The 60,948-nt window shown below is 40.0% G+C and overlaps 2 protein-coding genes across 3 annotated transcripts in view; one reads left to right on the top strand and one right to left on the bottom strand.

The window, feature by feature from the left end:
* Positions 1-653: 653 nt before the first annotated feature.
* On the top strand, positions 654-52,180 carry LOC138740503 (exocyst complex component 1-like). 2 transcript variants are annotated; one of them, XM_069893243.1, is made up of 19 exons: positions 654-736; positions 1,939-2,149; positions 7,626-7,756; positions 9,875-10,034; positions 14,533-14,732; positions 17,131-17,358; positions 21,259-21,391; positions 26,050-26,159; positions 29,143-29,292; positions 32,347-32,449; positions 34,089-34,216; positions 36,004-36,054; positions 36,919-37,026; positions 37,492-37,574; positions 38,477-38,720; positions 45,027-45,210; positions 46,508-46,707; positions 47,889-48,083; positions 50,356-52,180. In XM_069893243.1, the coding sequence occupies exons 2-19, from the start codon at positions 2,026-2,028 to the stop codon at positions 50,506-50,508; spliced, it is 2,685 nt and encodes an 894-aa protein (XP_069749344.1). In that variant the 5' UTR covers positions 654-736; positions 1,939-2,025; the 3' UTR covers positions 50,509-52,180. The 2 variants fall into 2 exon arrangements, with proteins under 2 accessions (XP_069749344.1, XP_069749345.1); XM_069893244.1 differs by lacking the exon at positions 654-736 and having other exon boundaries at positions 1,889-2,149.
* A 3,642-nt stretch (positions 52,181-55,822) lies between these two features.
* irg1l (immunoresponsive gene 1, like) overlaps positions 55,823-60,948 on the bottom strand; it is a 5,657-nt gene continuing 531 nt past the window's right edge. The window contains exons 3-6 of the mRNA XM_069896172.1: positions 60,274-60,461; positions 59,528-59,620; positions 58,978-59,183; positions 55,823-57,451 (exon numbers count right to left, since the gene is read on the bottom strand). Of these exons, the coding sequence (XP_069752273.1) occupies positions 56,533-57,451; positions 58,978-59,183; positions 59,528-59,620; positions 60,274-60,461 (1,406 nt within the window). The 3' untranslated portion in view covers positions 55,823-56,532. The remainder of the gene's footprint in view (positions 57,452-58,977; positions 59,184-59,527; positions 59,621-60,273; positions 60,462-60,948) is intronic.

Raw genomic sequence — 60,948 nt, 5'->3', positions numbered from 1 at the left:
GATCAGAGAATGCTGTTTCATCGGATTATAGTTCAGGCTAAATTAAACAAAACCACATTGTTCACAGACTCAACACCAGACTCCCTAAACTCGATTCTGAACTTTCCTAGAGATTACCAGGCAATTAATAGAAAAGATTTATAGATCTGCTCAAAGTCTCCATGGAAGAATGCAACATTGGGACTCCACAGAATCACCAGCTCTTAATGTTCAAAGTGGTGAAAAATGATTTGGGATGGTACCCAAGCTTCAAAGTCCATGCACTGGGAGTATTCAGATATCCTCTCTCAGGAGCAGAAAACCCAGACCATCTCACCCAAACTCCCCATCAGGAGCCGCTTCAGTCGCCCCGTGTTGAGGTGTCGACCGTGGCGTCCTGAGCCACCCAGTCCCCAAGCATTGGGAGTTTCCGTCCAGGAAACCATCCTGCGAGGGTGACAAGGGGGTTTGTTTCTCAACGAACAAGCTCTGGTTGGTGACAGCTTCAACCCCCCCACCAAGTGAGCGGCTTTGGACATGTCCCCAAGAGTCACGGGAGGACCCGGCAGGCAAACTCCGCCGATGGCGAATCCATCCCCGGCCGCGGGCTGTCAATCAGGGGCGGGGCCGCGGTCCGGGGGCGGGGCCGAGGCTGCACGCGCAGGATTTCCCTCGCAGGAAGCGCGTGTCAGTTGGTGAAGGTCGAGGCCGGATGTGTAGCAGGAAACTCCTCTAGTTTTTAAACAAAGTAGTCTGGGTGGGTCTCTCCCCCCCCCCCCCACCTCTCGCCCCCAGCACACCCTCTCCCCCCCCCCACCTCTCGCCCCCAGCCCACCCTCTCCCCCCCCCCACCTCTCGCCCCCAGCCCACCCTCTCCCCCCCCACCACCTCTTGCCCCCAGCCCACCCTCTCCCCCCCACCACCTCTCGCCCCCAGCCCACCCTCTCCCCAGCCCACCCTCTCCCCCCCCCACCACCTCTCGCCCCCAGCCCACCCTCTCCCCCCCACCACCTCTCCCCCCCCCACCACCTCCCCCCCCCAGCCCACCCTCTCCCCCCCCCAGCCCACCCTCTCCCCCCCCCAGCCCACCCTCTCCCCCCCCAGCCCACCCTCTCCCCCCCCCAGCCCACCCTCTCCCCCCCCACCACCTCTCGCCCCCAGCCCACCCTCTCCCCCCCACCACCTCTCGCCCCCAGCCCACCCTCTCCCCAGCCCACCCTCTCCCCCCCACACCACCTCTCGCCCCCAGCCCACCCTCTCCCCCCCACCACCTCTCCCCCCCCCCACCACCTCCCCCCCCAGCCCACCCTCTCCCCCCCACACCACCTCTCGCCCCCAGCCCACCCTCTCCCCCCCACCACCTCTCGCCCCCAGCCCACCCTCTCCCCCCCACCACCTCTCGCCCCCAGCCCACCCTCTCCCCAGCCCACCCTCTCCCCCCCACACCACCTCTCGCCCCCAGCCCACCCTCTCCCCCCCACCACCTCTCCCCCCAGCCCACCCTCTCCCCCCCCAGCCCACCCTCTCCCCCCCCAGCCCACCCTCTCCCCCCCCAGCCCACCCTCTCCCCCCCCAGCCCACCCTCTCCCCCCCAGCCCACCCTCTCCCCCCCCAGCCCACCCTCTCCCCCCCCAGCCCACCCTCTCCCCCCCCCAGCCCACCCTCTCCCCCCCCCCAGCCCACCCTCTCCCCCCCCCCAGCCCACCCTCTCCCCCCCCAGCCCACCCTCTCCCCCCCCAGCACCTCTCGCCCCCAGCCCACCCTCTCCCCCCCACACCACCTCTCGCCCCCAGCCCACCCTCTCCCCCCCACCACCTCCCCCCCCAGCCCACCCTCTCCCCCCCCCCCAGCCCACCCTCTCCCCCCCCCCCAGCCCACCCTCTCCCCCCCTCCCCCCCTCTCCCCCCCTCCCACCTCTCATTATCCGATTGACAGCGGCAGTCAATACTCCCCTGGCAGGTCTCGACGGTCACACCTCGTGAGCTGGGCCCAGCCGTCGCCTCTCCACCCCCCCCCCCCCGCCCGCCCCTTCCTCCTCCACCTGCCATGATCGCCATTCGGAACCAGTTGCAGAAGGACTTCTTTACGCCGCAGGAGGAACGGCTCCTGGGCTTGTTGCCCGCCTGGAAAGCCGGGAAGAAGCGGAAAAACGGCGTGTTGTGCGCCGCAGGTGCGTGGGCTGGGGGGATGGATGGCGAGAGCCCCGGCTCCGGGGGCGAGGAGCAGGTGCCAGCGGTCGCTGAACCACCCGCATGCACTTCCCACGGCCTCACCCGCTCTCCCCGGCTCCTTCTGACTTGGAGCTTGAGCTGCATCGGTGATGCATCAAACTTCATGGGTTAGACTTGGCTTCCTGCTTTAATGAGTTGCCATAGGCCCAAGATGAGCACAAACCACCAAGGGATACGCAAACCATGCTCCTCTAGAATCTAGTCCCCACTGAGGACAAGAATTGCCATCTAGATCTTGTCAAAACCCATTTAAGGGATTCCTCCTGCTGTCTGGGCTGCAGTATTTTCATGATGCAGACGAGATGATTAGAAATGACTCGTCCTTTATAAAGGGGGTATGATATTTTTGTTTCTTCTCACCTCGCTTCACCCACACCAAACACGCTATGCGAGGTCAGGTTTGCGACCTGGAGGGTACTTCCTGGCCATTCGATTGTTCCCAATTCTACATACGGCCTGAGGATACTCTCGGAGGCAAACACTTGTCTGCAAATCAATTGGAGTGCTGACGCAGAGAGCAGGACAAACCAGTCCCATTGCGTTGGGTTTTCGGGAATGGGAAGACATTTTCGGCTACTGCCCAATGGTACCGAAATGAGGTTGCATGGAGATGAGACCGTTATCATTTTGTCTGAAAAATATTTTCAAAAGGTGTGCCAAACGGCAAAGTTCGTATTTTGGGTCATTGATTTCAAATTGTTTATTATCAATACCAATTTCTGGGGTATATTTTTGCAAGATGTACATCTTAAGTACCAGAAATTCCCCATCTCAGTGAATTTCTCCGTGTAACTACAGAATCTCTGTGATCTCCGCATATTAGACACTTCATGATGCACTTTTTTTTAGAAAAAAAACACTGATCCACATTTAATAAGATACAATTGGTTGCAACACCTCATTTTGGAAATTACAAGTGAAGGCATTGAGCAACAGCCTTTCCAGATATTACATCTTGCAAAGCAACATCCTTTTTTTTGTAGCAAGACAAATCATTTGTCTATTTGGTGCAAGTAAGGAAATTAACCAAGTTTGTACTTCAGTTTCAATTTTGATTGGAAAATACTTTCAGCATCACACCTGTTAGTTAAGTTCTAATGGAATGGAAAAATACCTAGACTGGAATGGATGAGACAAATGTTGTTTTTGTTCGCTATCAATACTGGACCTTCATGGTGTTTTAATTTTCTTGCTATAAAAGTGGGAGTGGAAATGATCAAAATGTGAATGTTATTCAGTATGTTCAGAAGCAGTTTGTAAAAATAATGTAGTGCAACTATTTGTACAAGATTTCATACTAATTCTGTTTATAAATTGAGAGTCAGACAGGAAAGCCACTGTAGACCAGAAATTACTGGAAAATAGCATTGAGTGATTCTGGAATTGATTATTTGCATGTAAATAGCATGATGATGTAAAAGCTGGAATTTAAATAAACTGTAAACTAATAATCAACATTTTAATCATTTAATTTTAGTCGGTATATGGTAGGACACTGAGGAATGCGAAATAAGAGGGAACTGGAAATTGGAATTCAGATACATAATTATCTGAAAGCATCACCACAGATAGAAATGCTCGTAGAGAGCATTTGGCACATTGGCCTTCTTAAATCAAAGTGCATGTATTGAGTATTGGAGTTAGGATGAAAGAATTGAAAGAGTGCAAAAGAAGATGTGCTGTACTGGGATGTTACCAGGACTGAGTTGTAGGGAAAGGTTGAACAGGTTAGGATTTTATTTCCCAGAGTGTAGAAAAATGAGGAGATATTTGATAGAGGTATTCAAAGTTATGGTTCATTTAGATAGAGTAAATACAAATAGGCTTCTTCCATTGATTACGCCACATACAAACCAGAAGATTACGTGTTGGAAGGGAAAAGTTCAATAGGTTCAAAGAGCAACAAGTACGGACGCAGGAAGGACTTTTATTAAAACACAGGCAAGGGGATTGCAACAGGAATAACGCTTACTGGTACTATCAGTCACATCAGACTTAACACTATTGATACTAGCAACTGTATACAGACTTATAACAAACAAGGATTATAATTCACTACCTTCTGTTCCTTGTCTAACCGGGGCATGGCTCCAATATTATCTCACAGCCACAATTCCTGCGAGTGCACACCTTAGTAACAACTTCTCCAGCGTTGTCCACAGTTCACGACCTGGAATGGAGAAGTGCTAAAGAGCAAGAGCTACTGCAGGTGGTGGACTTTAAAGTAAGCTGGAGGGTCCAGCCCAGGTAATCACTAGGTTATTAAACAGACCAGTGGTCAGGTGTGCACTAATAGGTAGGTGGAATCCAACTTTGATTAGCAGGTGATGTGACTTCCAACTAGATTTCAGATGGAGAGGTCACGTGACCCTCCACAATCCACACTATACATTGTGTTGAAGGTGAAAGGGGAGACATTGAGGGGGAATATCTTCACACCGACGGTAGTGGGAGCTGTAAGCTGAAGTGGTGAATGTGGGTTCAATTTTATCATTTAAGAACAATTTAGATAGGTATATGGTGTGGTATGGAGGAATATGGACTTGGTGCATAGAAGGGTCTGTTTTCAGTGCTGTAATGTTCTATGGTTTAATTTGTTTATAGAATAGGCCATTCAGCCCAATGAGTCTGCCCCAGCTCTGGAGATTTTCTGTTCTTCAATTTTTTTTCAATAACAGCTTTACATGTGCCCACTAACAACACTGATTCTCTACCACCCTATTCTAATGGGGCTAATTCACCTACCTTCCAGCATATTTTGGGGATATTGGCAGTAACTAGATCACCTAATTACAGAGAAATGTTTAAGCTCCTCACAGAACACTGGGGTTCTGCGTTACTGAAGCTGTGAGACTGCTGTATGACCAGCAGTGCCAGAGTGCGGTTTCTGTTGGAGGGAACAGGATAGCAAGTAGGTTGCCAAGTTATAACAGTAGTTGAAAAAAAACTTTAACCTCCTGTAGAATTTTCAAGTGTTTTTGAATGTAACTAGTTCATTAAAAACCTGAAAATTGTATGAATGTTCTTGATAGAATAGGTAGTGGAAGCATGAGAGGATCCTTGATATATCATGTTAATTTACAAATGCACAGCAATCCCAAAGTTGCTTTAAGTTCTCAAAATATTGATGACAACCATCGACAATTTTCTCATGATTACCACTGGGGTTGTGGAAACTTGCCTCACGAGGGATATTGAAGTTCGTGGCGATGATTCTGCAGCAAGCACAAATTGGAAGTACTTCCATAAACTATCATGACACGATAGTAGCCCATATGTTTTTTGACCCTTTGTTACCATGAGATTTTTTTTTTTTGCAGAAGCATAATTAATTTTGCCATTGCATTTTTAAAATTATATACAGCTGTACTGAATTTGAAACCACGTTCACTCACTGCACTGGCACCTGTACTATTTACAGTATCTAATTCATTCTGATTAATTGTTTTCATACATATTCTTTTTCTGATTTACTATGGCAGTTGTCAAAATTCCTTCACCTAATTTTCTAAACAAAGAGCTCATGGACTTATCACATTGCAAAATACTTTCTTGTTGCATTTACTGGCCTTCTGGGACTATCATGCATTAAAATTTTATCACTGAAATATCAGTTCAGGTTTATTTAATAGCATTGCTATTACAAGATGCCAGAAATGTATTAATGAGGATAAGTGAGCAGTGAATTTTCTTTGTACATTTTTGAAGAAAAATGTCATTTTAAAGTGAGTGTGAATACACATACATATCTTTTTATCCAAGTATTTTCAAATCTTGCATGTCTGCAACATTTTGCTTCCATTTTTTGATACAAATTTGTGTTCATCAGTATAAATGAAAAACATTTATTTAACTCATTCTGACCCCAGATGGGCCTGCAGATTTTTATCCAGTTATTTCCTTCAATCATTTCCTACTCAGGAAATAAAACTTTAATATTTTTTAAATTGGAAAATCAGAAGACCTCGGGATTGAGGGTGACTTGATTTCATTTAGGATTTGGTGGGGTTTGAAGTGACCTATGTGGGAAATGCAGACTCTTTCCAGGGGGTGCTTGGTTGGTCAATCAGGTGGGTGAATTATGTTGTCACCCGTGATTTGAATGGCAGAGCAGAATTGATAAGTTGAATGGCCTAATTCTATTTCAAAGTCTTATGGTTTTGTATCCTTTCAAAATATCTGGCCCTTGCAAAATGCTTCGTAGACAATGAAATAGCTTTGGATGAGAATGTTCTAATATTTTTGGTCAAAACCGTCTGCAAAATAGATAGATAATATATTTATTATATTAATTAAAGGCTTCATATTTGTTGAGAATAATTTTCCTAAATTCCTTTGAAATATTGTAGTATTATTGGATCCACTATGTGCACCTGAAAGGGCAGGTAAGGTCTGAAAGATAGCATTTCTGATAGTTGAACTCTCCTCAAGTTATGCACAGAAATATTAGCTGAGGCTGGAATTAATTAGTACCACTCTCTACTTTCTTCAGGTTCTGGTAGTTTCTGCTCAACATATTTACATAAGTAACTAAACAAATGTTATAACAAATTATTTTCTTTTAATTTGCCTCTCCAGTGCAGAACATTCTGACTGAAACCTGACTTGTGGATTTCCTTAGTTCCCTTCACATTTCCACAAATCCATGTCAGGATTAGATTCCACATTTTTTTCCATTTTAGCACACCTATCCACATCTGGAATTTGTGATGCTACAGGGGTCCCCAAACCTTTTAGACCATAGACCCCCCCCCCCCATGGAATAGTTGATCCCTCATTGACCCCCAAGCATGGAATCCCGGTGCTGGATGGGTGGGGAGGTGGGGTTGGTGGCGTTGGTGGATCTGGATGGGGGCACTATCAAAGATACAAAGAACACATACATCTTTCTTCTACACTCAGTCCATCTTCCCATTAACTCTCAACTTGTTCAAAGGCTGAAGCCAAATACAATATGGCAGCCACCAAGGCCCATTCTCGTGAAAGGTTGACCACCACTGCCATAGGCACTATTTTCCATTGATCTGCTCCTGCTTTCCACTGCAAAAGTTCAATCAAACCCCCCACCTCCCAGCCGGCATGATCGACCCCTTGGATAGTCCCATCGATATCGACCACTTTGGAGACCCCTGTGCTAAAAGGAAGACAATGGTGCAAAATGAGATACATTTTCAACTATTGGCAATGAATATGTAAAAAAAAGTGACCAAGTATTTGCATAACCATATGCTTGGTATTTGTCCTAATTTAGGATCTTATGGTATATAATGGAGAAAAATTACAAGCTATCTCAAATTTTATCTATTCAAATAAGGTTTAATTCAGTGGTTTATAATAAATCAGCTTGAACAGATTTTTTTCCTCAAAGCAGTTTGTCATTAGGTGTATTGATTCCATATTTCTTTCCTTGTGTAGTGTCAACTGATCGTCCATATCAAGCTTCCCTTGTGAAATTTAAAAAAGCTGAGAAAAGTGATGCATACAAACAGGTGGCATGGTGGTCATTTGAGGATCTGCTTGTAGTTGACGGGAAGGATGCAGATAAGGTAGAAGAAAGTTTATTTTATTGCTTTTGTGACTGTCAATCAAGAATAATCTGAGAATTTAAAGGAATGTTAACTTCTCCTTTCTAATTTTGTAGTTAGTATTTTTATTTCCCTGATCATCACGTCCTCTCACATTTTGTTCCATTGGATATTATTCATGTATGAGCCTTGATTAAATTATTGGTAGATTGGCAGGTAGATTTAAGATAAGGATACTTTCTCCAGGGGAGAGTAGGATGGTGATCAAATGCTGGCAACTGGACTACTTTTTGTTTTCTTTTTAACCCACAGAGCTACTCTGTATATTGTTTATATTTCTGATGTAATAGGAATAGTTGTGCATGAAACCATCTATTCTCACTCAGTACCACTGCCCAAGATGGCAGAGAACCTGCTTGGCATTGCTAAGAGAAGTAGTAGAAACAAAAATCGGCTTGCTCCGATCCTTACCAATGGTCTTGCTTCAGATAGATTGGTCAATTAAGTTTTTAGTAAGACGTCATACAGACTACTTGGAGATCAAGTCCCACCTTCACACTGCACTTTAAATCCAATACCTCACATTTGGCAATCGATAAGAGACTGCAGAATCAGCAGCGAAAAGTGTGTGTTCAAGGCCAATGTGTAATCTTGTTGACATCAAAACAGGCAACTGCTTCTGCTTCATTCTGTCTGAAAATGTATGCCAGACGAAACATGCTAAACTTTAATTGTCCTTCAGTTAAATTGATTAACCGAATGCAGGAGATGGCTGAGCTTGTTGGTTACAGAAAGGTTGTGGCCCCAAAAACATCTCTACTGTAAGACTAAAGACACAATTCAGGATGAGCTGAGCCTTTAGCCATTAAAGGTGGTGAAGGATTATCCTTTTTAAAGAAAGGAATAGAAGATTATGGGATTGACCGTGATTCTGAGCTAGGGAAGAGATGGAGATGTTGGAGAGTGGTAAACAGTGGATAGCAGTGTTGTTGAAGAGTCTTGTAGAAGTAGGGATGTTCCATAGCCAAAACTAATTGCGATATGTTGTTTAATATTTTTCAATGGGTCCCTCAGCCACTTAGCCCCTCACCAGCAGCTGCTGTGGTCACCATCCTGTAGGGTCATCTCCTTGTTCTCAATAGAGGGTGCTCTTCCCTTTTTTGGGGCCCCACTGCTCCCCAGAGTCAGTCTGCTGCTCCCCAGTGTTGGCAAATCCTTGTGGCTGCTTTCGAGCACAGGCACCTCCATCTTGGGCACAGACCCATGGTTGCAGGATTTTAGTTTAAAAACGCCTGTGTTTCCCCTAGCAGGCTGAGGATCAGGCGGTTGAATCCTTCAAAGCAGCGCTGTGTCTCCGCTCTCACTGGTCCACATCTGCAGCAGCACCTCCTGTTACAGGAGCTCTGGCAGCATCATCATTTTTCCTCACAGATGCTGTAATGGTGAGCAAAAAAAAATACAGCTGAAGGAACTTAGGAGATCAGGCAGCATTTGTGGAAGCAAAGGGACAATCATTGTTTTAGTTTAAGACCTTGCAACAGGATACAAAATGAATGTGCGGTTAAAGACTGATGTGGTAACAGTGAGCTCTAGTTTGTGGGCTTTGACACCAATACTGCAGAGAGTGCAGACAGGAAAAGATCTTTAGGAGGAAAATGTGACAAATAATGTGTCATAAGGATTAGATGTATGGTGAGCAGTTTTTTACAATTCGTATGAGTGATTCAGATGAAATAGCTGAAATTTTGGTTGCTAAATTTGCTGATGACACTTAGTTCAGAAAGTAGGGTAGGAAAGTAAATTATGAAGAGGACATAAGAAGGCCACAGAAGGATGTAAATAGGTTAGTTGAGTGGTCAGAGATCAGGCTAATGGAATATATTGTTCATTTTTAGCAGGGAGAAGAACTGGAGCTGTGAGACAGCAGATCGATTGCTTGCACCATTATGCTGTCTAAAGTTGACATTTGATAAGTAATAGTGGAAAGGTTTACTGGCTGGAATATGAAGTCAAGATTACAATTGAATTAGATATGATCTTATTAAATATCAGAGCATTCTAGAGCAGTGAGGTGGTTACTGTTTCAAGTTTTTATGTTCATTATTTTACTTGAGTTAATGTCCTCTTTTATTTTCACAGGATAACCCTGAATTCGATTTGCATTTTGATAAAGTGTACAAGTGGATTGCCAGCAATTCTGGAGAGAAAAATAATTTTATGTCCTGTCTATTCAAGCTTAATCAACGCTATATGCACAGTAGAATTAAGTTCATAAACATCAGTTCTCAGATCTTAGAAGGTAAAAAGCCACAAATCTATTTTTTTTTAACTTCAATAAAGATCATGTTATAAAGATGTAAAATTGAGAGTCTAAAATAAGCATTTTTAGTTGTATGATTAGAATGAGTAATAACATTGATTGACATGACTGCATCAATATTTTTGGGTTTGACACCAATTATAATTATAGGAGCCCACAACTCCATTATCTCAATGGTTAATTTAAAGATTCAATTCAAAGGAATCATAGAAAATGATATTTCAGATGGAGTTCGGGTATTCAAAGTCTGGATTGGTATTATATGCCATTTATTGTGGTGTTGCTAATATTCATTGTTCAGATTTCTGTTCCACGTTGCCACCCAAGTTGAGCTGGCTATCACATGACTCACAATAATAACATCTGAAATTAATTTCCAAGCCAAGTACATCGTGAAGGTGAGAGTGTCTCAAGACGACTCGGTGGAAACTATGACCTAGTGATTTTTGCAGAAATAACATTGTATGCAAGCACAGGTTATGGAATGGAAGCTCTTGCAATTGGCAAATAGTTCGTGGTAATCTTGGAGGGTCCACATTATCACCTGTTTCCAGTTGACATTGTCCTGTATACTGCAGGATGCCAGTCAGGGCTGCAAACCAAAGACCTTGCTCATTGACAGTGAAGTTGACATAATTACCTAGTTCTGGCAAACATACCTTTGGTCCCTATCATTTGCCATTGAGCATTTTAGATGATAGAGGGAAATGTCTCCTTTGATAGTCGCTGGGAATATAGGGCCACTGTTGCAGAAAGACAGCTGGTTTTCTCAGTGAATGGCATTCTTAGTCTTTGATTTCGAGACCTCATTTACATTCACTGGATATACAGCTGAGGATCAAAAAGGTAGCTTGACATTGCTCAAAGTTTGTTGTGTTGGGTGAGTGGATGAGTGTGGGAAAGGTTATTGCAGAAAAAGGGATTTTAAAACCCAGTGGGCAATTGACCCAGATTGACCACTGTAAACCCCAGACCTTTCTAGATAACATCAAAATATTTGTGTCATCTGGATTCTTTTGGTCTTCACCCTGTGTTCGACATTTTCTAATTCTCTCTATCATTTCCCCTTTCTCTGCAACCTGCTTTCCCACTTTTCTAAAACCATCAACCTGAAATGTTAACTCTGTTACCTCTGTCACAAACCTGCTTGGTTTAGTGAATATCTCCAGTATTTTCTGTACCCCTGACAGCAACAAAAATAGTTTGATTTATCTCTGCAAGACCTCTTCTACTAAATATAGGACTGGCCAAAGCTAGTACTGAGTACTGAATGGGCTTCCATCAGTTTGTACAATCAAGATCATTTCTGTGTTTATTTTTATACAGAAGTGTTTCCTTCTCATAAAAGTAGGATTGCTTGAAAGTGATTAATAGTTTTACCCCATCCATGTGCCAATCCCTTTTAAATGGTTATTGGTCACCACATTGATATACTTATCTGCTCTGTGTTGAATGAATATGCAACAGGTGTCACTGACTTCATCAAGACCTGCATGGATGAGTGTATGCCCTTGCGCATATACCAGGTGTTCCCCAACCAGAAGCCCTGGATGAATAAGAAAATTCACAAACTGCTGAGGGTGATAACAAAGGAGTTTTAGGCCAGGAATCGGGATCTTTACAGGAAGTCCAGGTATGACCTGCAGAATGCCATCTGAAGCAAAATGGCAATTCCGGAGGAAGATAGAGACAGATACATGCCAGCTATGGCAGAGAGTGCAGGCCATTACAGCCTACAAAGCAAGGGCAAAATCTATAGATGACTGTGATGCTTCACTACCCGATGAGCTGAACATCTTCTATTCCCGCTTTGAGAAGAAGAACCCAACAGTACCTACTAGAATCTCTGAAAAGGCTGAAGATCCTGAGATATGTGTCTCTGAGGGTGACATCAGAACATCATTCAAGAGGATGAACCCTTGCAAGGCATCCTGGCAGGATACTGAGAAACTGCGCCAACCAACTAGCCAGAGTGTTCACAGACATTTTCAGCCTCCCATTGCTGTAGTCAGAGGTTCCCATCTGCTTCAAAAGGGTATCAATCATCCTGGTAGCCAAGAAGAGTGGTGTGAGCTGCCTTAACAACTACTTACTGTGATTAAATGCTTTGAGACGCTGGTCAGGGCCAGAATTAACATGTACCTAAGCAAAGATCTGGACCTGATCGTCAAAATTGCTCCAAAGTAGATGCAAAAACACTGGCTCTCCTCTCAGTTCTGGATCACCTTGAAAACAGCAATTCATACATATAACTGCTCTTCATCGATTACAGCTCGGCCTTCAATACATTATTCCCTCAGTGCTACAAACTCCAGGCCTCTGAACTCTAGAACCATTCCTGACTCCAGTGATTTTTGAAAGATTGCTACTAATACCATCAGATCCTCGCACAGAACACTGAGTGTAGTCCATCTCGTCCATGACACATCCAGCTTCGCACCCTTCAACTTCCCAAGCACCTTCTCCTAAGTAATATCAACTACATTCACTTCTGCCCCCGACCCTTAAAATTCTGACATGTTATTGGTTTCTTCAAAGACTGATGTAAAATACTGTTTCAGTTCATCCATGTTCTTTGTTTTCCACTACTTCTCCAATGTCATTTTCCAGCAATCTATTCTCCATTCTTGCCTCTCTTTTGCTCTTTATGTATTTGAAAAAACATTTTTTTTCTCTTTTACATTTTTTCTCTTTTACACAATGTGTACAGGCAGACATCCAAAGTTTGTCTTTAACCTGAGTTTGTATTTAAGTCGGAACCAGAATATACGGTCCTTATTTAGCATCAGTTAGTCAAATGTTTATTTTAGTGTGTGTGAATATATACGAACTGACAAGCTGACCGGAATGGTGTCAACTTCCAGTTTGAGTGTGGTTGTCATAATTCTAATAGTAATGACCAAACATTTTACATTTTATTAGTATTGTGTCACCAACACTGCCCCGCCCTCCCCTGACAGTTCGCCATCAGCTCCCACACAAATCATATAAAAAACCTTTATATGCATATGACAGTTCCCAATACACTAAAGCATCTGAAACATAATAATACAGGTAATAGTATTTTGCGGAGCATCATGATGGCACATGTCACTGCTTCTCCCCCCCGCCCCCTGTGATCAGTGTAGGGGCTGGTGGCAGACTGTTGGGGAGTGCGGGGCAGCAGGACAAATGTGGGGACTGTTGGTGACACAGTACTAATAAAATGTAACATTTTTGGTCATTACTATTAAAATTGGGACAACCACACTCAAACCAGAAGTTGACACCATTCTATTTCCGGTCAGCTTGTTGGGACGTGACTGCAGGCTTTTTTTGTAAATCAAACATTTTTAACCTGGGGACTGTCTATAACGTGTGCATTGCTCAAGAAGGACTTTGTGATATCCTGAGGAGATGAAGACATTATGCCAATATTAGCTCTTTTGCTGTAATCTGTAGTTACGGTAAAATTCTGAATAACAAATTTAAAGCACTGTGGGAGATGATCATGAATTATTATCTTGTAGCCAACTTTGCAACGCTTAACACATGTACATGCTGGCGTATAGGATTACTCTGTATAGGACGTCATTGGAATTTCCACCTAAAGTGTAGCTTTTGAGTTCTACATGCTGTATAACACGAATCCCCCCCCCCCCTCAAGTCTGATACTTACCAGTGACCAGTGAGTGATGCAGCCACAATATTTTAATACCAAATTACCCTGTAAAATGTTTTAATTTTATTAAAATATTTTAAAATAAACCACTCAGCTCATTTAACAGGCCGTTTAAAGCCTGTACAAACCCAACAGCAGTTGGACGAATGCATGGACTCCACAAGGACATGTGTAAGATTGGGCTTATTCATGGATGTCATTGGCTGATGCAGTGAACTTTAATGTTTTTCCCAATGCTATGAAATTAAAGAAGTACCAAGACCATGGTTTGCCCTGCTGAACAGCCAATGCCCCTTAATGTGTACACAATCTGAGAGGCTCCCAGAATGGAGATGAGCTGGAAATGGGGCACTTGGTTATTGTAAATGTCACGTCTGCAACTAAGCTTCCTCTTTTTTCGCTTTCACCATTGAGTGGAGGTGAGCCACATTATCAGAACAAGCAAGGTGGTAGAGAGCGCCTTGGGCCTGACCAGGACCCCTGAGCCAGAGCTGGCGGGATGTGGATAAGATATGAAGGGGGAGAGAGAGATGGCAGTGGTGTTGAGACTTTGCTGTCAAGGTTCAGATTTTGTACTCTGCATACAAGATGGCCCCTGAATTTTGAGGTGACATTTTTAAGTTGCGGACCATACAATACGTCGACATATTTGGTATCTATTCATTGTTGAACTTTCCCCGTAATTTTGCTTCTCTCTCTCTGAAATATGTTTAAAGATTTACCATGTGAAAATTGCAGTCATCAATTTGAATGAAAGATGTTTTGGATGGCTTTTTTTTCAAATAAACAAAATATAATAAAGTCATTGGATTTCAGAGTGTCTACATCCTCTAGAAAAAGAGCGAAGAAGTGAACCTGTGGATGTGGAGGATGAAGAAGAAACTAGTGTTTATCAAGTACTCTCACCAAAAGAGGCATTTGATGTTGAAAACATAATGGAACAGTTTGACCAGTCTATTTCTAATTCTGAAGCTTTTGCAGAGAAGATGAGCAAAGATCTCCATGTATTAGATGAGGTATTCTTTGAAAAGAAATCTATTTGAAATTCCTAATGTACTTGTTGAATGTTCCATCCAGGTTTAGTGTTTATTTAGCTTTCTGTAACTTGGTTCATCCTAGAGAGATGTGCACTATTTCATTTATTAGTCTTCTTTGTGCATCTTGGTGGCTGAATTACTACTTGGATGTTTGATTGAATAACTCTTACCTTCAGAATTGTGAAAGCTGATACGGTGTTATATTCTGTAAAATGCAGCAAAATCCAAATTCCATTATGGATCCCATGTGTATTTCCTGATGAGTAAAACGTGTTCACTCAGTTCTGTTATTCAGAAAGTTGTTATTTTCTATAATTGTACAGGTACACGATCCTTTATCCAGAACCCTTGGGGGACAGTGTGTTCTGAATTTTGGATTTTTCCGGATTTCGGAAAGCCCACCCGAATTGTGCTGCCTATCCACCCCCACCCCCTTCTAGTTGCCCAGCGGTCTCCCCCAACGGCTGTCTCCCTCGGACATCTCCCCCAACCGTGGTCCCTCGGCCGCCCAGACGCCTCCCCCGACCACCCCTCCCTCAGCCGTCTCCCCCAACCACAGTCTCCCGGACGACTCCCCCGACCGCCGGTCACTCGGCCGCCTCCCCCGACCGCCCGTCCCTCGCCCACCTCCCCCGACCGCCCGTCCCTCGACGCCCAGCCGCCTCCCCTAACCGTGGTACCTCGGCCACCTCCCCTAACTGCCGGTCCCCACCTGCTGGATTTTGGAGCTTTCCGGATTTTAGGTGTCCAGATAAAGGATCGTGTACCTGTACCATATTGGAAAACTAGTTACTGTTAGTAAAAATAAAATATGTAATGGCTTTGAAAAGTAGAATACTGATGACATACACTGTCTTATTCAATAATATATTTTCAGTGTGTAAGTATGATCCTGGGCTTCTGAACTATATATTGTATGTATGTACTGGGTGAAGAAACATTTTTCAGAAACAGTTGTCCCATCTTTCAGCCTTCATCTTTCCATGTTTTTATTTTATTTTTAGCTTTCAATTACTGGGCTTCTAAAAGTTTGACTCTTTCATCTTGGCTTCACTTCATTCTGACTGTTGGCTCTTTCTACACTGTTAATGTTACAATCATTATCAAATCAAGTCAGTTTATTATCATCTGATTGCACTAGTACAGTGGAACAGTGCTCTCTAGTCTTCAGTTTAAAACATGCAAACACACAACCAGACATCACACATACAAACAATACCTATGCATGACAAATATTCATATACATAAATAAATACTGTTTCATGGATAAGAGACTCTTAGATGGACAGTGTGAGCTGTTCCTTTGGCTGTTTAGCATTCTCGCTGCCCGTGGGTAGAAGCTGTTTCTCAGCCTTGGTGGTGCTGGCTCTGATCCTCCTGGATCTCTTTCCCAATGGGAGTAGCCGGAAGATGCTGTGTATGGGGTGGTAGGAGTCCTCAATAATTGTGCATACCCTCCAGACAATGATCCAAGTAGATCACGTCAATGGGTTGGAGGGGGAGGGGAAGAGGGAGATAGATCCCAATGATCCTTTCTGCCACTCTTATGGTCCTGTGAATTGACCTCTGATCCATTTCTCTGCAGCTGGCCAGGACACTCTTTTGATTTATCTCCTGTAGAAGATTGACATGATTAGCCTTGCTGCTTCAGTTTTCACAGGAAGTGCAGTCACTGTTGCACATTCAAGATAAATGAGGAGATGTGTGTCCAGGATCGATTACTAATTAGGTGGACTCCATTTCATAATAGTAGAGGTCATTGCCGCAGGATGATAGTTTTTGAGGCCTCTTTGGTACCAGGATGATGGTGGCTGCCTTGAACCCTGCAGGGTGATGGTCTGCCGCAATGAAGTACTGAAGATGTCCATAAAGACTTCCGTTAATTGGTCTGCGCTCTCCTTCAGTACTCCAGCAGGTACGTGGTCTGGACCTGCTGCTTTGTATGGGTTCACCTTGGATAGGGTTCTACTCAGTTTGGCCACGGCTATTCGGTCACAGTGCACGGACATTGCTGATGTTGTCTCATCTTTTTCCTGAAACTAGCCATTTATTTATTCTCTCCTGCAATCTGCCCTAACACAGATTTCCTTTTTATGCTTGTGTTTTTACTTTTTATTTACTTGTAAAATGTTATTTCTCTAATTGAAAAAATAATGCATGACTTGCCAATTGGGTTTTAATTTCAGATTTTTAACCCTCTGCACAATATTTCTTACGTGCAGCAAATCTTATCCATTAATCATCATTCACTTTATCACTAAATTGTGTAGTAAAAGGAATGGATAATTGCACGTTTTTAATCCGCAGAAGCTTGTAAGAGATGTTGCTTGGTTACAGTGTATACCATGGATTATTTAGGTTCTCGTTTATCCTTCAGGCAAACATCCGATCAATCATTGCATCTGAGAAGCAAGTCACTGAACTGATGGAGTTGATCGATGTGAGTCTTGTTGAAGTAACGAACATTGAGCAGACCCTTCAGACCTATGAGGAACTGCTGCAGAGCGTTAAAGAACAGATGGATCACATTCACCAGAGCAATTATCAATTACAAGTCATTGATTGCAACCAACAAAAACTTTTAGAAGAAGTTCTTTTTCTTGTGGTAAGCAAACTATATTAAGTTGTAGGTGGGTCAATAAAGACTACACAATATGGTCATTTACATATTTCTTTTGAAGTATTTCAAAGTCATTAACAAACCCAAAAGAATGAAATATGTCAGAATATCTACACTGCTCCATTCTGCATGAGTGATACCTCAAATACTTTCACAGAAAGGATAACTGATTCGAAAGAAAAGAAATCATACATTTGAAATCATTTTTCCACATAAATTGGAGGAAATAAATACGCGATGTCATAGTTTTAAACTGAAGGGGGAAACGTTTAGGGGGAAAATTAGTGGAAAGTTTTTCACTCAGAGAGTGGTGGGAGTGTGGAATGATCTGCCATCTGATGTGAATGCTGACTCGATCTTAAGTCTTAAGAATAAATTGGATAGATACATGGATGGGAGAGGTCTGGAGGGTTATGGAATGGGAGCAGATCAATGGGACTCGCAGAATAATGGTCGCACAGACTAGAAGGGCCCAATGGCCTGTTTTCTGTGCTGTACTGTTCTATAGAAAACATTTGAAACTAATTAGTCTCAATTTGCACAAACTCCATTTAGCCTGAGAGAGAGGAACCTATTTCTCCAATTTGCACGTAATTGTAGTACAGGTCGAGTACCCCGTATCCAAAATGCTTGGGACTAGACATTTTTCAGGCTTTTTTTGGATTTTTGATCAACGGAACTAAGCAGCACATTAGCATCTGCAGAATACCTATATCGGTAGTTAAACAGCGACAACAAACAACAGCAGCCTTTTTGAGCGCCGACATGACAGCACAAATGGAAAATTCACATGAAATAATGTTTAGTACTTACCAAATAAAACCCCTGATCTCTGCTTACAAAAGAAGTCCACATCCCTGACTACCTCCCCACTGCCGCAGTCGCCAGTCCCCAACACCTCCCCACCGCCAGCAGCGGTCCCTGACTATAGTCCCATCTCCTTCCTGGGAACCCGAGGTCCCGGCTCCTGCCCAGGAGCCCTTGGCAACTTTTTTGATGCGGACAGCACCGCACCTGATGTTGAGAATGGAGTCGCCGTCAGCACCTCCATCTGCAGCCTATGTTGAAGATGGACCCAACTCCATCTGGCATCTTTTTGACCAGAAGCAAAGATTTTGGTCTTTTTACTGTTGTAATCAAACTGGCACCAAAAAAGTGTCAGAGCCCCACATGGACAAGTCAGGTGTTGAATTTTTTTCACTTGTGATGTCATGTGGGCGCTTAAAAAAAAATCCAGTTTTTCGATCTTTTCAGTTTTTGGATCTTCAGATAAGAGGTACTCGACCTGTACTTCAAATTACAATGTCACTTGGAACTCATCTACAATTTAAGATTTGTCTTGATTTCATTTTTTGTATTTTTGATTGGTTCATTAGGAGCAAATCTCAGTATTACTGAGATATTTGATCTCCATTTTGTGATTAATATAAAGGTCCATAGGTCAGTATACAGTATTTTGTTGTAAAGTGAAATAATTAAGTAAGCACCTTGGCAACAACATTAAGTATTTAGCAGTGTCATGAGAATAGGTAGTGAACCTATATGTGGAAAACAATTGATGAAGTAAACCTTAACAAATTAAACAATATTTTTATTTCAAATGTAAATCACAACATTCTGAAAAAAAGCACAATATGCTGGAGAAGCTCAGCAGGTCAAAGTGTCCTTTATGCAACAAAGATAAAGCTTCAGAACCGACATTTTGGGCTTGAGCCCTATATCTAAGTATGAGAACATGCTGGCAAGCATCCAAACAAAAGAGTGGGGGGGGGGGGGGTGGCGGGGAGAGAGTGGCAGAGACAGGAGATGATGTGGAGAAAGAAGGGAGGGAACAGCAGCAATGAGGGGGAGGAGGGAGGACTGGAAAGACAGGAAAAGGGGGAAGGGAAAGAAAAGGCAATCAGGTTTAGTGGAAGTCAGTGTTTATGCTATCTGGCTGGAGGGTGTCCAGACAGAAAATAAGGTGTTGTTTATCCAATCTGTGGGCGGTCAGGGAGGGATAGTACACAAGGTCATGCGCAGCCATGTGAGTGCGGGAGTGTGACTCAGAACTGAAATGGATGGCCACTGGGAGGTCACTGTGGTTGCGAACGGAGCGGAAGTGCTGAGAGAAGCAATCTCCCAGTCTGTGACCAGTCTCTCCGATGTAGAGAATGCCACAAAAAGTGCACCAGATGCAGTAAATAAGTTCTTTGGATGTACAAGTGAAGTGTTGCTTCACTTGAAAGGTCTGATTTGGGCCCGGACTGTGGTGAGGGAGGGGGTGTGGCTGCAAGTGTGGCACCTCCTGCGGGCACAGGGGTGCGATGGGTAAGGAGGGATGAGTGCACGAGGGAATCACGGAGGGAGCAGATCCTGCAGAAGGCCAAGAGGGGAGGAGAAGGAAAAAGTGCTGGAAATTCTGTTGGATGCGGAGGCTGGTAGGGTGGTAGGTGAGGATGAGGGAGGTTCTAGGTTTGTTGCATCTGGGGGCAGAGAGGGCCAGGGCAGATGAGCGGGTGATGCAGGTGAGTGCTGAGTTGGTGGAGGGGAAGCCATGTTTGTGGAAGAAGGCAGACATTTCGGAAGATCTATACTGGAAGACCTCACCCTGGGAACAGATGTGGCGGAGATGGAGAAGGGGATGGAATCCTTGCAGGGTACATGGTATGAGGAGGAGTAGTCTAAGTAGTTGTGGGAATTGGAGGCTTTGTAGTTTATGTTGGTGGCCAGCTTGTCTCCCAAAATGGAGACTTTATTTCAAATTAAATTCTCCCAACACTATTGTCATACATATATTAGCAATTTTAAGAGTTATGGGGAGAGCATAAACTGAGGTAAACAAAATCTGTAGATGCTGGTGTCTAGAGCAATACACTAGACTTGCTTTTGCAGCGGATAGATTATTCTCCACAATTTCTGCTACCTACAACAGGATCCCACCACCAGACACATCTTCACCTCCCCTCTCTATAGAGATCACACCTTTCATGATTCACTCGTCCACTCATCCCTTCCCACTGATTGCCCCCTTGGTATTTGAACATCTGTCCATCGTGACTGCAAAAAGTGTTATACTTGCACATACACCTCCTCCCTCACCACCATTCTCGTGACTCTCTTAAGGACCCTCTAGATCTGGGAGACTAGACGCAGAAAGGGAGATTGTTTGATGAGCACCTTAACTTTGTTCGCTGCATCAGAAAGTACCTCCCAGTAGCAAACCATTTTAATTATGCACACCTTTGCCACAGGCATTTCTGTCTATGGGTTTGTGTACTGCCAAATTGAGTCCACTCACAAATTGGAGGAACAACGTCTTGTATTCCATCTTAGCAGTCTCTAATCAGACAATCTCAATTTTGACTTCAATTTCAATTAAGCCCCTCCACCAGCCTCTCTCATTCACTATCGCCTCTGTCTCTTTTCTTCAGTTCCCCAACACCTATCAGAGAACAGCCTTTCTTAACCCTCTGCCCTCTATCCAATCACATCTTCTTTCTCTTCTCCTCTCCCATCTGTATCCACCTATTACCTCTTGCTTGTTAGCCTGTGTTCCTCCCACTCCTCCCTCCTCCCATACATCCCCCTCCCCCACCTTTTTATTCAGCTGTCTACCTGTTATTCCACTTTCACGTCGAAGGATTGCCTTTTACTTCCTTTGGATGCTTTGTGATCTGCTGAGTTTCTCCAGCACTTTTATGAAGAAGATACATCTGCTTTCTGCTTGCAGGGTTGCTAGCACAGAAGATTTTTCCTTTTCTTTGATACATTTTGAGATACTACAAATCCTTCTCTCCCCTTTTGTTATAACACAATGAACATTTGTCCAAGCTTAAAATATTTTAGCTCAAAATTTAAATGGTAATATCCTGTTTGGTTTTTTTGTGTTTGTTGTTGTAATAGGACAAGTTGGACCTTGCTGAACCACATCAGGAGGTTTTGAGAAATGCTGATCTTTCCATACCTGAGAGCCTACAGCCCTGCATTGCTGCTGTTGAAGCTTTAAATAATTGTATGAACATTAGGTTATTGCCAGGTATATTCTATTTAACTTTTCTGCTTTCCTTTATGCAGCTTGTGTCCCTTAGATTTAATGAATGTCTAAGCCCCATAAATACAAACGATCTAGTTTGGTATATATTTCAAGAAAAGGTTAACTTTGAGAGGAGGGGATATAGAGATGTTCAACTGCTTGGGGTCACTGAAATATACATGAGTCAATAAAATGACTGACATTTTGAACTTGCATTAAAAGTGAATTTGAAATGCTTTGGAACTTTCTGTGGTCGTGAAAGATCCCCATTCTTACTTCTTAATATCTTTCTGGAACTAGTAAAAGTGTATATGGCACCTAAAGTAAGGATGTTTCTATTAACTTTTAAGTATATTTTAAAAGCAACCAAAAATACAAGGAGAATGCATTTGACCAGGTTGAGAAAGCAGCCTTAGAGTAATTAAAGGCTATCGATAGATATACAGTCTTTTGATGATTAATTGGAAGTTCCTGCAGTCTCCATCCCTCACTCTGTTTTAAAATTGAATGCAAGATACAAAAGTGCCTGATATGTCTGAAGTTAAATGATCATGATCAGGCAACAAGAGATATGCTAAATTTATTTGAGATGCCAGGGTACTAAGGTGAGGAAAAAGTGGCATCAAAACCAAAAAAAAGAGTGAATATAAAATGGAAACCCAGCTGGCCTTTAAAGTGATGTTAATCATAGTTATTTTTTTTATTTAAATGTATTAGCATGGTAATATAAACGGGCCTTCTGGCCCACAAGTCTGTGCTGCCCAAATACACCCATTTAACCAATTAACCTATTATCCCCGTACATCTGTTGCAATGTGGGAGGAACCGGAGTGCTCGGAGGAAGCTCACACGGACTTGGGGAGAATGTACAAACCCCTTACAACACTGGATTCCAATTTGGGTTTTGGCACTGTAAAGGTGTGCTAACCACGCCACTCACCATACCAGCCCAAATAGTCTGCTCCCTATCATCCATCACATGGATAATGAATATACTTGTTGATATACTGATGATTGAATGTATCAGAAGATTGGGGACTTTGTCATGACTTGAGATAAACTAACATTAAAAATGGGGAAAAAACTAGTGGAAAATTAATTCAAAATTACTGAGCCGTTTGGTGATTTTTCTTATTTGCCAGTCTAAGTTTGTTTTTCTGCTCCAGATTCTAGTATTGGCAGTCTCTTGTATCTCCATTGTTGTATAATTTTATTGGAATTATCAAGCAGTTGATTTTATAAGAACAAAATAAATGATGGAACTATTGTCCAGATAAGGCAGCAACTGTGGTATGAATTGATTTTACTGCAAACCCTCCCACATTCTCCAGGATGTTTGGAAATCCAAGTTGTGTTAATTATTTCCCTTCTTGTATCGATAGTATAATCATTGCCGACTACTGTCAACCAGAACATAGCATTGATGATTTAATTACTATTTTGTACATGTAAAATACGAGTTCTAAAATAATACAATTCAAAATGATGTGACAGTAATTATTTCCCTGAGTCTATGTTAGAAATAACATTAAAAAATATAATACTGGTTCTTAACACAGGTCTTTACATTGCATTAAGATTTTCAATGAGCACTTGTCAAAAGAAGTTAGGTGTGTGATGACATTCAAAATGAGAAAAGTACAATTTGGCATTCAACTTTTCGTTGGGACAAAAGCCTTGGAGCATAAAGCTGGTAAATTGGTGAAATAAGTGAAAAGATTTTGTGCCAGAATTGTGCTTTTACCAGTGGAGGATGTGTGAGAAAACTGCCAGTGAAGCACTTGTAATGGGTTAGCTCGATTCATTCACACCAAGTAATGAAGTCTTGAGCTCAGAAATTGCCCAATGCTTAGTTGTTGCTTGTAGATTTCTGAACTTTGCAACAATGATGTAACAGTGAGGCTAAATTTGATTAGAGCTTTGTGATCGCAAAACTGTACTGATGTTGTAGTTTCACCTAGGAATGAAATTTATGAGAGCATAAGATATAGAAGCAGAAATAGGCCATTCGACCCATTTATTCCTCTCTGATTCCATCATGAATTAATCCACTCTCTCGCTCAGCCCAACTCCCGTGCCTTCTCCCTGACTCCAGATACCTATCAGTCTCCAACAACGACCTCTACAGCTGTCCATGGTAGCAAATTATTCCAGAGGTTCACCACTCCCTGGCTATAGAAATTCCTCTACATCTCTGCTTTAAATGGGACTCCATCAATCCTGAAGTTGCACCTTCTTGCCCTAAACTTCCCTACCATGGGAAACAATTTTGCCACATCCACTCTATCTAGGCCTTTCAACATTCAAAATCCTTCTTTGAGGTCCCCCTTTATTCCATGAATCAATCTTATGAATCTTCTCTGAATCCTCTCCAATGACAGCACATTTCTTTCTTAAATAAGGAGGCCAAAACTACCTTGCGTTTCAAGTGAGGCCTCATCAGTGCCTCATAAAAGCCTCGACACCATAAACCTACTGTGAAATCCTATTCCTCTGGATATAAATGCCAACATTGCATTTGCCTTCTTCACCACCAACTCAACCTGGAAGTTAACCTTTAGGGTATCCTGCACGAGAACCCCCAAATCCCTTTGTGCCTTTGAATTTTCTTCCCAACCAAATAATATTCTGCCCTTTTACTCCTTCTACCAAAGTGCATGACCAGACATTTGCCAACATTATATTTCATTTGCCACTTCGCCCATTCTCCTAATCTATCTAAACATCTCTGCAGCCTCTACATTTCCTCCGCAATACCTGCCCCCTCCACCTATCTTCGTATCTTCTGCAAACTTAGCCACAAAGCCATTTATTCCACAATCCAAATCAATAACATACAATGTAAAAAGAACTGTCCCAACACCAACATCTGTGGAGCACCACTGGAAAGCGGGAGCCAAGTGAACAGGATTTTATTCCCACTTTCTATTTCCTGCCAATCAGCCAATGTTCTACCCATGCTAAATATTTTTCCTGTAATTCCATGGACTCTCTTCTTTTTAAGCAGCCTCATGTCCAACACCTTGTCAGAAGCCTTTTGAAAGTCCAAATAAACAACATCCTCTGCATGTCCTTTGTTTAGCCTGCTTGTGGTTTCCTTAAAAAATTGCAGTAGGTTTGTCAAAGAAGATTTTCCCTTAAGGAGACCATGCTGACTTTACCCTATCTTGTCATGAACCTCAGGGTACTATATAACTTCATCCTTGTCAATTGACTCCAACACCTTCCCAACCACTGATGTTTGACTAATAGGTCCATAATTTCATTTTTGCTCCCTCCCTCCCTTTTTAAATGGCAGGGTGGGCTTTGCAATTTTCCTGTCTTCAGAACCATGCCAAAATCTATTGATTCTTGGAAGATCATTTCTAATGCCTCCACATCTCTACAACTACTTTTTTCAGAATCCGAGGGTACATTCCATCTGATCTGGGAAACTTATCTACCCTTAGACCATTCAGCTTACCAAACACCTTCTCTTTGGTGATTGTGACTGCACTCATCTCTCTTCCCTTATACTTTTGAAAGTCAGATCTACTCCTAATCTCTTGCACAATATAAAACACTCATTCATTTCCTCCGCCATCTCCTTGTCTCCCATTACAATTTCTCCAGTGTTATTTTCTATCGGTCCTATATCTACAGCTGCCTCTTTTTTTTCACTCTTAATATATTTTAAAAGCTTTTAGTATCCCTTTTGATTATTTGCTGGCTTTCTTTCAAAGTTCATCTTTTCCTTCTTAATAACCTTAGTTGCCTTCTGTGTGCTTTTAAAAGTTTCCCAGTCCTCTACCGTTCCATTAATTTTTGCTTCCTTGTCTGCCCTTCCTTTTGCTTTTACTTTGGCTTTGACTTCTCTTGTCAGCCACAGTTGTGTCATTTTTCCATTCAAATATTTCTTCTCTTTTGGAACATTCCTTCCTTATTTCTTGCAGAAACTCCCACCGTTGTTGCACTGCCGTCCGCTAGTGTACCTTTCCAATCAACTTTGGCCAATTCCTCTCTTATACCTCTGTAATCCCCTTTATTCCACTGGTATATGGACAAACTGATTTTTGTTTCTCCTCAAACTGCAGGGCAAATGCCTCCTCAGGGTTTCCTTACCTTCAGCTCCCTTATCAACTGGTTCAATCCAGTATTTCCCTGGTTGGCTCAGCCACACTCTTCTAAGAAGCCATCCTGAAGGCATTCTATAAATTCCTTCTCTTGGGATCCAGCAACGACCTGGTTTTCCCAATCAGCCTGCATATTGAAATTCCCCATGACTATTGTAACATTGCCCTTTTCATATGCCTTCTCTATCTCCCTCTGTAGTTTGCACGTGATATCCTGGCTACTTTCTAGAGACTTGTATACGCTTACAGTTTCTTAATTTTACCCACAGGAATTCTATATCTTCTCTCTCCAAAGATTGAATTCCATGTCTCCACTTTCCAAAAATTCAATTCCACCTTTAACCAGCAGAATCAACCCAGCCCCTCTGCCTATCTTCTCATCCTTCAGATACACTGTGTATCCATGGATATTTAGTTCCCAGCTGTGGACTTCTTTCAGCCATGGCCACGTGAGGAATGTGATTTGGCCAGGTGAAACATAGTCCTATTATCTGTAAACTTAGCTGATAATATTAACTTGAATTACTCTTCACATTTTGATTATATTAGGCCATCGGAAACTGCAAAGTGTTGTAGAACAATTAATAAAGTTTGAGAATTTGCGACAACTATTTGAATCTCGATTCATACGTCACATTAACAATATGTTTGTGCTGCAGGTAAGAACAATAGTTCATAAAGAGAGCTATTTATTGCAATTAATAAGATCAGAAAAATCATAAAGCTTGCTTGGATATGTATAGGAAAGTTTTAAGTACTGTATGTAATGACCTTATTCCTGTTTATTACAGTTTTCTTAATATTTTGATAAACTGAAGCTAGATGCATTGAAAGTCATGCCTTATTAATTAAACTGAATAGAGAACGATGTGTATGTCAGCTGATTATAATTTGATTTTGACAATCCTTTAGATTTTTTTGCTGGGTAAATAGTAATTGAATGGACAATAATCTGCAATCTAAATGTTGACTTATTTTATTATCCACATGGCATTTTTAACTTTTTGAAATTGTTGAAATTAGGTGGTCACTATCAGTTTGTTCCTGGTTTATGGCATTGGCCCAGAATTTCAGCTGAGGTGCTCGCTACTTGCACGTTCAAATACATGTTCACTAAACCCACCGTTAACCTGGAGTAGGTCACCTAGTACAAGTTTCTTCAAGTCCATTGCTGCACTTTTTCATTTATTAGTTGTGAGCCTATCCTCAAAATTGGTTTTATAGTCAGTTAAGCTGTGTCCTTGGGCGTTCGGCTGTTAAAGGGATTGAATGGTAACATTAACAAACCTTCAATACCAATTGACGATGAAACATACAATTAAGTTTTTCAAAATTCTTAAAATCATTTAAAAATACAAAAACAGAATACTGGAATGGTCTAAATTAAATCCACTTAAATTATTGTAGCTAAATTAAAATTGTATGTTTTTTTTTCCCCCACAGCGGATCTTTGTTCCGATAAATGGAATGTAATGTGGTAAGAAATGGCAGGCAGGTTCTTTTTGCTTAAAGGATATTAAATCATGAGTCACAAAGTTTCAGCAAGTAACCGCGCTAAATGCCGCTAACCTTGCTTGGAAGTTATTGCTTTTTACTTAAATATATCGTGTATTATTCCACAGATAAAGTGAATCAAAGTTTTTTTTCAGTATTTAGACATTACTGGCAGGCAAAGCTTGTCTGTTCTTATTTGCCCTTGAAAAGATGGTGGTGCACCACTGAACTTTTTTATATTGGTAAAAGTACCAATGTTCTGTTGGGACTGAGTTCCAAAATTTAAACTCAATTATGATGAAAGATGATACCTTTTCAAGTCAAAGTAATTGGTGACATGGATACGAGTTTTCCCATGCTGCCTTTTTCTCACTGATAGAGGCCAATTTGGGAGGTGCTGTTGAAGAAGCCTGGATGAGTAATTTAGTGTTGTTTGTAAATGATCTGCACCGCAGTTATAGTGCACCACTAGTAGAAGGCGTCAATATTTAGTGTGAATAATCCAGCAAGCCCACTTTGCCTTGCATGGTGTCAAATATCAAGAGTTGCTTGTCAAGTCCAGTCAAATGGAGAGTATACCATCATATTCTTGATAAGTGCCTTGCAGGTAAGAAAAGACTGTAGACTTTAGAAGGGTCCAAATGCCACACTGTCCATGTACTGGTCCAGATGAGTTTCTTTTCAATAGTGACTCTTTAGATGTTGATGTAGAAGGGCTTAACATTTGTGATCCATGAATATTGATTGTAGACAGTTAGACTCTTAGCAATGGTCATTACCCTGCATTCTGGTACAGGTATACCCCACTATCTGAAAGCAGAGCATTCCTGTGAAATCTTTTGTAAGCTGAAATGGCGTAAAGCAAAGTATTTACCATTAATTTATATGGCGAAAAGTGTTTGTGTTCCCAGAATCAGAAAATAACCCACCAAATCATACCAAATAACACATAAAACCTAAAATAACACATATAGTAAAAGTAGGAATGATGATAAATGCACACCCTATATAAAGTAGAAGTACTGTACGTACAGTGTAGTTTCACTTACCAGAATCGTGAAGACAGCAAGTTCTGACAGCCCCACCCTCTGCCCTGTGACAGCCCCACCGGCTGCTTTTTCGTAAAAGTGAACACAGGTTTCTTCATAAAAGTGAATTTGCATAAAATGAGAATTCATAAAGCGGGGTATACCTGTATTGTGATTTGGCATGTTCTTTTTATATCATATTTATTGTAACAATATGCATTAGTTATGTTAACAATGTTTCTTTCATGCATAAAAGTGTAAGAATGTCTTTTTAAATCAAATAATCTACCATTTTTCTCCTCCTGGAGAACTTTTATTCATCTATATGAGCTTTAATTTTTAAGTGTGATCTTATTGAGTATTGCTAAACACCATATTAATTCCCCAGCCAGTTAAAATCAGCAAGTATCAATGTTAAATCTGGATCTGTGGCGGCTCACCACAAGGCAGACGAACCGGCCCTGCTTGTAAGCCATGTGGCGAGGCAGCCGGCCGAAATGCCGCCGTCGGGGGTTTCCCTTCCTTCCAGCTCGGGGCTCAGAAACGCGCTTGGGGACCACGAGACGCCCGGATGACGTCAGTGCCCTCCAGCGCAGTTCTCAGCCAGGTCCGGGCTGGGAGTATAAGTGCAGCCCAGCAGCCTGCAATAAACTAGTCTGCTCACTGAGCTCAACCCGTCTGGTTGCGTGTGTTATTGCAGGAGCAGTGTAGCCGCCGCGACAGATCCTTCTTAATCTGTGAATCAATTAGCAGCCCTTATCAACCTACTTAGTGGCTAAACCTTGTGAATTTACCACAAATGTCTAATCTGCAGAAAGTTAACAGCATTGATTATTGACTGTTGCTCTTGATCAGACCCCGTGATTTTTTTTTCCCTGGAGGTCGTATGCTGAAGTTAGATTTTGTGGTCAAAATCAACCAAATTGTTCCACAAATGGATTTGAGGCTGAAACCATTAACTTTCATGCATATTAACAATCCAAATTAACTAAATGAAATGTCTCTTTTCTTGTGTGCTGCTCAGAAGTTTTTGCTTAAGTATTTGTTCATTTTAGCAAGGGGAATAGAGTGATTTTGTTTCTTTGGGTAAATATTCTGAAGACTTTTTATTTGCTTTTAGGGAAATGACTCAAGTGTTAGCTTAATGCAGCAGACTGGAGAACTGATCTTCCCCAAACACAAATTTTATCATGATGAATTGTTGCCATATAATCCTTTAATGGCTTGGCTAAAAAGCAGCAACCCTGTTATTTTCAATGATTTGTCAAAGGTATGTTTACTTGCTTGTCGAATATGTGGTCGGTCTATATGTTGTGAAAGCCAACAAATTGTGTATTCGTCATAATTACTTTCCTTATTTATATGACATTGACCTTTGTTATCCAGAATTCAAGTATCCAACAATCCAACCAACTGGCAAAAAAATCTAGGAAATAAATAAATAGAGTAAAAATTTAAATAAAAGTTTAAAATTGTAAAATGATCTCCGATGCGAGACACAACCGCTTGGTGAAGATGGGAGCCGGCATGCTCTCTGGTCATGCCCTGCCCGCAGCAGTTGTTTGAATAAAGTTTCAAAAAAGTTGTGTTTGAATAGAATGACGGTGCCCAGGATGAAGAACCATCCAATGCTGCTCCCTGCCAGGGCAACCCTCCCAACGTTTTTCCCTCTCCCTGCCTAGTAAGAGACTTTATTAGTATTAATTATATATTAGTAAGGCTTTATCTGTTAACTTCGGTGGGGGAGGGTGGTAATTATGACAATGTTAGTGCAACGGTGTAACCCCACCAGCAACCAGGGTTTGAATTTAAATGTTGTAAGTTGTGGAAATTGTCTGCTTAAAGTGAACATTACATAATTTTTTTTCAAATTACTTTACATTTTGCACTATCTTTTGTCTTTCAAATTGTTTATTCTTAATGTAGGTGTATTAGTTAGTCATTGAAAGAGTGTGTCTCAGACAACTGGAAAATTCACAGAACTGGCATCCACGATCCTGTAGGTGCCAGATACCAGGGATTTTATTGTAGTAATGAACACATTAATGTCTCTTTTAAAACTGAAAGAAGGTAAGTACATGATGCTAGAGTCTGTGATTGAAAATAAGTGACATCAAGGTAATTCAATTAGTACTATTTGAAATCAGACACAAACTACAAACTTCCAAGACCTGAACTTATGAAAAATAGGAATCTTCTGAGAAACCAATCTTCGAAATGAGTGGAATGAAGCTGCTCGACTTACCAATTATGTGAACATTTAAAACCATTATAGTTTACCCATTCCAGTTACTGAAGTGTTAATTGCATGATAATGTAATTATTCTCAAACTTTATCTGATGATAAAGATTCTTTTTATTTCTTTGGCTTGGCCTCGCGGACGAAGATTTATGGAGGGGGTAAAAAGTCCACGTCAGCTGCAGGCTCGTTTGTGGCTGACAAGTCCGATGCGGGACAGGCAGACGCGGTTGCAGCGGCTGCAGGGGAAAATTGGTGGGTTGGTGTTGGGTGTTGGGATTTTCCTCCTTTGCCTTTTGTCAGTGAGGTGGGCTCTGCGGTCTTCTTCAAAGGAGGTTGCTGCCCGCCAAACTGTGAGGCGCCAAGATGCACGGTTTGAGGCGAGATCAGCCCACTGGCGGTGGTCAATGTGGCAGGCACCAAGAGATTTCTTTAGGCAGTCCTTGTACCTTTTCTTTGGTGCACCTCTGTCACGGTGGCCAGTGGAGAGCTCGCCATATAACACGATCTTGGGAAGGCGATGGTCCTCCATTCTGGAGACGTGACCCATCCAGCGCAGCTGGATCTTCAGCAGCGTGGACTCGATGCTGTCGACCTCTGCCATCTCGAGTACTTCGACGTTAGGGATGAAAGCATTCGTATAATCTCATTCCTTCATAACTTAGCATAAGATCAAACAATAATTAAAGTTCATTTATATTTTTCTTACTGTCTTTATTTTTCCTTGCCTTTGTCTTTAATCAATTTTTTTCCTCTTTCATTTTCTGTATTTTCCAAAAAATAGTTCTTTATTTGGACTCTTCTTCTTCTTAGTGATTTTTAAAAAAATCTGGTTGGCAAAAGAAATACTTAATTTTTTGTTCACATAAGTTCCAGATGCATTTTATCAATATTGACATGACAATGGACAGAATATCTGTGTGCAAGTCTTATAAATCATTGCTCACATTCAAGCTCAATAAACATTTATTTACAAAACTAGCCAACGTTAATGTATAGTACTTTATTTTGATGTATTTTCATGCTTTCTTAAACATTATTATACATGAATGTTACTTAAAAAATATATATAAATGTGCATGCATCGGATGAAGGAACCAGTTCTTCCCCACACACACCCCCCCCCCCCCCATGAAAGGTGACAGATGAGCTCAAACAAACTTAGAGTGGGCAATCATAATCAAGCCAAAGCAAAGCTCATTCAGTCAAGTTGATACATGGAATCATTAAGGGAAGATCTGAATTCAGGCGGGACAATTTCCCATCAGAGGAGAAAAGACTGAGGATGCAGGCACAGAAAATCATTCTTCAAAATAACTGATTATGGTTTTTTTTTTAAAATAGAAGCAATTTCAATTGCTTCACTTGTGAAGGAAATCAGTTGGGCTGCAAATCAGTTTATGAACTTGGGTGGTATGCAGGAGTTGAGCAGCTTGGTGAAGACCACTGGGTGGGCTGAGAGAATCAGAAAAATGATTGGTAAGCAGAGATGAGAGAAATCCGAGAGGGAGAAGGAGAGGTAGAGTGGGTGGTTGGGATAAGGATCAGCAAAAGGATATCATAAAAGTTAGTGCATGTGGTGTAAGGGAGAGGATTGTGGTCTTGAGAATACTCATAGTGAGGTAGGTGAAAATCTCACTGGAAGACAATTATTTTTATTCTCCCTCAGTGACTTAAACAATGTTGGACCCCTTGGTATGAAACAGGTATCAAGTCTTTGGTTATGTGTGACCAAAGTTTTAGAATAACAGAACACCAAGTTTTACATTATAGTCTGTGTGAGTATGTGAATAATGGGCTGAATCAATGGATGGTCAAATTAGGAAAAATGAAAAATGGAGTTTCAGTAACAGGCACCTTAAAACAACCATGAGGGAGGAGAGTAACAGCTGTTCCTACCCTTCAGTGAAAGAACAGCTGATAGAGTTATCTTTGAGACTGTCCTTGGATTCATTACATTCCTGATGTCAAGGTAAATTCATCATAATACTGATCATGAAATACCATGAGTAGATTGCTGCTATTAACTACAGTATTATATTTTCCCTTCTCGCCATTTTAATTCTCTGTTACTTCTTGCATCAGGTTTATGCTGAAAGCATTAAAAAACTTTATGACAAACAAATCAAGGAATTTTTTGATCTACTAAAGTTTAAACTGACTGGAATAAAGGATGGCATGAAATTCAGTTAAGTATGCTTAATGTGTCAACAAGATTAGAGAAGATAGGCTTGATATCATGTGATAAATCCCACAAAAACCATGTGACATTGATTTACTATGCTGAGTCTGTTGCATGAAATGCATTTGTGATCATTGCAGTATGTCATTTCACCTGCCCTTTAAAGTCATTGGTTTTAAATGATAAATTTAATTAAATGTGCTTTGTTATAACGTCAACCATTCACAAGATAAATGTAAACATTTAAATGACACCTTACAGACAGAACTGCCATTTTGTTTTACTCATGCAATCCTAAATGAAATCAGTAGTCCCACATTTTGAAAGTTGAATTTATTTTGCATAACTTATTTTCAAAAGACAAAATGTTAATGATGACCTAGTTCTGGATATTATTGCTAATGTAAATAAGCAAATAGAAACTATTTTTAAAAAACTTCTTAAATCTATTTTATTCTTTAATCTCAATTCATGGAAATCAATGTTTAGCCTATGCAATATTCCCTGTAAATGAACTCTTTTAGTCTTAAAATGAAAAATTCATCCTGGGCTCCATCCTGAGCTTTGGTTCCTAGAGAAAAATGTAGTACTCTAGATGGAATATAACAAGCTTTATACGGTTGAAAGTAAACATGAGTTTACAAGTCTGTGATAGTTCATCAAATGCAATTCATAAGTTCATTCCATTGTACTGCAACTATTCTTGCTAGTTACTTAATCAAAGATCTCTGATTAATCCGATGCAATTTTCTTTCACAATCTGTGCTAGCAATCCTTTATTAATCCTTGTGCTATGGTGTCAATACAATAAATAAACACTTTCACCTTCTTAAATGTGCAAGGTGCAGAATGAAGAGAAAGGATAGACTACCAACCTTGTATGGCAATAATCCATTGAGCAATATGTAATCAAGCATACAAAAAAAATCACAAATGAGTTTACCTGACATTCATATTTCTAGGAGCAATGTAACAGGAGAATTCCTTCTCTCCAAAGCCTTGTAATTGCCATGGAGTGGTACCAAAAAGAAAGCAAAAGGAAACCATCCCAAAGAAAGGAAATGAGGGATGATTGTTATCTGAAATGCTCATATTTATGAGATGTTGATTATGTCCAAGTCAAGACAAGCCGTTTCTTTTTGAAACTGAGTGCATGTTCTAGGAAAATTGTTTATTCTGGGAAAATCTCCTACCATGCATCCATTGTACTTGTGTACATAACAATAAACATCTTGCATAAACTTCATGACTAACAGCACTGGTCTATTCCAGTCATTGTGTATGTAATCTAACTTTTTTTATATTGTCTGGACAGCCCTATGTTTTAAAGTATGTTGATCCCATCCTAAAACTAGCCTGAAGACAAATTGTTTGCAATCTGTTGAACTTTTTAAAGATTTAACACTCTACTAATGATTCCACCCTTGGCAAATACAGAAGGCAGAACTTGTCAGTTGCATATTAAGTGATTAGTTAACTTCAGTTTAAATTCATAGCAGAAATAAAATGGTGCAGTACAATAATCTTTAAATTTTATAGTGCATTAATGAGATAACTTTTTTTATTGTTTACACTTCCTTAAATCATCTTGGGATCTGTTCTACAATGTAACAAATGCATTTTTTTGTTGTGATATGACTTTTAGGGATTCAGGAAAGTTTTGAAAGGCTGACTGCTTCCACATCCAATCTTCAAAAAACATTTTTCAGAAATTCATTATATGAACATTTAGAATCAGAAACTGACTTAACAGATTGTGGAATCCTGGACAAGGTACAGCAACTTTCCTTGCTCTTGTATAGATAATTCATTTTAATAATGCTGTGTTTAAATTACCTTCCGAGTGGGTTCAGTATATGAAGATTGATCTTATTTTATAAATTGTTTGTGTATTCATAAATATTTAAAAGCCATTGCCTAAAAATTCAACAACGTAATCCTGTATTCCTGTTCTTTATGTACTTCTCTATGTGCGTTTGGTTGTCCACATCATTTCACCATTATCACATTCTTACTGCATCATTTTCATATTTTGTTACCTTCTACCTTGCATCAGTTCTTGGCTTGTTTGTTTTTCTACCCACTCAAGTTTCCCAGACTTGTATTTGTTTTAAAAAATGTTCATCTGATGAAAAATTATCAATCTGAAATGTTAACTCTGTCATTCTGTGGTGTTCCTGATGGACTCTGTGTTTTCTTTCTTTCATCTATCTTTACTCCATACCAGGATATGACTTGCCATACTGTGTTAATAATCTGTATGTTTTCTTACTGAAGACCTTATTAAAAGTCGAGGGTACCAAACTGGCTAACTTTTATTTATCATCTAGGTCAGACATGAGTAACCCTTTACCATACGTGGGCCAGATGGTGTGTCAGTTGTTGAACAGTGGGCTGCAATGATGCTACCATAAATGAAATAAATAAATATATGAAAATAAATAAATTGAATGAATACAATGATGCATTTCAGGTCAGAGAAGGAATCTTCAAATCTGGAAATGCACCAAAAATCATGAAAATGGCACCATTTTTTTAAAAAAAGGAGAAAAATTCACCACAATGAACACAAAATAACCAAACCCAAAACAGAAAGCGATGAGAGGGGGAGAATGTCACACAGAGGATGAGCCTCACATAAAGAGAAGGGGCTCTTGCATAGAGAGGGGCATGTCACAGAGAAAGGATGAGTCACACACACACGGAGGAAGTGACAGTGAGAAAGGGATTTACACAGATGGGAGAGGGCGGTGGTCTTGTCAGAGGGCGGCAGGTGGATCCACATCAGGGGGTGGGGGAGTCTCCCACACACTGAGAACAGACAAGCGCAAAAGGGGGTGGGGAGGAGGCAGCTGCGCATGTGCCTCAGACCAGGGAGACAAAATAAATTTGGATGGTGGCCCTAGGTTGCCCACCCCTGGCCTAGGCAAATTTTAAATAACTCAAGCAGATATGTCAAATGTATGTTCTCATATGGTTTTCTCCCTTTTACTTTTAGCAGTGATTTGTCTAATCTCAATGTTTATTGATTCCTCAAAGGTGTGCTTTGATTCTCAGGATAAGCAGTCTATTAAAAACTGTTTTTTAACTCACTATGGGTTGAAGAGACCATTTGCATTCTGAATTTATGACATAATTTGTTCACAGTCCCTTTTCCATCCCTTATTGAGTGAATTCTCCTGATAAAGTAATCAGAGTTGATAGTTTAATAAGCCCCAAATGGTTTTTGATTTGTGTAAAATTCATCAGTCTCCTTTCACTCAATATTTGACTAGTCTGAGCGCCAATAGTTTGTTAAAAATAAAACAAAATGTGTTGGAAGTATTATTTTTATTACATTATATATTTTATTGCATATACTTCAAATTGAAACAATGTGTGTTTGATTTTTACTTCATCTTCAACGTAACTATTTTCTAGCATGCTTTATTCTTTTATTTACATTAGACTAGACCATCATTGTCAGGTAAATAGCTGCATGTGCATCTGTCCTCAGTATTAATGTACAATAAACTGACTGAATATTTGACTTCTTTTCTGGCTTGTGTCCAATTATCAAGGCAAAGGACGATCAGGACAGAGAATGGAGCATTTCTTCATTTTGTATGGAGGTATAGATTGATTTCAAACTCAATTTTATTGCATTAATAAATTTCTTGATTGCTTTCAAGATGGCCTGTGTACAGAATAATTTTCAATCAATGAAGGGCAGTTATATACTATTGCCAAAAGTAATTTCTAAGTATCTCTGGCATTTTATTTTCTTATTTTGGGCTTCCATCATCTTCAATACATGAGCACAATAAAATAGGAGCAGGATTAGCCCTTCTACCCTACCACATTATTTAACATGATCATAGTTCATCTCTGCTGGGTTTAACTTATTTTCTGTGCCAGCTCCCATAACCTCAAGTATATATTTGTCTAAACCTTAAATATATGTAATGGTTTGGCCTCCACTTCCCTCTGGGAATAGAGACATCTAAAGATCTACATCCTTTGAGAGAAGAATTTTCTGCACATCTTCATTTTGAATGATACACCCTATATTTTGTGGGTACGTATATTCTTTGGTCTGTGACTCTTAATAGTGAAAACATCTCAAAGTTTACCTGGTCAGACTCTCTTAAGATCTTAATTATTTGAATAAAGTCACCCCTCCTTTTTACTCAAATCTAAAGAATGCAGACCAATCTATCTAGTCAGTCTTGGCTGGAGTACCCTCTTTTCTCAGGACATATCCTTTGGAACTGCCTCCAGTGCTTTTGCATCTTTTTCGTAAGATAAGAGGACCAAAACAGCACAGTATTCTATGTGCGGCTGCAGCAAATCCCAATAACATACCCTCACTCTCTATCGTATTAATCCAAAGTTCTGGTCAATTTCCCTTGCCCATTATTTGTGAAATGGTAGGGAATAATGAGGATATGTGGCTTGTGTGTTTTATTACTGTCGTGGTTTTCTTTTGTTTAAAGATCATAGATCAGGTGCTAGCAGAATTGGAACCGGTATGCATGGCAGAGGAAGAATTTATCACCAGACTTTTTATATTGACAGAAGACACAGACAGTGAAACACCACAGGTTTTGTAGTAATTATCTGAATTATTTCAAAATCTTTGTATCTCAGGTGTTTTATAAATATTGGTTTCTTTAAATAGTAATTATTTTGAGCTTTGAAATAAAATGTTTATTTTCAAATTTGATAGCTTTAAATACTTTAAAATGCAAAATAATTTCTAATCATCAAGAATATCCATTAATAATGAATAATTGGCCTGTAGCTGCCTCCTGGTTGGTCATCTTCAAAGATTATGATTACCACTAATCTATAAACACTGCTCATTGGTGTTAAGATATTTAGTTCCCCCCTTTCAAAGCCAATGTGGTATGTTTTGAAGACACAAAACAAAAAGTAATCAAGTAACTTGGATACACAAAGTGAGAAAGTAATGTTGAATAGCTAGATGATTGTTTGGGCACGTGAGAGTGGCTAACTGGTAGCAGGACACATTTGAAAACTTATAAATTTGTTTTTTTTTGTCCCAGTTGATGGGAAGTAGAAGTGATCTTGTGGCTGCGATTAACCAAGATTCAACGGAGAGAGTACGGATTTTTCAGAGTTCTCCAGAGTATGTAACATATATAATTACACAATACGTCAGTTGGAATTATTATTTACCATGAACTAATATTTTTATTTTCATTTACACTTTTTTTGGCCATTCATTAGGTTAGTAAATGAATTGAGATCAAAGAATACTCAAGTGCTCACCTGCAGTAGTTATAATAATAAAGTTATCATTTTTTTTCAATGGATGAGCATTTTGTCAAATAAAGACTATCTGTTGTCAAGGCATGGTTTCGCTACTTCTTCAAATGCCATCTTCATGAATAGGCCTTTTTCTGCAGATATCTGCTCTTTGTCCCATTGTGAACGGAAACTAATCCAATCTCACTAATTCAAAAGATGATGGCTTTAAATTCAACAAATTCAAGCACCAAATCTAGGTTACAGGGTTCTTGTGCTTTTCGAGGTACTTTATTTTGAATGAAGTATTTTGAGCTGCATTTGTTATTGCAAGTTGCTGTTAAAGGTTCCTTGTCAATGTTTGAAAAAAACTGTAGTCAGTATGATTTGGCTGGAACTTATCCCTTGGTAAAAATCCACCAATCAGAATTTTTTTTTGTTCCTTTTGTTTTATTGCAGCTTGTTAGACTTTGCACATCTTCTTGCATTAAATTTCAAAAACTACGTAATTCGCTGTAAAACACGTAAAGATATCTAGGGCTTGTAAATAAGATCCCATAAATCAAGTCCAGGTACCTGATCAAAAATAAATCGCAACTCGTTGCTTATTAATTTCTGTGTTGTTTCAATATTACATTTGAAACCTGAGTAACTCACATAATTTACACCGTTCACCGAAGAATCTTCCATTGCATTAATTTGGTATTTTCTAATCTCTCACTGTGAAGTAATATCTTAAATGCAAAATATGTGTGCTACAGTTTTTACTACACTTTCTTCTAGGCAGGAAGATCCCAGCATAAGTAGTAAACGAAAAATGATGAATGAAATCTTCAGCACACTTGAACTTGATCTTCGAGGTTTTATAAACCTATGTGATAAGATCAATCCATCCAACACTTTGCATCTACTGGTAATTGTGAGCCAACATGCACTAACAGCTCAAGATTCTGATCCTCCATCTTTTATCAAATCCACATTTGGAAATAGTCTGGTGCATGTCAAACGCAACTTTGACAAATGTATAGTAAGTAATTGATATTTTCATCTGGAAAATATTCAACTGAAAGGGTAGATCTAATTAATGTTTTTCCATGTCTTGGTATGATGTATTTCAGTGGAGTTTTGTAATTTTGTTATGAATCCGTTTGCTGCCTTTTATGTCCTAGGAGCTTTGCAGCTGATGAAGTACACTTTTAATCACTTCTGTAATATAGGAAACACGGCAAGCTGTGAAAAATAGCAATAAGCTATTCAACAGATGTGATCTGTTTTTGAGATGTTGAATAAAGACTAAATATTATCCAGGTTACTCGAGATAGATCTCCACCTCATCAAAATAATGTTGATTTGATGATGTATCATAAAGGGTCTTGTTTTAGTATCCTGTCTGAACAACAGCAGTAGTTTGTCAGTGTCTCTGACGTTGCAGTACTCCTTCATTTCTAAAAGTCTGAGGAGGGTTGAAAATTGAGGAGGGTTTGTCCTTGTGATAAATATCTTGTCTCTGTGGGTGGCTTAAAGTCTTTTGCTTCTGAAGTATTTTCTCAAAAGCACCAGTTCTGTACAATATCACATTTACTTATAAAAGTGTTAAGCTTTCTACCAGTTCATTTTTTTATAAATGTGTGAAATTTGTAATTCATTCCAGTGATCCTCAAAACCACTGATTTAATTGCATCTAATTTAATACATGAATATACATATAAAAAAACTTTTCTTCAACAAATATTTGCCATTTGTTATCTTGAGCTTTAGAATGTATCTCAAACTAATTAACAGTGTACCTGCTGTGTAACTACCTTTCTGAAATTGGTAGTCAGTCGTGTGTGTTGTTTATATTGCCTTGCTGTGGTGGTAATTTGAGGTATGGAAAACCTGGGGAGAAAGTGTTGGTGCAACTTAAGGGGCAGAAAGAAGTGAAGAAGGGAGAGATCCAGAGAGATAGAGTACAAGAGGAGGAACTGACAAGCTTGTGAGAAGCAGAGAACAAGAGATGAAACATACAGGATGAATCATTTGAGCTGACCATTTGTCAGTTAAGTGGAGTGCTGATGGTACAACGTGGAGTGGAGAGGTACAAGGACTGCCTAAAGAAATCTCTTGGTGCCTGCCACATTGACCACCACGAGTGGGCTGATATCCCCTCAAACCGTGCATCTTGGCGCCTCACAGTTCGGCGGGCAGCAACCTCCTTTGAAGAAGACCGCAGAGCCCACCTCACTGACAAAAGACAAAGGAGGAAAAACCCAACACCCAACCCCAACCCACCAATTTTCCCTTGCAACCGCTCCAACCGTGTCTGCCTGTCCCGCATCAGACTTGTCAGTCACAAACGAGCCTGCAGCTGACGTGGACATTACCCCTCCATAAATCTTCGTCCGCGAAGCCAAGGCAAAGAAAGGAGTGCTGATGGAAGACCTTCAAGAGAATAAGTTCAGGACCGTAAGTAATGAAATAAAAAGAAGGGGAATTGTATTGGAGTGTTATGGAAAAGTGAAATAATGATTTGAATAAAACCATGGTGAACTAAAAAGTGAGAACAAATAGAAAGAATTGGTGGAAAGAGTAAATGGTGAAGGTGATCAGAGAGTGGGATGGATAAGATATTACCATAATATAGTTACAAATTGCAGGAGCTCGCTGGAAGTTTACAGCAAGCAGGACAAGGGGAAACTGGAAGGGCTGGGAGGTGAAAAATTGCTTTCATCTTTCCAAATGTTTTTTTTTTCCCTGTGGCCTCTAAAATTAAGAAAGAAAACCCAGTTATTGTTCTAAAGAAGGATCACTGACCGAAATTCTCCACTGACAGATGCTCTTTTGCATAAAATTGTTTCAGAAAGGGAAATGTAACATTGATATGAACCCCGCCTTTCAAATTTGAAGGAATGAACCATTAATATGAGCCAATAAAAATATTGTAGATGAAACCATGTCTCTTCTGAGATCTGCTCTGAGTAACAGTAGTCAATATCTCCTCACCTCACAGTGGCACTATAGAGGTTACACTTAGCCCAACACTAATCTTTTCTTCTCTATCATAGAACCCTAGTTTTATTTAGTTTAACAATTTGATATAATTTACCATTTGTGAATTACAATTCTGCTTTGCTTTTCATTTTCTCTTGATTTCCCTCTTACAAGTCTGAGTTTTACTGAGCTAAAATGTAACGGATATAATCATAATGCTGGGACGCAAGGAATCCTGCACAAAATATACAGTATCTCTCTCATCCACTCTTCATAACACTACTTTGACCACAGCACCGGATTTACTATTGTATCAATGCACTGCTGTTCCTATTTCGTGCATTAGAGCATAAAAATACCTGTATATGGCAAGAAATTAGATTGTGTGCTAAAGTTATCACCAACACTAAATCTCAAGTCATGTAAAAATGCAAAAAATTATGACATTCTAGTTTTAACAATGCATTGGCATGAATTACAAATTTTAATTGTTGGTAAAAGCAAACCTGTCATTTTATACTGACTGTTATTTCTGAGCTTCTGTAAGGCAATTTGAAAACCAGTGTTTTAATCGTACCTAATTGACTCATTATGTGCACAGTTTCATGACTCCAAACGAAATGGACCAATGACAATTTTTCTCAAGCAAAATATTTCAGTAATAATTGGGTTTAGAGCAGTGATTCTTAACTTTCCCTTCCCACTCCCATACCACCTTAAGCAATCTTTACTAATCACAGAGCACCGATGGCATAGGGATTACTTAAAGTGGTATGGGAGTGGGAAGAAAAAGGTTGAGAACCATGTTTTAAGGTCATGGCTTAATTTTTTTAAATTTTATTTAAATTTCCATACATGCATTAATATATAGATACAGAAAATATCCCTCATACATCTCAAATCAATAATACATAGTATTATATACCCCAACCCTTCCCACCCCATCTCCTAAATAATAATATAGCCCCAAAGAATGTAAAAAACAAAAAAAAGAAAAGAGAGAAAATGAAACCCACTAAAGTTTCAATACATTCAATCAAATTTTGCCTTTATAATATTAAACAAATATTAATTCCAAGGAGTTATTATAAGGCAGCACAAATGAGAATTCTCTCTTCCTTCTTTGAAGAGGGAGAGAAACCAGCATGGATTAAGATAGAGATGGATAAAATAGGGGAGATACTGTCTGAAGATTTTATATACAAATATATACAAATGGAATAAGACATTAATAATTGGAGATAGGGATACTCCATTGTTGAAACATTTGATTAATATATGAACAACATAAATGTTGAAATGGGAATGAGGAATAGAATGGAAGACTATCGCCTTCCCAAGATCATGTTCTATGGCGAGCTCTCCACTGGCCACCAAGACAGGTGCACCAAAGAAGAGGTACAAGGACTGCTTAAAGAAATCACTTGGTGCCTGCCACATTGACCACCGCCAGTGGGCTGATATCGCCTCCAACTATGCATCTTGGCACCTCACAGTTCGGCAGGCAGCAACCTCCTTTGAAGAAGACCGCAGAGCCCACCTCACTGACAAAAGACAAAGGAGGAAAAACCCAACACCCAACCCCAACCAACCAATTTTCCCTTGCAACCGCTGCAACCATGCCTGCCTGTCCCACATCGGACTTGTCAGTCACCAACGAGCCTGCAGCAGACGTGGACATACCCCTCCATAAATCTTTGTCTGCGAAGCCAAGCCAAAGAAGAAAAAAAAATGCCATTTATTCAAAATAGACTTATTCCCTTGTAGGGCGCTATCAGTTGCTCCAATAATCACAGAGAAAAAGGCTGAGGGGAACGATAGGCTTTATTATACAAGAGATTGCTGGCTCGGGTCAAGGCTAGGAAAAATGAGGAGAGGAAGAGGGGACTCGACCTTTATGGCCTGGGTCACATGGGAGGAATCTAGGAGAGGATGTCATCAGGAGGGCAGCCCAGCTTGTACATACAACCATATCATTACATGCCTTTACAATGAACAACCAACTTTTTAATACATGGTCTAGAAAAGGAATTAGGAGAATAGTGGATTGCTTTGAAGGGAGAAGTTTAATGTAATTTGATCAATTGAAAAGTAAATATCGGCTACAATACAGTTTTTTGTTATTTATCAAATAAAGGAATATTTGCAGGATAAATTAGGTCTGACAATGTTATTGCCTGAAAGGAGTGAAATAGAAAGTTTGGTTTGTAATAAATCTATGAAGAAGTTTATTTCAGTTGTGTATTTTCTTTGGCTTGGCTTCGCGGACGAAGATTTATGGAGGGGGTAAAAAGTCCATGTCAGCTGCAGGCTCGTTTGTGGCTGACAAGTCCGATGCGGGACAGGCAGACACGATTGTAGCGGTTGCAAGGGAAAATTGGTTGGTTGGAGTTGGGTGTTGGGTTTTTCCTCCTTTGCCTTTTGTCAGTGAGGTGGGCTCTGCGGTCTTCTTCAAAGGAGGTTGCTGCCCGCCAAACTGTGAGGCGCCAAGATGCACGGTTTGAGGCGTTATCAGCCCACTGGCGGTGGTCAATGTGGCAGGCACCAAGAGATTTCTTTAGGCAGTCCTTGTACCTTTTCTTGTTGTGTATACACTACAGCAAAAGGGAATATGAAAACAAGGAATTTATAGATCTAGACGAACATGGAAAACTGATTTTAATATTAGTATTGGGGAGAAAAATTATTGGAATTGTGTCATGTTAGATATAGATTGGTTCAATATAACTTTTTTCATCAATTATATCTTACCCACAGAAATTAAATAGACCAAAATCTAATTTATCAGATAAATGTTTTAGGTGTAATCAAGACATTTAGGTACTTTTTTACACTTCACTTGGTCATATCCAAAATTTAAACTTTTTTGGATGGAATTATGAGCATTTTTAGAATGGGTCACTAAAGTTAAATTTCTTCAAGGTCCATTGCTTTTCTTATTAGGTAATAGATATGGCTTAATTATTGAACATACTAATAACACAGTATACAAAATGTACTGTACATATGAACATTATTGTTAATGGAAAATCCAGTGGGAAATGGCATAAGTGTCCCTGAATCTATTTGGGCATTAGTCCAATTTTTTCAAAAAACAGTTTTTTCATCAGGTATGCATACATGCTCTGTGCTTTTGCAACTGAAGCAAATGTAAGCAAATAGATTCCATCTGATGCAATTGGAACCAAGTCATCACAGATGACTTTGCTCTAAAGAAGAGCTGATCTCTTTCAATAAAAAAATTACAGTAATGGTTACCATTTATCCTGTTGATAATCAGTCAGATAGGCAAGTGATGTATGAAACTGTGATGTCAAAACTCCATGTAACATAAGCTTCTATCACGATTGTGATATATGCCCAAACACAAATCTTTTGTATAATTTCAATCAATTTCGGGGGTGGGGGGGAGGTGATCACCCCAATTTGCTGCCAAAAGAAATTAGGACATTTGTCAACAGAAATTGATTAAAAGTGCCTCTAGTTACACCCCCTCCAGCACTCCTCCCCCACCCCCATCTACTTCTAAAACAAAGAATTATCATTAAAAATGTGCACCTAAACTGGTTAGGTGAACCATTTTAATGGGTTTATGGCAATTTTAAAATCTCATTATGCAACATATAACATTTCTAAAATATGTACAGTTTTGGCAGATGTGTATTATGTCGAAGGTGGCAAACAGGTTAAGAAACCAGTTGAAATTGCATAAAGGATTTTTAAGTAGAGGAACCCAGGAAGTCATAGTAAACCTTTATCAGACATTGGCTTGGTTATATCTGGCGAATCATGTTGAATTCTGGAAACTGCATTGAAGAACTATGAGAAGGCTTTGGTGATGTGCTGTATTGATTCCTGCAATGTGGGAACTTTGTGATTGACTGAAATTATTCTTGTGGAAAAGAGTTGTGGGGAGATCTGATGAAATCAAAAAGACTTCACATAAATTGACTATATTAAAAAAAAGTGTTCTCATCAGTAGAATAGTCAAAAGCCAAAGGGGAAATTAAGGAAATTAGTGATTAAAATTTGAAATTCACTGCTGAATAGAATAGAGGCAGGTTGAGTTGTAATTTGAAAGAGCAGTAGATAAGTACTTAAATGAGAAAATAAAGATTGGAAGGCTATGGGGAGAGGAAGATATGGAGCAGGTAAAGTTGAATGGCCTTCTGTGCTGGAACTATTTTGTCATTTAGACAAATAAAAAGATTAATGTTGTACATTGCAGCAATGTGTTCTTGTGATGAATGTACATGGTTCAGAAAATAACAATTTTTGAGAAGGCTTCATTTTACTTTAAGTCAGCAATTTTTCTGAACACTTGAACAATTGCCCCACTTTATCGATTTTTATTTCAATTCAGTCAGGTTTGTGCAAGCAAATTGAAGAAGCTAAGGTCCCAAAGAAGTCCAAGATTGGTATTCTGCCATTTGTCATTGGATTTGAGGAGTTTTTAACTGTTGCTGAAGCCATCTTCAAGAATGCTGAGCGAAGAGGCGATTTGGATAAAGCTTATAATAAAGTCATTACAGCAGTCTTCACCAGTAGTAAGTAAATATTTCCCATTAAGAAGCATTTGGGCAGAAACAGTTAAACTTCAGTTCTTTAGTGGTGCATTCCCACATAGGGGCAGCAAGGTTGGCATAGCAGTTAGTGCAACTCCTTTAGGGTGCCAACGATGGGGACTGGGGTTCGAATCCCATGCTATCTGTAAGGAGTTTGTACATTCTCCACGTCTGAATGGGTTTTCCCTGGGGGCTCCGGTTTCCTCCCACTGTTTGAAATGTACTGGGGGGTTGCAGGTTAATTAGGTGTAAATTGGGTGCCATGGACATGTGGGCCAACATGGCCTGTATGTCTAATTTAAAATAAGGCCCTCATAATATATTGAGTGCAAGATCACCCAATCCATTATTTTGAACAAATCTAAAAACAGTTAGTGTGGATCAAATGGAGTTTATGGAGGGACAAGGAGTAAAATGAGAGTGCACTCCTGTATATTAGCTGTGCAGAAGCCTAAAGAACTGATTCCCAAAATTGAATATAGTTTTTTTATCTTTATTGTGATAACTTGCTGAAATTATGACTTCAAATTGAATTGATACTTTAAAAAGCTAGGTAGGTATGACAAGTTATCAGTTTGAAATTGTGACCAAGGAGGAATGTTAGGAAAATCCATTTGCAGAGAAAGGAGTGAAAGACCAAAAGAGAGCGATTGAGATATTGGATAAATATGATGTCAGAGGGGACAGTGGAATTCATTTTGGATTGCTGGCTGGATTCCTGATTTTATGACCACTCGCCAACATTTAAGATTTCTTGTACACAAAAAGCACAAATACACATTAGAAGTAATTTACAATCACTGAGTAATCTGCCAACCAGGAGCACGTTACTATGTAGAAAAAACCCAGAGGAGAGGAAGAACATACAAATTCCAGACAGACAGCACCAGAGATCAGGGTCAAACTCAGATTGGTAGAGCTGGGAATCAAGCAAACTCATTCCACCTCTTCAATGTTATGGCTATCTAATATCAGGCCAAATTCCTTGTATGTAAGTTTACAGTATATTTTTTTTTGTTGAAATACAAAACATTTTTAAATCTTTAATTTACAAATATCAAAACTATTAATTTTTGCACTTATCTGTTAAAAGCAAAGATTCTGCATTAGAATAAGATTGTTTCTTGGAATTCAGTATGTGGAATCCTTCAGTTATTCTTTTTTAAACAATCCTATCATTTGAATCTGACCTTTTGTCATATAATAGCTTAAAAGTCTTTTGGAGATTACCAGGATTTTACTTCAAGCGGTAACCTTAATCTTTTTTTTGTATTTCAAGTTAAAAACATTGCCTTAATGAATTTGAAGATTCCTCCAGATGTTGTCATAATGGAGAATTTTCACCAAATCTACTGCTTCCTCTCAGAAGTGAAGATCAATAATCTTGAAGAAAGAAAAAATGAAGCCTACCAACAATACTCAGAACACCTTAATTTCTATGTTACTAAATATCTGGGACAACCACTGGAAAAACTAAATGTTTGTACCTTATGTAATTTTATTAGGCATTAGTGAAAACATCATGAATGTTTGCTGTTTTAATTCCTTTAGTGGTCATATATAATGCGATCAAAGTTCAAAGGCTGATCTCTGGGTTGCAAATGTTAATTGCAGGCCACAGTTAACCTCTTCTGTAAATTATTGGGTTATTGAAAAGATACTTTGCCTTACAAGTACAGAGCAACAGTGAATTGAATTCTTTCCAGATATTTCAGAAATATACTTAATCAGGCAATTGTTATTGGGGTTCCACTCAAGCTAGTTAGTGATAGGGCAAAACTAGAATGAGGATAAATGTGGATGTGTTCTCTGAGTGAATATGCCCAGATGATTCTGCAATCATTTTCAAATTTTACAAGGCATCAGATATTCTGCCAAGTAGAATTCCTGTTGCCTTCAGCACCTTCTTCATGGTTGCCTACCATGAGACAAGGGCCATTTATAATATCTTCATTGGCACATGGCAGGTATATGTATCATACAGATCTGCAAATGAGATAACATCTAGAAAAAAAACATGTTATAATTATACTTCAAAATATGAAGTCAAGTATAATGTAAAAAATTATCTTCCGCATTCACACTTGGAACAGAGATTAGTATTTCTGTAAAACAAGACCTTGATGTGGTCAATAAAGTTTCTGTTCTTGGAAAACATGCAAGCTTTATTAAAATATGGAAGCTATTGTTGAAAGTATATGTCGAGGACAATGCAGTTTGTTAGGACCTACTAAAGTAATGGAACAGCAATAAGTCCATGAGCCTATTAGTGTAGTCAGTCAATCTCAATTCTATTTGCACATTGTTTGTTCATATCCCATGTTCCCCCTTCTGAAAATATTAGTCTTGTAACCAATAATCAATGTCTGATAGAATTTGATTCTGTTTGGTTACATCATGTGACAAAACTGACTGACTGCTTCCTAGGTAAATTCAGTTCACTACAGGATAGGATAAGTGGTGGTCTCGGTTGGAAGAAAATGTAATTAATTATTTGGAAAATGCCATTTTTTTAAAAAGTTAAATTTGATCATCATTAAATCAACCAAAAAAACTTGACTGTAATATTTGTTGAATTCTTTGATATGTTTCATTGTCACATTTTTTGATAATTCAGAGCTCCATGCATTGATCATATACTTGATATTTTAAATTTACAGCTCTTCTTTGATGGAGTCAAGGCTCGTATTGCACAGGGAGTCAAAGAGGATGAAATATGTTATCAACTAATATTTAGCAAACAAGAATTAAGGAAAGTAATTGAAAAATATCAAGGTAAAGAGGTGAAGAAGGCTCTGGAAACCCTCTACAAAAAAGTTCTAAAGCATCTGAGTGAAGAAGGAAACCTGCTACAGGTAAATAGGTACTAAAGGGGAAATAAAAACTGATCAGTAGCTGTGACTTGCATAATTGTGACTTTCAGAAATGCTATTAAAGCTAAACCTTAGTTCCTCACATTGAATTCATGCTTGTTGAGCTGTTGCATTATTCAAGATGTAATTGATGTATTGTGATCAACCAAAGTAAATAGAGCTGAGTCAGCATGATGAATGGGGATGAAAGTGTGACAAAATCCAATCTTAAAAGACTATTCAGTCTTAAAGTTATTTTGTGTGCATAAGAGGTCATTATTTATAGTGTTTGTAACCATATGCTCTGAAATAGAAGTGCATGTATGAATTCTAAAATGTGATTGTATTGATAACTTTTGGAAATCAATGCTCTGGTAAATGTAGCATATGAAAATGGGCCTCTTTTAATCAGAAAACTATCTTAATGTGGAATGAGAGATGCCATCTGTCTAGATAGATGTGATGCATAACGTACCCGCAATCTCACAGGTGGATTGAGTTCAATCAGCAAATACAGTGGTGAATTCAGTACTTATTGCTAAATTTACACTTGTGACAAATCAAATTAAGGGACCCACAAGAAATTTAAAATCAAAGAATATAGGTACCTTTTTCTATATATTTGTTTCTTGCTGAAAACTTGTAACCACATTTTTATAGGACAAGTGAATGAATATCTTACACAAAATGGAATACAAGTGTGAGGTACACACCAGAAATTACACAAATGTTGTGCTAGAGCATGAGAAAGTACATCTTGGCATTGAATACAACTTAAATTATTTATGGGAAGTAAACTAATGATAGATAAAATGTTATTTTACAAATCCATCCCTATTTGCAATACATGCTAAAGTAGAACTTCTGTGAAAGTGAGGTCAAGGAAAATTGATCTGCACATAATGTACACAACATTGAACATAAAAATTTTCAAGTCCCAAGCTTCCTGCTGATTAACCTCTTAAATTGAGCAATTTAGCTTACTTCAAACAAAGAAGCCAATGTACTATGTTTGCTTTCAAGGGCCAGGTAGTGGACAACATAAATAGCAGCCAGTCGATCATTTTGTTGTCAGAGGTGGGTTTCAAGAGTGAAGATCACATGGCAAAAATCAAAAGCCAAATGTTAGGCTTCCCCAGAAGGTCTCAACCGGGATGTTCTCAGGGCTTGTTTCATTCATAAACTCCCTGAGTTTGAAACAGAATAATAAGTTGGAGCAGATTTTCTTCCATTTAAGGCCTGACCTTACATTTAAGGCTCAGACCTGTTGAAAAGTATATTCACACTCAAGTATTGCAACGGCAATATCAGTCATGTAATCTACATCACTATTGTTTGCATATGAGTAGCACATGCACTAAGTACTGCAATATGTAGCATGGTCTGTTACTCAGAGGTATCAGTCTCTTCTGATTGATTTTCAGTTCTATAAACATCATTTCATACACAAAATCTTTTTTGCCAACATTATGCTCTTCAGTTTAGTTTCCTAATGATCTGTCCAAACAAATTGCAGTGGCATAATACAATGGACACCAGAAATTATAAAAATACATTAAAAGTTAAAAAGTAATATTTTAAAAATATCACTACACTGCTCTGGGTTTTAAGGTGAAAAGAGGGAAGATGCTCGACCAAACAGCATGACTATCACAGCGGCAACGATACTCAAATATTTACAAGTTCAAACTTTATGTTTTGTTACCAATTCTTTCAATCACTCATTTATTCTGTATTTAATTTGGTTTAAGTAGCCTGTTTTATTTACACCAGAAGATAAACCTGTGGAAATTCAAATATGTAAAAAGGGAATGAAGGATGTTAACACTGTGATCAAGTTTCTGCTTCAGGAGCTTTTATAAATCTAGAAGTAAATTGCATCTGATTTTACACAAATTTGCAGAAGTGCTACACAACATAATTCACAAACTCTCCAGTTTTGTGGGCTTTGTCTGATGCTTTTTAAATTGGAAAAAAATTGGCAAAATCTTTTTTTAAAATGCCTCAATTTTTGTGCTGGTTTTGTCAATTTAAGATACATTACACAAATGTTGTGCTAGAGCATGAGAAAATACATATATCAACATAACAGAACACAAAAGCAGGTACTTATTTTTTTATACTTTTTACTTTTTCACGATACAGAATCAATGATGTTTAAGAGTAGTAGCAAAGTGACCCCTTTTGTACCCAGTCAGTGGAACCTGCTGATAACTTGCTTATTGCAGTATCTCTAAAGGAATCAGAATAATGAAACTTCTCATTTATTTCATAGGTGGTATGGGGAACAATGCAAGGAGAATTTGTTCATCAGTACAAGCAGTTTGAAGAAATGATTGCTCGATGTTATCCTGGCTCTGGCATAACCATGAACTTTAGTATAGAGGATATTCTACAGTATTTTTTGGATATAACAAAGTCAAACTGACAGCATAGAGTATGTATGAAAAAAGGTCCTTTGGCCCACCTTATCCTTGTCAACCAAGGTGTCCATCTGAGCTAGTCCCATTTGTCTCAATTCAGTCTATAACTAACCCTTTCCTTGCACTTATCTAAATGTCTTTCAAACATTGCAATTGCACCTGTTTCTACTACTTTCGCTGATAGCTCCTTCCACATACCCACCACTCTCTATGGGGGTGGGGGTGGGGGTGGGGAGGGTGCTCTTCGGATCCCTTTTAAATCTTTTCTCTCTCACCTTCTTGATGTAGACTTGCCTTCCCTGAGAAAATGACTATGACTTTATTGTACCATTGCCATTCATTTTATGTTACTCTACAAGTCTCTCCACAGCTTCTTGTGCTCCATGGAGAAAAACCCCAGAGTACCTTAAACCATCCAGTCCCTGTACTATTCTTGTAACATTTTTCCTACTGCAAACTGATTACAGCTGGATGACCAGAACTGCACACATTACATTTTTTTATTCGTTCAATATAGTAAACTAATAAATATTTAAACATCTTCTCAAAGATATATTTCTTCAGTTTTCAGAAGTGTTATTTTCGCTAGCCTCAGCCTATTTGGGGAGCGTTATAGGTTTGCCCAAACTTGGTTAATATTTTACAATTCTAAATCAGAATACCAGCCTATTTTAAATATTTTAACATTTTTCTAAAATATGGCCCTTGCAAACCTAAAAAGTTTCACAATTTGTAAGAACAACATGACTTTTAACGTACACTGCTCTTTTAGAATTTTACTCGAGACAAACATCAGTGTTAAAGGCTTAAGTAGAATGTGGTTGAAATGTGTTCTCCACCATTCCAGAAACCAACACAACTCAACAGTTCCAGGTTTTTGTTGTTTCTGGGAATTTCCCTGATGGTGCATTATGGAGTTCCACCACTAATTTGAACCTTCGTGTCAGTGGAATAGGCCAGGGGTGTGGAAATAGGGTGATGGTCTTTGTAAGGACTTCTGACATTTGAGCATAAAATCAAAGATCAAGGGAGACTACAATCTTCTGGCTTCGATTCTAAACAACATAGCCGAACAGTGTTAAACTATGTTTCCTGAAAATTATGCTTTCTCAAAATTAACAGCAAATCCCTTGGGCAGACTCAAAATGTTCCACAAAATTAACCAATCTGCATCTCATATTTCCAGCTATGATGATATTGCAGTGATTTAGTCAGTCTTTCAAACTGGTTTGTGGGATTCTCCAAGAAAGGCTCACAAAAATGTACTTCTCTCGCAGCAGCTTAGGTAAATCTTGCCTTGTGCTTGCCATGGAAGTCCAGAATCTGCACTAATTTTCAAATTAGATTTTTTTCCCTTTCATGGCATTGTGATATATGACAAATTGCATTATTAAATCACTACCTTGTTATTGTTGGCATTGTTTCAGGTAAAAAGGTGATTTGGACTCCTAGCAACTAGTGCAGAAAAGTTTAAGATAATGTATTTCTGCTATTGCCTGCAGATGGTGCCACCTTCATAAGGTTGAACCATTTCTACATTTGTGGGTTTTCAATTGTCAGGAATTTGTTTTGTTGAATTCTCCAGTTACTGGTTCTCTTGAAAAGTTTGAAAACACCTTTATGTTGTGCAACAGATGTTAATCAAAGGTTTTTTCATTAAAATAAATGTTAGATTAACTTTATTGTGCTAATTTGTGCAAAATCTGAAAATTATTTTATCAGCAACTTCCTTCATTCTAGAATAAAATCTGTCCTCTAGATGAGATGCCATGGATAAATATATTATCCAAAGTGACCAATAGCTTAATTGAAGAAGTGAATTTTTCCAAAGAATAGTTTCAGCGAGTTTTGGACCATTGGCCCAAGGCAGCAGAAGATGCATAAACCAACAAGTGTGCAAAGGGTAGGTGCTTTTGTCCAAGATGCCAGACTGAGAAGAACGGAGAATGTGTAGTCAGAAAGAACTTGAAATCTAAGAAAAAAAAGCATATATTCATCAATATTGGCAAGTGAATGAGCAGGACTTTATGTGGAGTAATATATTTGCAGCAAACTTTGATAAACAGTAATCAGATGGAAGGTGAGAAGTCATTTACAAAAGCACTGGAATAGTTGAAGTATATGAAAAAAATTGTATAAGTAATTGAACTTTAGACATCAACTTAAATAAAAACTGAAGTACTAGAAAATACTTAGAAAATTAAATTTAATGTAAATTATCTGAAATTTATCCTTTTACTTTGCACCCAAATCCCAAAAGTATGCTTGTAAGCTTATTGACTAACAGATCACAGCTGAATGTACATAGGTTTCAAAAGAATCAAAGGGGAATTGGGTGTTTGAAAGAATAATTTACAAGGCTGCAGGAAAATAAAGGGACTAATGAGATTGCTCCATTGGGAACTGACATGGGTCTGATTAACCATATGTAAGGTACAGTGAGTGTTTGTACTCCAGGCAGTCTGACGATTGACTACAAATGAAGCAGTAACTCTTCCACTGGGGTTTGTTTTCCCAATACATTTGCAGATTACACTTCCCTTTTAAGGGAACAGTGACCAGACAAGTTATGTGAAAATTATTTGCATTCAGTAAAATTTCAACTGGTTACATTGGCATTTGCCTCATATCATTACTAGGCACTATAGTCTAGGGTAAAAATTGCATGTTCCTCCCAAAATATGTGTGTGATATTATCAATTTACTGGAATGTCCACATGTAAATAGATGTTTCACATCCAAGAAAATAAGTTTTAAAATTATAGAAGACGTTTTAAGTTTCACCGCAGCTTCTGTGATAAAAATCAAAGAGCAGGACTTTTTTTAATGAATGCATTTGCATGACGTAGGTTACTGTGAAGTATTTTGCAAAAAATGAAACAATTTTGAAAACAAGTCACTCCTGTTGTGACTATGTCTTTGAACTTGGGCTGCTGATCCTCCATTCAAATATTTTCCCCTGTTGGCAACAGAGAAAAAGATTGATGCTGTCTCTTTTTGAGTTAGATTGAGCAAAAACAGAAAGCTTTCTGTTCAATGCAATGTGTTCGTAACCAAAGGAATCTTAATCAAAATATCACTATTCTGAAACACAGGTCTCCTTAGGAAAAGCGTGCTCCCACTAGGGCACCAGGTGGTTCACCTGGTGACCTTGCGCATATACATCTATACATATATATATATCCCCCCACCCGCTTATTCTGGCCTATTTGCACAGAGGCAAGACCTAGCTGGAATATATTAGACTATTAAAACTAGCATTTTACCTGCACTCTGCTTTGTATGATTTGATGCTAGTCGCCATCAGTAAGGATAATAAAATAATGAATTATCACTGGATAATGAGTTTAGTGGGAGCTTTGAATACAACCCTCCAAGTGAGATAGGAGCAGGAATCTGACTCCATTCAGGCTGCTTTGTATTGTTTTTCTTTCCCTGAACCCAACACCAGGGCAATTGTTGATCAAAGGGCCTGCATAATCAGTGACGCCGCTTTTTGCCACAGTGTCACCAACCTGTGAGCTCAGACTACATGTCTGGTCAACAGGTTTTGTAGGTTAAATCTTCCATGTTCAGCTTGGCGGGCCTTCCCCTGATTCCCACCTCACGGTTCTGAGCAGCTGCTTGGATTATGTATAGCCAAACAGAATTAGTTTAATTTGGCATCATGGCTGACATAGACATTATGGGCAGAAGGGCCTGTTCCTTTGCTGTACCATTCAATGCTTTCTGTGCCATGTTCTATGGGAAGGAAGGGAAGACTAGTTAACAGTGCGTTTTCCAATGACACAAACAACATTGGAGTCATAAATGGTAAAGTAGGTTGTGACAGGATAGAGACATAGATCAATTGGAAAATGTGGAGCAGTGGCAGGCGGAAATTTGTCCAGACAAGTGTGATGCAATGCATTTTGGGGCATCAAGTGCAATAAGAGCATGTAGAATGGCAGGAACCTCAGCATTCTTGATAGAAGAATACTGGGGAAATATACACTCTGATGACCTAACCAATCTAAGATTACCATCATTTAGTAAATGTTATAAAGGATCTCTCAGACTCCACCATTCCAATGAGGATAAACCCATCCTTTCTCATCTCTTCATAAGTAAAGCCAAATCTTCTGCACTCTTTCTAATGCTACCCGTTCCTTCCTGCAGAGTAGTGACCAGAACTATACACAAGGCTCTTAATGTGGCCTGACCAATGTTTTGCACAGCTGCAACATGGCATTGCAACTCTTATGCTCGATGCTCTGCTCCACGAAAGCAAGCATGCCTCTTCACTAGCCCTTCCGCGGCAATGACATACTTCTGAAATTAACAAAAGAGCATAATAACTTCAGAGCTTTGTTACAAGAGAGCTCTGTTCAAAAGAGTACATTTTTGACGTTATTATCAAGGCAACAGTTGCAAATGTGTTAATATCAGGATAAGTATTTATTTAATATTTCCACATTATAATCATTAAATGCTTTGCATGTTTTACAGTTGATTACTATCTTTCGCCATGAAGATTCAGGAAGGCAAGTAATAAATATAAAGTGTCTAAAATTGTTGGGATATGATATCTTGCAAATTTGAGGATAGCCCAATGATTAGTGGAGTTCAGTTTCATTCTGATTTCCATGTTTCAGTCATAATTTCACATTATATCCAGTACCGTCCCTGGGTATTCTTAGAATTCCAAATCCTCTATCTCTTTAGACCAAACAGAAGCCATGTCTGCTACCACTAGCCCAAAACGTTGGTTATGTATCTTTATCTTTGCTCTATAAAGTACACCAGGAGTAGAACGCTTCCACCAGCGTTGTCTCCGCTCCATCCTCAACATCCATTGGAGCGCTTACACCCCTAACGTCGAAGTACTCGAGATGGCAGAGGTCGACAGCATCGAGTCCACGCTGCTGAAGATCCAGCTGCGCTGGATGGGTCACGTCTCCAGAATGGAGGACCATCGCCTTCCCAAGAACGTGTTATCTGGCGAGCTCTCCACTGGCCACCGTGACAGAGGTGCACCAAAGAAAAGGTACAAGGACTGCCTAAAGAAATCTCTTGGTGCCTGCCACATTGACCACCGCCAGTGGGCTGATCTCGCCTCAAACCGTGCATCTTGGCGCCTCACAGTTTGGCGGGCAGCAACCTCCTTTGAAGAAGACCGTAGAGCCCACCTCACTGACAAAAGGCAAAGGAGGAAAAACCCAACACCCAACCCCAACCAACCAATTTTCCCCTGCAACCGCTGCAATCGTGTCTGCCTGTCCCGCATCGGACTTGTCAGCCACAAATGAGCCTGCAGCTGACGTGGACTTTTTACCCCCTCCATAAATCTTCGTCCGCGAAGCCAAGCCAAAGAAAAGATAAAGTACACCAACCAGCTGAGTTTCTCCAGCATTGTCTTTTTACTTCCACCACAGTGTCTGCAGACTTTTGTGCTTTACTGGTGGACATAGAAGCAAGGTCATTGAACTAGGTAGGAAATCTAAGGAAACGTACACACATCATCAGATTAAACCTCATCTCTTCATTCCTGCCCATCTCCGTATCCTACCTATCTGCCTCGGTCTTAAGAATATTTGAAGACCCTGTTTCTATTTCTTCATGCATATGGGAAGCACAGTAAGTATTAGTGGCTAGCTCGACATTATTAGAGCATCAGTGACCCAAGTTTGTATATTCTCCCTGCATCTGGGTAGGTTTCCTTTGGATGCTCCAGTTTCATCCCATGTTCCAAAGATATTCAAGGTTAGTTGGTTAATTGGTCATAGTGGTATTTGTGCAGCACAGGTTCATAGCCAGGAAGATCATGTTCTTGTGCTCTATCTCTAAATTGACGCTTGACATGAATAAAAATCTGAGGGAGAGACTTCCCATACTGAGCCTCCAGACCAGGGGTACCATTAATTTCACATTCAATGGCACCAAGACTTTCAATCAATTCAGAACAGATTACATTTCACCCATCAAATTTGAAACCCCGTGATCAACTTGGTAAAATGACACCGACAGTAGTATCAATATATTGAACATTTTCACTCCAAATAACGACTTAACGTGGAGCAATCCTTGGTATTTTCAAGGTTCTCAACTATGTCGATGATAGCTTCTATATTGTCCTGCTGCAGTACTTTCTCTGCATTATTTTTGAATTTCTTGATCAAAGATTCTCTGGACAGTGGATTTCTCCAATGTCCATAAAAAGTGTCACATCTTCCACAGAGCACATCTTTATTCTTCAGGACCAGAACTGTTTCTCCATACATCTTTTCAAAGTTGGCCAAATTATCTTCAGGGTGATGAAGCTCCACTTTGTTGAGTAACTCATTGAGATTATCTCGCTGCAATTTGCTTTCACTGAATGATTCGATGCTCACATCTCCATCCAACAATGCAGAGCAGGCATTGAATTGGAAGGAATGGCGAGCCTCGTGTTCGGTCTTTGGGAATGGTCTGTTTATGTACCGGGAAATAGGGACACGCAGAATGATCTTCTCAATCACAGAGGGTGAAAAAACTCCCTCACTGACAGTTGTTAATTGCCTCACTGAGAGAGCAGCATCTACCACCCAGTGCATGCCTAGATGAGCCGGGAAGCGCTTAAATGCAATGTCTTGCTCTTCCAGCAGGAAGTGTGTCTGCTCTAGTGGTGCTATCTCCTGAGGTTGATAATCGCCATAAAAAGCAGAAAATCCAAAGCAGCCAGGGGTATCGTCTAGAATTTTAGCATTACCCTCCATTCCTTTAGAAGCCAGGAGAGCTGCCTCAAAGCCCAGCCGTGCAGCATTGCCAATATGGATGGGTTTTGCCTGGGTAGCTGCATTGGCCATTGGCGCACCTGCAAATGAAGCTGCAATAGCCAGGGCATTAATAGATTGATCGCGATTAAGTTTCAGAAATGCAGCTATCGCTGCAGCACTTCCCATTGTTCCCACAACACTTGGAGGGTGGAACCTGTTGAATAAAAAAATAAATCTAATCATCATATATTTGCTATTTCCTTATTGCTTTGTAAGACTTTATATTAATAGATTTAATGGTTATGCTATGATAAATTGATTGATATATGCAATTGTATGGATCAGATATGTAGAGTGCACTATTAACAAATGCCTTGTAGTTTCTCACTGTGTCAACTCCAACAGCACCATCCAAAAGCAGAAACCTCCGCCACCAAGTAAGAGAAGGACAACAGCTGCTACACGGAAACATGGCTCCCGTCCAAATACCCCCCACCCCCTTGAAGTAGACTGCTGTTCCTTCATTATCATTGGGTCTAAAGAATGGATACCCCTGCAGCAGCGTCATTACAAGAATGAATGCAGAAATTCAAAGAGGCAACTGACTAACACCTCAAGGGCAATGTCAGCAAAAAATAAAATCCTGGTTTTGCTTGTGACACCCAGATCATGAAACTAAATATAAATAGGTTTGATTTTTTTTTCTTACATAGATTTGCTGATTAAGTTCATTCTTGGAACACAAAACCTTCAAAAATATAAAGGGTTCTACCCAACTGAACACACCAAAAGCTGTTTAAGTAAAAAATTAACTGAAAGTAATTAAATTCATCTAAATATTCTCCTCAACATTAAATATTAGCCTTCACCACAAAGATCTTGAAAGCTGGATTTTATTTTCTCTTTTATGTCTCAAGTTTTCTCAGATCTATTTGATATAACTTTCAGGTCATTTGGCCCCATTTTAAATAGTCACGTTTCCAAGCACAACCACTGCTGTTTATGCCTGCCCAGCAGAAGTACTGATGAGTGATTTGTTGGGGGTGAGGATTTCTCACTGATGAAATAATAGATATGAAATGCTACCATTACCCTTGCCACAGATGTTACCTGATCAGCTGAATGTCCTTATCGTTTTTTTTAATTACTTCGTTTAAATGGGCAAAAATGCAGGGTTCTGGGAGGGAGGATGAGCTGTTGGTTGGTCAAGTTCAAGAATCATCAGAAGGGTGGGTGAGAAATTGTTCCAAATATCCTCAATCTGTATTCAACGTGCAAAAGCTGAAATCAGAACGAGTGAACATCCCACAAACCTTCCATCACACACCACAAAAGGTCTGTCTGGACGATTGCGGTCATTTATTTTGCCACCCGGTTAACTCCGACTATTTATCATTCTTTTGCATTTGTTGTTTCTTTCTAATTCGATTCAGAGATTATTTGGGGCAGCACGGTTGGTGTAGCGGTGTTCCCGCGCCAGCGATCGGGATGATGGGTTCGAATCCCGCGCTCTCTATAGGGAATTTGGGTTTCTTCCCAGCCTCCAACAAACGTACCGGGAGTGGAGGTCATCAATCGCATGTAATTGGGCGGCACGAAAGGATCTGTAGTCTAATTTTTTTTGCAACAAGTAAGTGTTGATGCATACTGTATCCCTCTTGTACAATATTTATGCGCTGGTTATCGTGATCCTACATGCTTATTAAAATCAATGATTTAAGTGTAATGCCCGGACCATACCTCTTGGGGATATTGCATGCTTCCTGAGAGAAGCGCATTAACCGTCCCTGAATTTCAACGCCGACGTTGAAGGCCAGTAGTAAATCCAAACCACTGGGCTTCGAGTTTCCGGGCATCAGCTGAGCGGCAGCCAGGAGGGCGGGCAGCACAGCGCCCGAAGGATGAGTAGCGGGGTGCCAGGTATCGTCGAAGTCCATGGAGTGGACCTGAGGAAGGATGGAAAGGCAACATTTGGATGACGTGAAACAAGATGCTGGGCTCGAGTGCAATAGACAAAAGCGCTGGCCAAACTCAGCCAGCATCCCTGCAAAGGGAAAGGGAACCAACGTTTCGCGCCGGAACCCCTCGTCAGGTCGGACTCGGGGCCGAAACGCTGCCCTCGACTTCCCAGGGATGCTGCGTGACCTGCTGAGTTTCTCTCCAGCACGTTTCCCCGTGCAACGAGCAAGTCGAAGGTTCGAAAGTCGGAGAGGCGGAGTTTTATCATAAATGTTGTTGAATCTTATTTCATTCGCGCGCAAATACTGTAGAGAGTATACAAAGAGTTTACCGCGACTCCATTGACCAAAGCTGCCAGAGTAGGAGAAAGTTTTAAGCCTCCGCGTCCATACACCGAGCTGACTGGGTCTGGAGCAAACATTTGCTGTGAACAAGGGAGAATGCACCACTGTTAGGACTTGGGAAGCTCCACGCTGACCCGAGCGGGCAACTCCTGCACTCAGTCGGACCGGGGGAATCTGTGCATCACAGGTGAGGGGCGATGCAAAGCGGACAGGAGATTTTACCTCCTGTTGCCCCCAGAAATATGAAATATCCCTTGCATTTCATCCCGTAAATTTTAGCAATCCATTTGAGGCTATCTCTAACATAGAAACGTTAACTCTGCGTTGATCTGAAGGCCAAACAAAAACTGCAGGTGCTGAAAATGTGAAATAAAAGCCCGAAATTATTCCGGAGGCAACAGTATCTGTGGAGAGAGAAACAGTTTAGGTCGGCGCGGATGAAAGGTTCTCCCCTTTCATGTTTGCAAAACAACGCAAGTCGTTGAAGTCTGAAATAAATTCGGTGTATTTAGATGCTTATTCCGTGGCGGGGTTCACTTAATTTGGGCTCTCCGCCGCGACGGCGCCCAGTCTAAAGTCTGCAGACGCCGGGACTGCAGGAAAAGCAGGACGAAATCCTGGAGGGACTCAGCCGGTCTTTCCTAGAGGAGACAGGAACTCTCGGGGAGAGCAACGATCAAGGAGCGGTCATGCGGCTGAGTGTCGCTTCATAGTCGATGCACGTTGAACTTACCCGGCAGTAATTCAGGCAAATTTCAAAAACTTGACTCGTGCTGCCCAAAAGCCCAACTCCCACGTTATCCAAGATCATGCGCTTGCTCCTCTGGACAACCACATCTGAGAGATGGTCAGCTCGAACCCCAGAAATGAAGGACCCGAAGCTGCTTGTCACCGTCTCTTTCAACCCCGCTGCGTTGAAAGCTGTCGAGCAAAGCAAATGCTTGAGTACGGGGGAGGGCGCCCACTTTCCTCGGCAAAGCCCAAATTAAAGTTATCTCCCTATAAAGTGGTACAAAAATTGTTTCTAAAACCAACAGAAATCACTCGGAAACAGATGGAATATTTCCCGATAGAGTGAAGGACGCAAAGTTGAAATCATTCATTCACTGCATGTTTTATTATAGAATCTAAAACTAATTACCCAGTAGCCAGAACAGATTTCTTGTTCATCCTCTTAGTGACACCTAACTGGAGCGCTGAGGTTGCTTGCATCTTTGCATCTTGCATTTGACGAAATAATCTTAAAGTGGAAGCAGATCACAGCGCTGTGATTCCGCTTGGGGGGTTCACTGAATTTGGACGGTGGAACGTCGCCCAGTCTAAAGTCTGCAGGGAACCCCCCCCCCCCCCCCCACCCCGTCCGCCTCGCTTGTCCCAAGTGCACGGTCTAGCAGAGACTGTACACCAT

This window comes from Narcine bancroftii, chromosome 8 (assembly GCF_036971445.1).
Source record: "Narcine bancroftii isolate sNarBan1 chromosome 8, sNarBan1.hap1, whole genome shotgun sequence".
NCBI classification, from domain to species: Eukaryota; Metazoa; Chordata; class Chondrichthyes; order Torpediniformes; family Narcinidae; genus Narcine; species Narcine bancroftii.
Note: the sequence above shows the minus strand (reverse complement) of the source record. Positions and strands in the feature narration are given on the sequence as shown.

Coding starts and splice junctions, on each gene's coding strand:
- LOC138740503 (XM_069893243.1), top strand. CDS start 2,026: ATGATCGCCATTCGGAACCAGTTGCAGAAGGACTTCTTTACGCCGCAG. Junction 26,160..29,142: donor ACAATATGTTTGTGCTGCAG/GTAAGAACAATA, acceptor ATTTGCTTTTAG/GGAAATGACTCAAGTGTTAG. Junction 37,027..37,491: donor CAGACAGTGAAACACCACAG/GTTTTGTAGTAA, acceptor TTTTTGTCCCAG/TTGATGGGAAGTAGAAGTGA.